General features: G+C 32.0%; 2 protein-coding genes across 2 annotated transcripts; both read left to right on the forward strand.

Moving 5' to 3' along the window:
* Positions 1 to 8,660: 8,660 nt before the first annotated feature.
* Positions 8,661 to 18,440, forward strand: LOC132754600 (SCO-spondin-like). Its single transcript, XM_060745256.1, has 6 exons — positions 8,661 to 9,067; positions 12,236 to 12,314; positions 13,405 to 13,581; positions 16,275 to 16,454; positions 16,954 to 17,079; positions 18,093 to 18,440. The coding sequence occupies exons 1-6, from the start codon at positions 8,732 to 8,734 to the stop codon at positions 18,371 to 18,373; spliced, it is 1,179 nt and encodes a 392-aa protein (XP_060601239.1). The 5' UTR covers positions 8,661 to 8,731; the 3' UTR covers positions 18,374 to 18,440.
* Positions 18,441 to 35,043: 16,603 nt separating this feature from the next.
* LOC132754599 (coadhesin-like) lies at positions 35,044 to 46,260 on the forward strand. Its single transcript, XM_060745255.1, has 6 exons — positions 35,044 to 35,477; positions 37,516 to 37,594; positions 38,871 to 39,047; positions 39,478 to 39,657; positions 42,131 to 42,259; positions 43,254 to 46,260. Exons 1-6 carry the CDS (start codon positions 35,142 to 35,144, stop codon positions 43,544 to 43,546), a joined length of 1,194 nt encoding a protein of 397 aa, XP_060601238.1. The 5' UTR covers positions 35,044 to 35,141; the 3' UTR covers positions 43,547 to 46,260.
* The last annotated feature ends 17,022 nt before the right edge of the window (positions 46,261 to 63,282 follow it).

The following is a 63,282-nucleotide window of genomic DNA, read 5'->3' on the forward strand; positions in this document are numbered from 1 at the left end:
TTGCAAAGTGAATTCACCGAGACAAGTCGTCTGTTCGATAAACAGTTACGACGCGCTGAACGAGCCTACAAGCGAAATTTTTCGATCGACATTGAGAGTACTTGCACAAATGACCCTAGAGCATTCTCGGATCATATTAAAAATCTTGGGCCGAAACGGAAACCTTCGACACCTCTTGAAGTGTATGATGATAATGGAGATATCATTCACGATAGTGAATTTGTGTTTAAAAAAATGGTCTGGGGATTTTAAAGATCTATATAATGTAAATGAAGTTGTGATCATTTTGATAACCAGTTTTATGAGGAAATTCTCAGAGAAAAACGCTTTATGGAAAATCAGATGCTCGACCCCTTATTCGAAGAAAATCCTGCTCTTAATTTGCCATTGAATCGTTACGAAATTGAAATTGTTGTAAAAGCCGCCAAAAATTGTAAAAGCACGGGATTTGATAAAATTCCATGCGAAGTGTTAAAATTTCCAATCATAATAGATGTACTCCATTCACTTTTTTGCTTGTGTTTTGATACGGGTATTATACCAAGTATATGGCGAAAAGCAATGATTGCCCCTATACCAAAAGATATTACTAAAGATAAACGTATACCCTTGAATTACAGAGGAATAAGTTTACTCTCGGTGGTTAGCAAATTATATTCAGCTGTGTTAAATAATAGACTAAAGAAACATTTAGAAGATCAAGAGTTACTTGTTGATGAGCAGAACGGATTTCGTTCAAAACGGTCGTGTGAGGACCATGTTTATACCTCATGTACTATTATTAGAAATAGACTTTTAAGTAAACTTGATACATTTAGAACTTTTATTGATATAAAAAAGGCATTTGACTTTGTCAATAGGGATATTCTTTTGTATAAACTTTTGTCTAATAGTATAAATGGAAAATTTTATAACTCGATTAAGGCCATTTTGACGGATACATCGTCTTGTGTTAAGTTAAACGGTATGTTAACTGACTGGTTCCCGACTCTGTCTGGCGTGAAGCAAGGAGACAGCGGATCGCCAACAATCTTTGCTTACTTCATAAACGATCTAGCTGAAGGTTTAAAGACTCTTAACAAGGGTGTACAGTTTAATAATGATATACTTTGTTGTTTGTGTTATGCTGATGACATTTTATTGTTGTCTGAGAATGAACAAGATATGCAAGACATGTTAGATTATGTTCATGAATGGTGTCGGAAATGGCGACTTATTATCAATAATGAAAAGTCAAAGGTTGTGCATTTCAGAAATAAGGGTAAAAATAGAAGTAATTTTCAAATTAGAATAGGCGATTGTTTTGTATTGTTTGCGGATATGTATAAATATTTGGGTGTTAATTTACATGAGCACTTAGATTTTACTCAAACTGCCGAATTGTTGTCTAAATCTGGTGGCCGAGCACTTGGTGCAATTATTTCTAAAGTACATAATTATAAAGATGTTGGCTTTAAAACATTTACTAAAATGTACTATTCATGTGTTGTTCCTGTAACAGATTACTGTTCCTCTATATCGGGTTTTAAATATTATAACAAAATAGATATGACGCAAAACAGAGCAATAAGATATTTTATGGGTGTGCATAAATTTGCACCATTATTAGCAATAAATGGTGATATGGGTTGGATTTCCACTCAACATAGACGTTGGGTTAACATTTTACGATTTTGGAATCGACTTGTAAATATGCCGGACGATAGGCTTCCAAAAAAAATGTTCTCCTATGACTACAATTGTTTCGGAAAAACATGGTGCTATGATGTAAAGACTATATTACAACAAATTCAAATGTCACATTGCTATGAAAACAAGTTACCTGTAAATCTAAAAGATGTTGAAGATGCATTGTTTGTTAAATATAAAACGGATTGGTGTAATAATGTTAGAAATGTTGCCAAAATTAGAACATATATTGAATTTAAACAACATTATAATACTGAAAAGTATTTGCTTTCGTCATTAACTAAGATTGAACGGTCTCATTTAGCCCAATTCCGATGTGGTATACTTCCATTAAAGATAGAAACGGGAAGATATGTCGGTTTAAATGTAAACGAAAGATTTTGTCATTTTTGTCCAGTTAATGTTGTAGAAGATGAGACTCATTTTCTTTTAAACTGCATTAAATATAATGACTTGCGAGAGAACCTTTTATCAAAATGTAAAGAAAGAAATCCTGATTTTGAACATATGTCTGAAGTAAATAAGTTAGTATATGCTGTCAATTATCATTATGTGCATGTGGCTAAATTTTTAGTTGAAGCTATGAACAGAAGAAGGATGTCTCTGTACAGAAATTAATTAAAAAATGTTGTAAATGTATTTGCTCTAATGATATGTACATGAATGACAACTGTATATGTATCATATATGTGATTTGATACCGAAAGTAATTGGAAAAAAGTAAACTTGTATACTTCCTATTTCTCTTATAATGCAGATGTTATTATGTCCAAGAACATTTAAATCACTATTTGTTCGTGCATGTATATAATTAGTTAATATCTAAATTATGTTATAAATTGTATATTTTTGAAAATAATAAATAATTAAGTGACTTGTAGGCCCAACGTGGCCGGGTGTTGTAAAAATAAAATGTATCGTTATTATGTATGTACATAACACAATGTCACTATAATAAAATTTACTTATCTTATCTTATCTTATCTTATCACACAAACTATTATTAAATTATGCGTACACATGTGTACACAAAAACGTCGTCGTTACTATGCGACGACGTCATATTTGCCCTGATGATCAAAAGAGAAACCGGTTGGCAAATAATTAAATAAGTTAACTCATGGACTGTGTTTTTTGTTTTATTTATATGTGCTTTTTCCGGCACATGTTTTCATTTTTTGTATATATGTATAGATAGATATAAATAACTATCTAAGTATTAGGTTAGCTTACATATCACATATTAGGCGGGTCAACAATAAAACGAATACAAATTAACTATTTGCCTAATTATGTATGTATGTATTCAAACACTTCAAATAAAAATAACTCACTGCAGAAAATATTAACATACAGTTCTCCTCCTAATTTGATATATAATTGTTATCTAGGCTTAACGTCTACACTGGCACATAACTGCAGGATCATGTCATTCAAGTAGGAACTATTGGCTTTTAAAAGACGAGAAAGAGAAATACTTGATCAAGAATCAAGACGGTTAAGGAGAGATAAAGATAGTGATTTGTTAAGACAGGGGTTGATAACTACTGTGAGTTATGTCCCTTGGTACAAAATGTCTTTGGTTTCATTCAGTTCATATAGACCTGTATTATAAAGGGCTTTAAAAAGTCTTTTCCCCTTTCATTGGGGGAAAAGCAAAGTTAAAATTTGGATGAAGCATTTTCCCTTTTTAAATCCCCTAACAAAAAAATGTTTTTAATCATGCCAAAAACAGGCCCCAAAAATTTTTTCCGGGGGTTTTAATCTATTTTTGTAAACTTATAAAGGCCCAAAAATTTAAATCTTTTTTGTATGAAAAATTTACAAAATTTAAATTTAAAATGATTCATGTATTTTAAAAAGAAGATGATATTTTAAAATTTTTATCAAAGGTTTGGTAATTTATTTTTAAAAAGGGGAAAATTTAAACTGTTTTTTGTTTAATAATTGGCGGGTTTTTAAACGATTGCTTAAATGTTTTTAAAGTCAAAGCATCTGTTTAACCCGTTTGTTTGTCAATAAGTTTATTTTTGACCTCCACTCTGTTTGACGTAATATTATCATCTTGGTATTGTCTGTTTTTTAATTACATTTTCTTACTTGAAAAATAAACTTAATATGTAACATCACATAAAGTTTTTTAGATATGTTTAAGATGTTTTATTGTTTTATTTAATGTATTCTTAGATGACTTAAAAGATTCATTTACAGATTATACAGTTGTTTCTTATGTAAATCATTATCAACATAGTCATTACCACAACCATCATCACCACCATATTTGACCAAATCCAGCAGTTCTGCATTTTTGTACGAAAATCAATGTAAAATGATGTATAAGATTTTCTCGTACAAATGTATTTGTTATAAATGACAAATAAATGCCTGAATAAAATATGCCTTATTGCTCTGTAGTTTTTCTTTAAAATGCAACTCCTTAAAGCTTAACAATTCGTTTCAATGAGTACATCCTAAATGGTACTTAAACCAATGTCAAGATGTTTGAAAGCAGTTGCAATCGCCATCATCTGCGATCTGCGATTTTAAACAATTGTCTTCCCATTGCAATTTAATGTATTCCCCATTTTTTTACATCTGTTTTCTTGAAAACTTTCGGTTACCAAGAAGAGATTAATATAATTGTAGTTTATATCATACGTGATTGATCATCTGATTTTCTCATTGTTATATAATTTTCTTTGATATTCTGCTAATCTGTTGTAAACAATTTATTAACATAGTTAGAAAAGTTACACAGGCAATGGACAGGTTAATTACATTATGCATGAAATATGATTTATTTAGTTTATACGGAATTCAGTGTAGACGCACTTTCAAACCAGCCATTACTGAGCAATTAGTGTAAAGTTTTTGCTCAAGGAAATAACGACTTGTCCCTGACGGGGCTTGGCCACATGTGGCAAGTGATCATTAGACTACTAGACGGACGCGTTTACCACTCGGCCATGTCGCCACATTATTACTTATTAAGTCTGAAGAAGCAGTTGATCATGCAGTTGAAAAATCCACTTTTGCTAAAGGAGACAACCAATCATTTGCTATGCTATTAAAAAGAAATCCGTTCTATCGATAAAAGTACACAATCATTTAAGACGAAAATTGTTATGATGGATTCAACGTTTGAGTGTATAGTCGAAAAATATAATTGAAAATTCCTCATGCACACTGGAAAACTCTTTTTATAAATACATGTAATTAGTTTAACTGTCGCACCGTTTGTGTTTTAGAGGCACCATATGACACTGTTTAGAAATATAGAGAAAGAGCATGAGGTATGGTCCAGAATGGGCGCAATCTATTGAAAGCACACAATACTTGTATTCATTTCAGTCTCAATTCACATTTGTACTAATGCTGTTATATCAATGATACCGTATTGATTTTGATTTCTGGCCATTATCAAGCATTTACATTTATAACAGTTGTAACACTTATGTGCGATAAACTCATTTCACTCTCAATTATTGTAACTTAAGTAAAAATTTTGTAACAACTGTGAAACAACCTTGTAACATATAGAGTTGATACATAGTTTCCACAGCATTGTTACAAATGTTAAGAGAATTAGGAATGAAAGACAAATTCATATACGATTGTTAAAATGTTCAAGATGACTCAATTGGTAAAGCATATGGTCTACAAATAAAAAGAAATCCGAACCAATATGGTAACGTAGATTTACAAAGTAGTTATATTTATTTCAATTTTGATAGAAATGTCACAAGAGCTAGAAATGAAATAAAAAACTGATATAGAAATGTTACAAATTAAATTTTGACAGCGCGAGTCATAAAAATGGTAAGAGATCTGGATGAATAGGGTAACATAGATTAGGCACTTTTGTTACATACTTATTACAGCATTGTAACTAACGCATATTTTTTACAAATGTTATAGATGTTATATGTGTTACAGCACAGTCTCTAAAATGGTCTGAAATGGGAACATATATGAATACATTGATGTTACAAGGCTGTTACAAAGTTTTTAAAAGCATGATCATTTTTGGGGGTCTGGCGATTTGTTCTTTCTATACATAAAATGTAGAAAGTTTCGAAAAAAAGCACCATTTTCTCTAGCCTGGGATTCAGGCTTTGATGTTTTTGCTTATTCATAACATACGCGCAGTTTCATACGTGTTCGTGATTTCATGATATCAACGCCTTGGGGAAACATGCGGGGTGTCCCATGTTATTATCGAATAATGCTAATCCGATAGACCGATTAGCACGTGACCAACTAGTCACAAGACTAATTGGATATCTAGGCGAAGCTGCTAGATGATGACAATTTTACGCCTTTAACCTTAAAAGTTTATGAATTGCGCCCAGCACATTTCTCTGATGCTTTTAGACTTACACGATATTTGTCTTTGGCTAATCTAAAATGTTAATCAAATTTACTCATCATGCAATAATCGATGTCAACAAGTGTCAAAACTGTCGATTTTTAATTTGAAATGGTGTCATGAAAGCGAGACTCCGTGACTGTTTGTTGAGTTTCGGGTCCCATTTTAGACACTTGTTTGTTGTTGAATGAGTTATCATTCCTTAAGTCTAACCCGTTATTTTCGGGTGAGTACTTGGGCTTCAATCGAAATTTGTATTTCCCCAGACTGTCCATGTGCAAACAGAAGCACATAAAAAATCGATAGACTGGAACTAAGGCTACATTTTCTCCAGCCAAACTCTTAAACACGTTTGTCTGATTTCTTTGCGGATTCATTTTTTATATATGTTTGGTAAGTCTTCTTTGCCCAAAGTCCTTGTTTGAGGAAAATGTCCCTGAGATGTCCGCGTGCTACTTTCGTTTTTTTTTCAGTCCGGCGTTTTGTTCTTTCTGTAAATGAAATATAAAATATTTCCTAAAAGCACCATTATATCCATCCAATTGTTTGAAACACCATTTGTCTGATTCCGTTGCGAATTCGTTTCTTTAATTTGTATTAGTTTTGAGGGTATTCTTTACAGAAATATAGGACCCAAAGCTCTAACCCAAGCAAAGTATCCTTGAGAATTCCGCGTTGCACGTTCGGTTTTGTTTTGCCGGTGATTTGTTGATGTTTTTTTTCTGTATAAGGTTAAGGTAAAGGTCCTGTTTATTATAGTGTCATCCCTACTGAAAGAGCCCGCATTTTCTGACTGATGAGACATTTTGCTTGCATACCATGTACCTCCCAACTTCACTTCTATGTCAGGCGCCAAGCGGATAGAAATCGGTAACCATTCATTTTACCTCACGGCTCACGAAGAATTTCGAAACGAGTTCAACAAAACATTCATCGTTCAATTTACGCTCCCCGTGGGACTCGAACCTTCGACCGAAGGCGGACGCCTTAACCACTTGGCAAATGAAACCGGTATATAAATATATATAAACCGGTATATACGTTTATAAAATGTAGAAACCTTTTGAAAAAAATTACAATGTTCTCTAGCCAATCGTTTATACAGCATTTGTATGATTACGTTGCGGATTAGATTTTGCATCAATAAAATGATAGGATTCATGCGAAGCATGGTCGTTTTTTGGTCTGGCGATTTGATCTTTCTGTATATAAAATGAAGAACTTTTCAAAGAAAAAGCTCATTTTTCTCAAACCAATCTCTTAAACACCATTCAGATGCGGATTATTTTTTATATGAGTTTGGTAGGTGTTCTTTACAGCAATTTAAGGCCCAAAGCTAAGATCCAACCAATGTCGTTTTTTGCTGTTTTTTTGTACGGCAAGTAGTTCTTTCTGTATATAAAATGTAAAGATTTAGTGAACAGCACCATTATATTATAGCCAATTGTTTTAAAAACATTTGTCTGATTTCGTTGCGGATTCGTTTTTGTATCAGGTTTGTAGGTCTTCTTTACAGAAACATAAGGCCCAAAGCTCTAACATAAGCAAAATGTCCGGAATAATAATAGTTGTGATTTACAGTTGATGAATAACAAACAATCAGGAGTTTGTTCAACTACTTATTATTGTCACGATTTCACACAGTAATGAATCGACTGCTCTAACGATGTCTAAACAGATTATAAATGGTATAACACGATATATTTTTAACTGTTTTGTTTTACCTCACCCGAGTATTTTCCACAAAAACATCTCTCAATTATTTATATTTCCCGGCGGAGCTGTTTATATTGCTTGTTGTTTGAGATATTTTTATGAATAGTTGTTTAATGTTATTTCAAAACATGGTATAATTGATCAATAAAAATCCAGCGTGCGCAAAATCTATATAATATCATATTAAAAGAAAACTTGTTTAGTATGCATAGAAAATAAAAGCATGAATTTGTATTATGTAAATAATTAATATACTTGTCGATCCGAATCAAATTTGAAATACCGTTGATATTCAAACGGGAATTATTTCAATCATGCCAATGTTGTTGATGACTTTAAGATAAGGGCATGCGTAATTTGTAAATATTAAATCAGTTTTCAAGTTGATTTTTTTAATTTAGAATATATATTAATTAAAACCTTTTATGTTCACAAATTCAACCATCATACTTATACCTTTTTAATTTTATTCAAGTTACTTTACTATCTACTGTAGTATCATTTACATTGCTTGCGTTTGACATACTAGATCTATACTAAATCTATACAAACTCAATATGTCAAAATGGAATTCAATGTGGTTATCAACAAAAACAAAGAAAGATATGTTTTGTGATTAACGGATTGATTTTAATTACATGCTGTCTATTTTATAATCATCACGTTACGGGCATCTATTATTCAACTGAAAATGACAGGTTATAAAAATCCATATGCGCAGATATTATGGGTTGGCCGCAAAAAGTTAATTGTTTCCTGATTAAAATAGTTTGTTTGTTTGGAATAATGTTTAATTATTAATTTGAAACTACGCACTAATGTTGCCATGCATCTACAAATAATTATTCAGTGATCCAGACATGTTCAGTATATTTAATAACTTTCTAGTAGAACCAGCATCGCTCTTGCCTGGAATACCATTTGATCACTTGAGATGTAGTTTTTTTAACTTATAAAATGTTATTGAAAATGATGAAATGTGAGTTTATTTTATTGCTTGTTTTTCAAAAAGTTATTGCTGTTACAGTCATACATGTGAATTTAAACAACTTTGAATTAGAGTATTTTGTGACCTATGAAAATTGGTGTAAATCTGACAGAGACAGATTTCAGTTTATAGTTGGTATATCTATCGAACAATGTGTGGCAGAGTGTGGTGCACGGGGTCACTGCAGTTCTCTTATCTATAGAAATCAAATCAATGGATGTGAGCTTTTCCTTACTTCAGAAACGGAGCAGTCAAACCCCGGCGAGTGTGCATATGTTAAAAAAGACAACATCAACGTGATAAAGGTAGTTTACAGATTATTTTTTCTGTCTTATTATATATTTAAAAAATCTTCTTCACTATAATTACTATTCCTGAAATTTCAAAACGAAATATTTACTCAATTGTAAATTTTCTGATGAAAATAAAAAACAGGTAACACTTCAAAAAGCACACTGAGATCCTTTTTTCAGTTACCGAACAATCAGTTTACCGGACAAAATATATTCCAGTATAATAAAGCTTTATTTTTTGCTTCGATTAAAAAATCATCTGGTCTGAATCGTACACACGCTTTCCATTTCAAAGTAAATAACAACAGTACCACTCTCCGGTAAATTATGTTGAATCAGTCATTTATTTAATAACATACCCTTTTACTTTTACTAGTTATTTCATGACCTGGTCATGCGATGGGGTGGGGGAATAATCTGTTAAGTTTATTAGGCCCTTAATTGGTTATTTTAGATGGCTGTCCTTTTATTCTTCTCAACGTTATCTCAGAAGACAATCGTAACACATTTTAATGATAAAAAAATAATTTTAAATTTAGTTCAAACAGTATCTCGTTGTTGTCTTTTACGAAGAAATGCAAATTAAAAAAAAAACATATAAGGAAATGGTTTACACCCATGGGAGAAAACTTTACATGAAATGTAATTTTTTATCGGTTTTATTGCTTTTGCAACATGCTACATGATAACCAAAAGGAAACTGTATGGCAAAGAACAGAATTCCAGTTGAATATCAAAATGTTTCATACGTTTAAGGATCATGAAGAATCAATATGTTAATTGAGTTCGTAGTTTTAATTTCAAGTTCACCCCTATATTGGCCTTTTAGCAGGGCTGCCGTGTCTATTTCTGGCTACAAACTGGGGTTTTCTAATATCTTTAACTTGCCATTCAATAGTCGTAGTTTCCTTGCTGATTATTTAAAGATTAATTTCATATCATGACTTCAAACACAATGTCTGGTAAATTGAGTTGTCTTCACGATTTTTTCTCTAATAATTCCCTACTTTAAAGTCACATTTCTACGGTCAAATGTTTACTTTTATGATTGATTAAGTGTTCTTTGGGTAAAATTCCATGCTTTTTTATTATTTTTCATAAAAGTTACAGCGAAAAAAACATCATATTTTGTCCGGCAATATGTAGGATCTCAATACATAAATATATCGACGTTTATGATTCACAGAATACATACGTGAATTTTCTCTGTTCTAACATTCGAAGGAAATATGTAATATACCAAAAAAATTAAAATTAAGAATAAACAAACAAGTTGTTTGATAAAGTATTGGTATTTTTTATATACAAACGCATTCAACTGTTTTGTGAAAACAATTATTTTACTTTTGATTAAAATGTTGCTTAACTTGATGATGTATTTTTTACATTATGTTACAGTTACTTCAGAAATAGAGTAACGGTATGTGTCGTTCATTTACACTTTTCTGCCCCCGCGCAGGAGATGGGGATTATTTAGATTTGCCCTTGTCGGTCCGTTCGTCCGTACTCATATTGTGTCACATATAAATCTACAAGTGTTTGAGCTAGTGTCAACAAACTTTACAGCACGTATAGCTGTTCGTCTGCGGTTTTGATTGTTTCTATTTTTTCTTCAAACTTTAAGGATACTGTATGTTTTAATTATGAATGACACAACAATTGACAGTGAAAGTTTATATATGTATATAATTATTTTTCTTAAACAATTTACAAACATCCAAGAATATATTTGATATGTACGACAAATGTTTACATACGTCATACTAGTATTTAAAATACATGCATTCATTTCTTATTGAAAAATTTGGCGTAGACTTTTTCGAAAATTAACTTCTAATTGCATCTCTTTATTAACATGAAATATAAATGCGGTAAATATGATCAATATTTATTTGAACATAAAACAATAACAAAAATTGATTTACGTATCATTAAGCATACTTTAGTATTTTAAATCAAAATTTGAAATTCATAACGTTGAGAACTATTATGATGTCAACAATGGAAGAAATATGTCCCAACCGTTTAGGGGAAGAGAGGGTCAAGTAGAACTTTTGTCTGTCTCCCTGACATACTGTTTTGTTTTACCTTAATAGACAGTGCATTGTTGAGGCATCATGACCCATGGACACATTTCTAATTATTTTAAAACTGTGTAGATTAATATACAATAACATGCTCTTAAGGTAGACCATGGGTAATGGGCACCATAAGGAACTGTAAAATTGACAACATAGCACAGTTAAATGTCTTCAAGGTCACCTGTATGCAAAATTTAAATAAAATTTACCGTGTGGTTTATGAGTTATGGATATATTTATGAACTAAGACTTTGCCATTAGAAGGGCTTATTTTCAGAAATGAGGAAACTGTAAATAATCTGTAATATCATCATTATAAAAATGTTTTTCTATTGCTCATTGTTAAGAAACAAATAATAACATTCAGGTAACACATTACACAAGCAAAATGTTTGTTTCTAAACAAAATGTTCTTAATATGTATAAAAATGTTTCCCTACCCCACCCACTTTTAACACTAATTTTACCATTTCCCTATCTAAAATGCCTTATTCAAAATATCCCTAAAATTTACCGAAATGAGGGGCTGTTTTCAAAGTTTGCCTAAATTTTCTTAAAGGTATATTAGTTGATCATGCGAAATATAAAATACTTTTACCGTGTAGTTTTTATTTTATCGAACTTTGAAAATATCTGGTATCATATTTGCTATAGATTTTGGCATTATTTAGCAAAAAAAATACCTAAAATAATTATATAATTGAAATAAAACATTTTTTCTTCCATAAGGGATCAGAGAGATACATAGATAATGTTAAAAAGAAAAAAAGAAAGAAAAAAAAAGTTGCCCCTTCTGGGGTTTGAACCCACGCCCCTCAATTTCAATGTAGTTTACAAGCGATTCTAGCCTATTTGAATACTCTTCAAAGTGGAGGCAATGCATTACCCATGGTCTACCTTAAACCTCCCCTTAACTTTTCGAAATAATTGTAAAAAAAGTTATTACTTTGTTTAATTAATAGAACGTTTTCAAACTCAATCAAAGAGCATAATAATGTAAATAAACCTTCATACTCACTTGACTTTAGCATAGGATGTAAATGAAACTTTGCTAGATAAATAATTTAATGCTTAAAAGTATCAATTTGTCTGACTTCAGAATCCTTGTCAAGACGGTTGTAACTACGGGCATGTCTGTGAATCAATAAATTCCCAAAGGGGAAAGTGTAAAGTAAAAGGTAAATATGTATCATTATACGATAACGATTATTATACAAATATATTTTCATTGTTTCCCCCTTGTTGATGAAGGGTTGCTTTTAAGGATTGAGGAATCATTATTGTGGCCACTGTTTAATCCTGTGTGATCATATGAGGTGACTAAATGGATTCAAATTACTGGAGTCTATGCATCACTTAGTTCCAACAGGTGAGGTTGTTTTGATGCTTGTGTTGCTGTAACGTTGTAACACTCGATGCTAGCCTAAATCATATTTCCAATGTCCGCGCCATATAGCCTAAATTGCGAATAAAACTAAACAAAACAAACAAGTTTCGTATGTTTCCATTGATCAGTGAGTTAATAGCTTTCGTTTCTATTTTACGAGATTAGTTATTGTGAAAAATATATAAGGTAGAGTATTTGTCATTTAATAAATCTGATAAATTAAATTATTTAACATATTTAAGGGCAAACATGCAGGTGATGTTGTATTTGTACAAATGTCCCTGACAAATCTATGGGAATCAAATAGATTCGAATTGAGAGTTGATTGCATGTATTATGTATAAATTTGCGGATGACAACTGCCCGAATGTTGTAATTAAAAAACGTGAAAACTTGCAATATTTAAACCTGATATATACGATCTATATATAAAGCTAACTATAGGTTTGTACTTCTAGTATATATCATGATGAATGTCGACATGATTCCTTAGTCATATTCGCAGCTTGCGCATATATCAACAATAACTAGGAAATAGTCAGTGACGGCTTGCTTGCTGTGTGAGTCATATGTATTTTGCAGTATCCTTACTTTGAATCCAGTCGGTTTATCGTTCAATCAAGTAATGTTACTGTTAATTATATATTTAATAAATTATTATTCAATGAAATATGGGTTGTTGTTTAGAATATATCTTTTCTAAATTAAACGGAATGTTCGAAAATGATAATAAAATGTTAAGTAATATAATCTCACAAAATCCGTTGTTTAGCAAATAATATTTTCAGTCAATCAATAATTAATGTGACACCAAGTCTTATGTTATCCGGTCAATGTATTTCATATTTAACTTCATAAGCTCTTGTTTTTTATGATTTAAGAGTGTATCAACACAACGACACCTGAGAATGGTATAGTTCTTGGGAATGAAAGGGGAATCGGCAAAAAGATTCGTTACATGTGTAATCCCGGGTACAAACCAAAAAACGACGGCGTAGAACCTGAAGCTGAATGTCTTTACAATGCTCAATGGAGCCATATAACAGAATGTGTAAAAAGTAAGAATATACATTATCATACGTTTGATTTAAGTTCAAAAATCTTATTTAATGATGTAAATTTAAATGTATGTATATAGAAACTGGAAGTATTGTTGACATGTCAGTGGACAATAGTTTGATATTAGACTCGTTCTACAAACTTTGACTGAATTATAATATTCACTGATTAATTCATCGGATTACAGTATAGAAAATGCAGTGATTAAAACCGCTGCCATTGTTTTCATAAAGCAAAATCACGTGAAGAACGACATATGTACTTGTCAATGTGTTAATGATGACAACATGGTGTTTTTGGTAGTTTTCACGTCGGATCACGGCATACTAAATATCAACGCTGAGGAAGTTAAAACACCAATTAAAGCATTAGAAAACAAATACTGGCCATGACAAAATTGTATTATTTCAATTTTTAAATCAACTGACATGAATAAGTAAGTGTAATGTACACTTATCGAAAAACGACAGTTTCATTTAGAAACAGATCTTGCAGTCCTATATATGAAAAATAATTGCTTTGACAAAACACTGAAATAACCTATGCAAATAAAAGCAGTTTCATTTCCTCTAAGTATACTTTCTAAAGATACTCAGCCTACATTTTTCACCAAACCGCAAGGACTTAGAGCTAAGGCATTTTGCATCAAACGTTATATATTCAACCTCTTAAATGGATGTGTTAAAATTATTGCTCTGAAGAAAAGAAAATAACCATGTCAAGGAGTATTTGTTCTTCTATATGTATATAAAGTAAAACCAAATTAGAAATAAAAATTCCATCAATGAAATAACCAAGAGCTAGAACTTAGACAGTCTAAAGACAGGACCACTTAAACGTAAAATACGCAGATCTATTGCTACAACTCGCTTTTACCTACAGTCCTTATATTTTTTGTGAAAGATGATCACATAAATGGATGTCGATAATTGATTTTGTGGCTAGTCAGTCAAACTTGTGAAGTTCCCTGTAACCATGATCGTTACAAACTTGTAGGATCAACAGCTTAAGTATGTTTGGACTACACTTAAAAAGTATGTGAAATGTATGCATTTCGTACTGTTGCACCTATGAAAGTTATATGGACAGCTAAGAATAGTTAGTTTTTTTAATTTGAGAATTTACTGGTAGAAATATACTATTCAAAATTTGATTTTTATTTCTGAAAAATAGCTTTAATATTTAACCCAAAAATGGTGATCACCCATTGAGCGTTTTGCAACCGTTTGCGTTGCGTATGCTTATCATTACCTTGTACATTGTTTAAAACTGGAAAGCGACGGTCAGCTGCACGTATTTCAGTGGGATTTTTGACGCGAATGTCAGCACACGCCAATAAAGACCCTGATTTCATTTTGATGGACAGCAATGGCCATCCAAACAGGTCATGGGCCACCATCAAGTACCTGTATAAAGGAATTTAGAGTGAATTGACAGGTCGACAAGGTCCCCATACCTTACTTAATCCTGTTGCACATGCTGCTGACCGCAGCATCTGTCTGACCATTCCATTCGAACACGATTCAAGAGCTTTAACAGGCCAAATTGGATGAGTGGGCGCAAACCCCCCGACCGACAAAGGAAATTTTGGAAGGCTTATTATCAGTATCCATTTTTTTTTCTAGAAAACCTTATTTAATTACCGTGTTTGCCCGAATTATTGCCGCTTCTAAACAATTTCAATCGCTGTTCCGTTTCAACAATTTGTCGGCTCATTCGTAGCACAATACAGATTTTAATCAAATATGAATCTATTTTCAAGCTTTAACCTTATTTTAAAAAATAAACACATTCTTATAAGTGATTCTTATAGGATTGTTAGTAATATAGTCAAGCAATTCAGACAAGTCTTTTAATTTATTAAATTCATTTTATTTATTAATGTTTATTTATTTATATCAATGTTTGCAGACTAGATTGTCTGTATGATGCAAAATAGCAATATCTGCCTGACACTATTTTAAATAAATTAAGCATAGAATAAAATACATAATAATAACATTTATACTAGAGGGCCATGATGGCCCTGAGTCGCTCACCAGAAATAACTGCTTTAAAGTGTTATCCATTGTCAATATTTTCTTATATTAAATTTGAGCATAGAATATGTTTAAACAATAATTTTAAGATATGCCATGACCTCGGGTATTTAAGCTTTAGTTTAAACGGGGCCAATCAAATTAATATGAGCAAACTTTATAAAAGACTACATAAGAATGCTACAGACAAAGTTTGGTTATCATCTATCAATTAATTCTGTCGTAGATGTTTAAAGTTATTTTCTTCTATTTTTAGCTTTAGCAGCCCCTAAAAGGGGCCAATCACATTAATATGAACAAACTTGATAAAAGACTATCCAGTAATGCTACAGAAAAAGTTTGGTGACCATCAATCAATTAGTTCTGTTGTAGAAGATGTTTATAGGCTTTTTCTACTTTTTGCTCTGTTGATCCCTAAAAAGGGCTAATTGTAATGACATGAACAAAGTCAAGCGTGACTGTCACAAGAATGCTCCAGACCAAATTTTAAATAAATCTGCACAGCAGTTTCAGAGAAGAAGACGATTGTTAACCCATGACGACGGACGACGCACGCCGGATCATCCCCCTTTGATACTAATAGCTCACCCTGAACCGTCGGTTCTGGTGAGCTTATAAATATTAATTAGTTAGTGTTTAATATAATTGTACAGTGCTGTATACTTGGACTACTTGGTCGTCTTGGGGACATTGTAGCGTAAGCTGTGGTAGCGGTCTAAGGACTAGGCAAAGGACCTGTTCAATACCATCAACAGGCGGCGTAAATGGAACAAATTGTGAAGGAAACGACCAACAACCCGATGAATCAAAATGCAATGAACAAGACTGTCCGAGTAAGTTTAAATAGTATTTAAGGTGCACTATTACTTACCATTTTCAGCAACTAATACTATTTTATCTTGGTAAAGATTGGCATAGCAATCGTATCAATGATTTATTTATATGATCAGAGTGTAAACAAATATTTCAACTTGTATCAAAGTCGTTCATACACTGCTCTTTCAGTAAGCTACATTGTATCGAAAAGTCGATTAAGACCACTTTCAATTTATATACGAACAAATATTGCAACTATGCTTATAGTTATTTTAGGTTTTAACGTTTTAAATTATAAATATTAGTAACATTAAACTCTTATATTTCCACCTAACGTTAAAAGCAAACTTTTCTCACACCAGACAACGTATGTCGTATTTATGAAATATAACAAAGCCAGTTGAAAAAATACCGAATCATTGTATGTTTTGATTATTTCATCTGTATTTTGATATTTATTTTCTATACGTAACTGCAGAGTATTATAGAATACTGATTAATATATATTATGTCCAGCACCTACATTCCTGAACAGTTGTGCATCTGATACAGATTGCATTGAGAAAGAGGGGAAGTGCACACACGGTTTTTGCCTATGTAAGCACACGCATTTCTACGATTATTCCACTAATAACTGTACAAGTAAGTTTCAAAAACGTTTCAATTACATAGAATTTATTATCTATATTTTGAATAGAAACCTTCACCACGACTGCCACCTAGTTTTTTATATATATATTTAGATTTAAGATCGGATAAGCCTAAGCTATTTTATTCAGGATACTGTTTACACGTGTTTTGATCCTGACTTTAAAATCACCAAACATTTCGAAGAAAACAGATGACAAAATAATGTATGCGGTATGATCCTTACCTTGTGAGATAATTAATACAAGACACAGGTTAAATGGTCAAGTATAAAATGTTATTTTATACTTATATTACCCTAGCCGCCCGCAAGAATTACGAAAAAAAAAGAACTATTTAATAATATTTTTAAATCCTGTCTTTATAAACTGTCATTTTTGAAAACTTAAACTTTACGGGTCATACCATATACACAAATGTCAATCGGTTTCTTGTCAATTTCATTGACAAAAATGGCTCCGTTGTTGTGTTTTGTCCCGCTAGGACTGACAATAATTGGCCAATATTAATGTTCCTTAGATGAAATGAAGGTCTAGACAAATAAGATGTGTGCAAAAATGCAGATTATTCACTCACTACAATTTTTTTCGGGACAATTATTCCTATTTTGAAAAATAATCTAAACAATAAGGATTAGAGTTCAATTTCTTGCTAAGAATTTTTTATTTATTAACACTTGCGTACCTTTGATTTTGTGTTTAGTAACTAAACTATTTAATGTCAGAAATTGTATGTTTAAGTATGTTTCTTTGAAGCTGAAAGAAAACGATACGTTTGTAAACAAATAGTATCAATCTCAATATCATCAAATGAAATGTATCGTTGCCTGCATGCAGTATATTATTTTAGCTTGATCGTCTACTAATTAAACATTGCTTATATTAGTAAAAACAAATGCTTCTTCGTCGTCATCCTTATAACCATTGTTGTAGTCGTCATACTCATAGAAAATGGGGTCTTTAAAAAGACAAATATATATCAAATTGTACTTTTGTATTTCATTTCAGTTTGTACTCAGACGCAAACATCCTTCGTGATGCTACATAAAAGATATATACCGGATATTAAGATTGGTGATAATCTTCAACAGGTAACAGTTGAAGAATGCAAAGAGAAATGTATTGCAAATAAATTGTGCTTCTCGTTTGATTTTTGGGGTGGTGACAGTTGTTCTTTTCAGTCAGTATCGCTTGAGATGGCACAAACTGCTGGCGAAAACGTGCCAATTACCTATCAGGCAACGCTTGATCTTTATTTCCGAGAATGTGTTTCCAATGATTTACCTTGACAAACTGTTGTTATAGAACTATACATGCATAAAGAAAATTGTATGCAAAATAAAATCTTTTATTTTATGCTTTTCAGTGGATTACTGATTTATCCGTGAAAATTATATTTGATAATTTCACAGTGAAAATTATCAAAATATAATTTCACTTTTTTCAATGACGAAACTACTTTTTTAAGATTTTCCCCATGTGGTACCTCAATTTTATTTGTACCGACAATTCTGACAATGTCAGGCTGTTAAAAGAAATAGCAAAGCTGAAATAGATAAATAACTTAAATGTCAAAAGTAACACAGAGAGAAAACTTACTTCTATTCCTTCAAATTCCAATCACCAAATTTTGTCTCTAAATTTTTTTTGTTTCAATTTTACAGTCTGAAAAATACATTCCTTCCCCATGCAAAACGGGCTCTTGATGACATTTGGGCATATTAAAGTATCCTACGAGCAATAACTGCCGTATGCTTTATGAAAAATTGAAAAGCATTGACAGCCATCACTCGTAAAATAAGTTAAAACAACCCAGCGTTCCTTCAGCAAGCTTCCAATTTTTCCATTTTCCTAGCTCCTTTTCTGAATGTTTTCACTTCTGTCAACACTTATTTTTTGTCAGTTACAATCCTCAAATAAGTTTTCTTTCTTTTAAAAAGGTGTATGACTAACAAATCCAAATTATATCCTTCTGAATCTTACACAATTATTTTCCTCCCATGAAATACACAACTTTGAAAAATGGCTGCCGTTTACATTTTAGAAAGCCAGGTCTAATATAAATTCGCAGTAAGTAACAGAAATATGGATGGATGGTTGGAATTTTCTCCTGCAAGAATTGTTTGTTTTTATGATTAAAACAAGCGATCATTCATATTTTTTTAATAAAATGAATAAATATCACCGTCATTTAACCTTGATTGGCTGACTTATTTTTCAGCTCAAGACTTCTTGTTTTAAATGAGAAATTCCGTCTAAATGGGGCTCTCAATGGGGGAAACAAATTTTAATATTAACGTTAAAATTATGGAAATTTCGTTTTAACTTGTTTTTAAGCATAAAATAAAAAGAAAATTTGTCTGTTTGTTGTGTAAGATGTAATTTTATTTCTTCTCGTGAACTTTAAAAACAGTATTCTCACTCGTGGCTACGCCACTCGTAAGAATACTGTTTTTAAAGCTCACTCGATGAAATAAAATTTCATCTTACACACAAACAAACAAATATCCTCTATATAGTATGTTGTTCTAGATTCATTGGTGGTGAATTTGTAAATTAGTGTATTGCCTTATCATCTATCTGTAAAATGTTTTCAACTTTCAAAAGACAATTGTACGGACTATGAAAGAAATGTTGCATAATATTCAATATTACAGGTGTACAGAAAAAGAAAAAAAAAGACAATATAAAAGGCCAGGTTAGCAATATTGACAAACAAATGCGTTTGTAATTGATTCCGGTAATTGTTTTTCAAATTATGATATTTAAACATAAGTAAAGAAAAATAACCATCTCTAATCTGTAATCAGAGGCAATGGAAACCTATTGTATCTCATTTTCAAGCTTCACACCATCAGGCATGTGCATATTGGCATGGCAACTTGAATTGTTCTTATTAACAATAAAGCGAAAGTGAAAAATCAAAATGAAGCGATTCAACTTTCACTTACACATTTACTACCAACATGCCAACACCAGTTACATAATATTTGGCATTTCTCTTATTCAGCATGTAACGAAGGGTACAATGCTACTTCGGTAAAATAAATATACATGTCTGTCACATTTTGCATAATACTGTGTAAAGTTTCAGCTTGTTACTGTTTAAGTATGTATTGCTTTAAAATATATTCTTATCAACGAGTTTTTGCCGCTTTATATATGAGAGGTTATCCAGAAGTTCATGAGAAAATGTAAATAAATTATCACAAATCGCCTGATAGTGATGCAACTTGGTGGATATATCATTTTTTGTTATCGCTATAAACCGTATTGAAATTTTTATTTAATATGAAACGCATTCAAACAGGGCATTTGATAAAAGTCATATGCAACGAAGTGGCGCACTTCAAAATGTTAAGTATTTATTTTCAAAGAACGCAGCTGCCGACGTTATTCACTTCTGATTTCGCCCGATGACGACATACCTGTTTAAGCCACTTATTTGGGTTAAAATATAAATGAAATTGTTTTGATTCCACTTTTAGTTCATTGAGGTGTTGCCGTTCAACTGGCCTTTCAATTAAGGAATAGTTTGCGAATCCTTTAGAATATTGTAACCAATACTGCAGCTGTCCTTGGATTTCATCATTCAGTATTGTTTCTCGTCCATTGATTTTTACAATCGTACACTAACGACCAAACAACGCATGTGTTCCTCGTTAAATCTGATATTTTCAACGGTTCCATATTTTAACTATCGTATGGGCAAGACCTACACAATTTTTCCTTTTTCCCGGCGACAATTTTACGTAGAATAGAGAAAATAAGAATCCCTACAGAAAACCCAACACAGCAAAATTCGTCAATAGCAAGGACATGAGGCAGTCTGTGTTGTGTTACTTAAGTAATGTACTCAGATGCAAGTGAGACTGGCTATGCCGGTTATGAGATCAGTAAGGTCAACCAGGTAGGCTATCTCATGGCGTAGGGTCAGAGGAAGGGAGTTTGGAATTATCTACTTGGAGAGATTTAGTAGCTGTATACCAGTTTCCTTTGTTATTAGGTCATATATTGAGACATCCAAAGGTCAAGTGGTTAACATACAACAAGGTGTTTAATCCATCGCAGCTGACTATTTGTCTAGATTAACTTAGTTTGGTGACTGGGGAATATTGTAATAGATATAATATGATATTTTGCAAATGATTTAAAGTTTGGCAGTTACACGCTGACTGTTTTGCGTCGTATTACAATACTCGAGGTTCTGGAACCTGTCCTGTAGTGGTGTTGATGCTGTCGCAGAATATTGTTCCCCCCGATTACTATTTTAACAAAATGCTTAACAAAATTGCTGTTGATAAAGCTCGAGGTTATTCTTTGCTGGAAATCTGCTATTCTCTTTGCCTTTCTATTGCTCAAATGTATATTTTAGGCTAGAACGTGTCAATTGGTTCGATTTGCCAATAGAAAACATAACTACGTAATGGGTTAAAATACCAAGCGCATTTTTGGCAATTCAGATTTGAAATTTATTAAGTAAGTTAGCGCTGAATATTAATTTTACACAAGGGAACTAATTAGTACTGATAACGAGGTATAATGATATAGAGAGTATCCTCCCTTGAAAAGTTATTACAGCAATATTGCCACGATAGATTTCAATTATTTTATACACATATTGAATTTGAAACAAAGTACTCCAAATTGTATGCTTTAGTGAGATTTAAGGATATAACCTTTATCTATTCATATAAAAAGTAAAAAGAGTGTTGTGCTTTTGGATTAAGATTTTAAGTAGCAAACAAGAATCAATAAGCCATATCTTGTATGATATGTCACACACTTTGTATTGTAGAAATGTGTTGAAACTCCCATGGATGAATAGTGTTTGTAAATTACCAGAATCACTGGGGTTATCAAATTTTTGGATGAATAATGTTGCATTTCTCTTCCATTGTTTAAGCCAATTGTTAAAAATAGACTGAAAGATCAGTTCATTCAAAATTGGCATAGTGAAATGTCAGAATCCAGTAAATGTCTGAATTATAGAATGCACAAATGAAAAGTAATTAGATATTTTACCATCTCATTTAGCTTTGGTACTTTTGCGCTATAGATGTATGAACTATAAATTGTAATACTCCAAGAGAATTAAGAGTATGTAACTAATGCAATACTAGCTCACTTGCTGATGAATATCATTACTTATTTAATTGTCAATAATTCTTTAATACTGATTGAAAAAATATATTACTAGAGAGTATAGTACTAATGTTAATTCAATCAAGTTTTAAATGTTAATGAATAGCACAGATAGGAGTATTTTTAAAACGTCCAGTATTCTGTAAAAAATTAATCAGCATTTAAGTAACTGATAGCTAAGCTGATTTTCTTAATGTAACACTTTCGTTTTTTATTTATATTTGCCATGTAGTACATAAGTATATTTTGTGGAATTCTTTTTATGACATTAAATATTATATGTAATATTATTGTATATGTGACTGATGCCTCTAAGAGGCCCAGCATTTTCGATTAACTGTTCAAACTGTTCAAACATATTTGTCATGCCGTATGGCTATATAGTATCCAATGCCAATATTGCTCATAGCACTGACTAGAGTATCTCACTTACATACGAAGGTATCGTCTTCGGATGTTGTTTAGAATGTAAATGTGTTATTAGCTATATAGTGTTTTTTAAATACATTTGTTGTTTTCCCCCAAATTCATGCGAATGCTATTTAAATATTACTAAACATGTTGGAAGAGAAAGTGCAACTAATTCCAGACCTGCTCCGGAAAGCACGTGCATTAAACACAAAAAAATATTATTATTTCGCAAAAATATAGTAGTGCATTTTTTGCGTTTTCAATAATGGGCTTTGAGCAATGGGCTGAATAATAGGGGTATGAGTATGTGGTCAGTAAGGTCAAAACGTTTCTCATGGCGACGTTTCAGAGGAAGAGAGTTTGAAATCCTCTACTTGGAGAGAGTAAGTAGCTTTATACCAGTTACTTTTGTTATTCAGTCATATATTAAGACATCAAAAGGTCAGGTGGTTTACAGACAACCGATGTGTTAAATCCATCGCAATAAGAAGGAGTGGATTCCAAGGTCCTGCAAATGACAAGACAAACTATTTGTCTAGATTAACATAGTTTGATGATTGGGGAATATCGTAATAAATATGATATGATATTTTGCAAATGATTCAAAGCATGTTTGGGCAATTACAAGTTGACGGTTTGCGTCGTATTACAATCTTCTAGATTCTGGAACCTCTCCTGTATCGGTGTAGATGCTTTCGCAGAATATCGGAGCGATGATTTTGGTTTATTCGTTCCCACAATTGGTATTATTCACAGAGTTCTTAACAAAATAGCTGTTGATAAAATTCGAGGGGTCTTAGTTACCCCTCGCTGGAAATCTGCTTTTTTTGCCTTTCCTTTGTCGAAATGTTCATTTTAGGTGGAAGTTGTCGATTGGTTCGGTTCGATTTGCCAATAGAAATTATAACTTTGTGACGTGTAAAAATTGCAATGTTATTTTGGACGATTTATATTATATTAGAAATTTGGTATGTAAGCGATTCATATTACTTTTGCTCAAGGGAACTAATTTGAACTGATGACGAGAAGTAATGATAAGGAGAGTATCGTCCCTTTAACAATTATTACAGCTGTATTGCTACATATTTGTCATACCGTATGGCTATACAGTATCCATTGCTAATATAACTCATATCACTAACTGATGTACTATCTCACTTACATACAACAGTATACTCTACGGATGTTGTTAAGCATGTAAATGTGTTTATTAGTAAAGCTTTATTGTGTTTTTAATTTTTTCCCCAAATTCACACGGATGCTACTTCAAAAATTACTAGACGTTTTGGCATAGTAAATGCACCTTATTCCAAACCTGCTCCGGAAATCACGTGAAACAAAATAGACACAAAATATAGAAGTGCGTTTTTGCGTTTTCAAAAATAGGCTATGCGCAATGTGTTGGGTAGTAGGAACACTTGACCTGCTAAAACTCTTACATATGCTTTATATTTGACATCTTTATATCAAACGGCTAACACTCCCAAACCTGTTATTGCTGCCGTTTATGCAATAAAATAGTATCAGGAACATTCTTTACAGATACTGACATAAGAACAAACATAAAGTAGCCCAATGAAATATTAATGACTTAGTTCATTTCCGATATTAAACATTATGCTTTTCAATGCAATTACATTTACAATTAAAATAAATTGACAAGATGCTGTGCAATTAAATTATGATTTAAACTTGTGGTAATTTATTTGACGATATTTTATTCAAATTAATTTGAAGTAGACAATTTTGAAAAATATGTTTTTTTAAGATTCATCGAATTCCCTTTGAACCAGTCCCTGGTGTATCGTTAGAAACACTTTAGGTTTGACTAGTATAAATAAATTAAAATGAAATTAAGTAATGTAAGATCCTTTATTCATTTAATGGCAATTTCATAGCTAGTGATATGCAGTACAATTAAATTGTTGTAATTAATTTAATGTCACATAGAAAAAATGAAATTGTATTAAGCAGACATTATTAAATCGTAAATGTAGAAAGTTGAGATCGTAAATTTGTGATTTTCAGATTCGTGGAGATGAAATGATGACTTATTGACGTTCAAATGTCTCTAATTGCCGTTATTAAACATTGTTGTTTCCTCTGCTTAACTTATAAAGCATTCTTTAAAAAAAATCTACAGTTTTCATACAAACAGAGGCAAAATAAAAACTATTTTGTAAAATGTTTTAAACACTGCATAATCATCTGCATAAAATAGTTCTCGTGTTTGGAGTTATTTATCATTTAAACGGATGTGTTTGCTATTTTAAGGGCGGGTGTTCACAATGAAAGTAAACAATTACTTACTGCTTCTGTTTAAATGTTGCTTACTTCCTTTAAAAGTCATTTCGTAACATTGATAAATTTTAAAGAGCAATATTGATTTTTTTCTTTATTTTATTTAATATATTTTACCAAAAGCGTATGCAAAGCTTATTTGAAGTTGGCATGATATTTATACCGTCATCAGAACACACGTTTGATATTTCTTATGCACTCGATGATGTAAGGTGAAATACAAATATGATAATCTAATATATGTTTCTTGTAAAAATTGACACTGTAAAATAACGAACCAGTAGTCAATAAGACTTTAATTTAATTTTCGTGTTAGGCTCAAATTTTAATCAAAATATTTTATAAAAAAAATATTTTTTTTTAAATTATGAGACATATCAAATTAAAAGAAAATAATAACACAACACCCAATTGAGCTTAAGTGTGTTGTAAAAGCATTTATTATAGACTAATCATACAGTATTTGTCACACGGTTATCTCATACGAGATGTGTTCAATTGATAAAAAACACGTTATAAGATCTTATGGCTGACAACAATTTGTGCAAAGTGAACAAATTCGTTTCCGGACTGTAACTTCGTCATGCTCGAAATGACTATTAAATTAATTGGCACAAATGTCTTCCACAACAAGACAACGTGTCGCGTCTAAAGACATCGTCACTACTTAATAGGTCAAGATTATACTAAGAGGCTGAAGTTCATGTTCGTGTCCTGACCCTAACTTGTCATACATTGATGGATTAAAAAAAAACTTGGTACAAATGTCAACAACATCAAGTCGTCGTGTCGCACCTAAGACCCATGTCAGGTCAAGGTCACACATAAAGGTTGAAGATGCACATTTTTTATCCGCAATCGGAACATCCTCGGCTATTATCTCTATATAGCCTCGGAAACAATACGGAGTGAAAATAGTTTTACTACGTGGTTTCAGATGTAAAAATATATCTTCGTTAATGTATAACATATGTATATATTTGACATCCAAACGACGATAAAGTCTGTTACGATACAATTATGATTTAAATATGTATTACCACTATTTTTGATTTAAATATGCTCACTAATGTACACTTTTAAACAAGACTTAATGTCAACAGGTTGGCATTTTGTTCTTTCGGTTTCTACAACCAAAATAATAAAAATAAATAATGTATTGTAGCTTTTGTATCTATGAATTCACTAATTTTACATAGACTTTCTTGATATATTGGAAATAAACTTGTCAACAACTCCCATCATTAAATTACTATTTGTTTACACGTTTAGTTTCTTAGCGTAGGTTAGACAGAAATACAATCTTCTTTCAATACAATAGTCTTTCTGTGTATTCATACTATTGTGTTCGAGGTCTATATCTCAAGACTGACGGAAAAGGCCGAAAAGATGCAATTGTCGTATCCGAACTGTAACACAAATCTGTTCATGTATCGAAGGATTTTAAAATCCCTTGGCATAAATGTCTACCAAATCTTGCTGATGTGTAGCACTGTAACTTTGCCATTGATTGAAGGATTTTAAAATAACTTGGCACAAATGTATAACATATCAAGACGGTGTGTCGTGTCTGAGGCCCATGTCACAACCTAAAAAGTCAAAGTCACACTTAGAGGTTGAATGTACATATTCGTGTCCGGACTGCAACATTGTCATATATTGGATTATAAAATAATTTGGCACAAATGTCTAACACATCATGCTAATGTCGCTTCTAAGACCAACGTCCTTAACTCATAGGTCACCCTTACTATTTCAAGGTTCACATTCTAACAGAGTTTAAAGGTACACACATGTATTTATGAACTGTAGATTTGTCATGCATGTACGTATTTTTAAATAACCAAGCATATATGTCTACCACATCAAGCTGACGTGTCGCGTCCAAGACCCATAATCCTAACTTCAAGTTCAAGGGCACACTTATAGTTCGGAGGTTCTCATTCTTACAAGAATGATTTGAAGGTTCACATTCGTTTCCGGACTGTAACTTGGTCATAAATGGAAGGGTTTTATCATAACTTGGCACAAATATCTACCACATTAAGACAATATCTCGCATCTAAGTCCCATGTCCCTTCAAGATCAAGGTAGTAAGTTTGTTACAAAGAGCGGTTCATATCACATGTTCATACCGTTAAATTAAAACAAGAGGTGTCTTTTTTTAAATCAACGAAATAATAATACTGTCATTTTTAAAACATAAGTGCAAATATTAAGTAAAATATACTATGATCATCCTTGCGTAAAATATTTTTATTACAGAAATTTATCAAAATCTATGTAATTCTTACCAAATATATCCAATTTGAATATAAGAAACAATAAAATATGTATTACAAGTTGTGTTCCCTATTACAGGTCATGTAAAATTGGTCTTTTCTTATAGAAAACTGCCAGTTTGTTTTAATGACACTTTATATTCATATTGTAACCACCTATAGTGTGTAGAATTTAAAACACACTATATCTACTTTGTGTGAAGTTGAAACATGTTTATTTTATATCAACACAGAGGCTGTGTAGCAATTATAAATATTTTCAAATATGAAATTTGAGCATATTGTAATTTCTGCATAAACAGTCCAAACGATTACAGTCACAAAAGTATTCTCATTAAAAGGACAATACAACAGACCGTAAAATGTGTTTCTAAAGCACTTCAAAGTTCAAACAACAATAAATGTTTATTCTAAATTTCAAAAGATATAACTCATAAATATTTATGTATATTTTAATTTGGCACCTAACGCAATTCAACGATGAAATATTAATCAAAGTGGATAGTTCGTGCATCTGCGTTCCATGATTGTCATTTCCATGAGTCATTGAAACATTATATAAATAACACATGGGTTTGTGGGTAACAGTAAAAATATCATCCCGAGGAAAATGCTGTTATCCGAGGCGTACTGTTACCCATGTGTTATTCATTTTATTACCCCGAACAAAAATGCTGTTATGATCTGAAATTGTCAACTAAATCCAACTGTAACAAAAATAAACCAAGAGTAACAATAACTAAACTGTCCTTACCTTTTAAGTTTACTTTAGGCCTACTTGAGAAGTTTTCTTTTTCTTTTATTCTTTAAGCAAGTGATGATATCTACAAATCATAAACATACAGTAAGCTAGGTTTTATTTAGAAAACAAAACACTAACCCATTTACACGGTTATGATCTGTCTGTCCACCATATCTGTAACGTTTCACTGATTAAAATTGTTAAATAATCCTTTGTTGCATGCTTAAATCGTCTGCATGTTCCAGTTTGACACATAATTATTTGGGTCTCTCTTATGGCCAGACCCAATTATTTACATTGCAATTACTTCCGTTGAAAACGGATGTTTACTTTTTGACTATTCAACAAAAAGATATTTTATACGCAAAAAGCACACCAGGGTGCAAACAACTAAATTTTATGAGTGTCATAGTTACTCCAGAGAAGAAATTGATGTCCTATTGGGGTTTAACGTCGAAAATAAGAATGCATCGAGAGAAAAAATGGCGGCCATTTTATTTCATTTTATTTAGAAAATAGACCACTTGACCAGATTTTATAGTGTTAAAAAATACTGTTACCTATGTAACAGTACAAAATTCTTAGTCACGTTGTACACTTGCTTTAACAGTAAAATAACTCCCAGAGTCCTATGGGAAATTAGCATTACGAAAAAAGTGAGGGGTAATAAAAGAACATGTTGCAGCGAATCTCAACTTCGTTTGTTAGACACAACACAATACAATTTTTAAACAAACTGTAAACAATAATTCAAACAAACTATAAACAATAATTCCAGGACAAAAACAAGATAAATAATTAAAAGCAAATACGTTACAGCCGCAATATTGAAGTTATGATTTTAATAAATTTCGTATCAAAGGGATCCCACGAGAGCAGACATAATTAAACAGAACAAATACAAATTGTACATAAAAAAACACTTTCATCAATATTTTGAAATTCATTTATATATGTTCATCAGAATAGACTTAGGATTCTGATAATGTTGTTGTTATGCTAACTGTTATGATAACAATAATATGAATAATATTGTTGTTGTTGATGATGATGATAATCTGTACAATTTTTATGATAATGATGGTTACTGTGGAGGTGATACTGATGTCAATGACGATGACAAGTCGATGCGCTACAGATAGATATAAGTTAAACTTTTCCATATCTTGAGACAAACCATAAGGCAATGTATTATCTACAATGTGAACCCATTGGCTTTTTGATATTTGTAATTCAATAAAATTCATATTGCTGATTTACTTTGTTACACTGAATTAAACTGACTATACTTTGTCGAAGTATCTGTATTAACATGATTGAAATCGTTATTGTCCGTAGACAATAACGCTTTAACGCTTTAAGCGTTATTGTCTGGAGTCAATAAAAATTTTATCCAAATGATATTTGGATTTATCAGCGGCAAATAAAGGCATTATTTGTAATTCAGCAATAAAGTAAGAATATATATATATATGAAGATTTATACAAATACTAAAACAATAATAAAGATGCAAAAACAAACTCTATGATTTCAATTATTTAGAGCGCTTTCAAGGTTTGCTGTGCAAATCATCAGCCGAATATTTTAATCAACAATAGTAAACATATTAAATGGTGTAAAGTCATAAAAATGCGGGAGATTGTTGTTATTTCTTATAATATGTATGTCAGCACTGCTCGTTTTATTACACATAAATTTGTATATTTTTAGAGTATATTTCACCTATAACATTAAGATCTTTAAACATGAAAAATTAATTTTTTTCATAATTATGATGACTGGTGACATTTATTTCTCTTCAAATTATTGGACAGTATAAATTATTCAATTCGGTTATTTTAATTAAAGAATGAAAAGTAAACAATCTTAAAAAAGAAATAAATAAAAAGCAAACTCAAAATGTATTTAAGAAATAGCATCGGCCTGAGAGGTGTATATCGGCTATTTAACACCGGTTTGGAATTTTGATGCGTATGAATTGACCACGAAGGCCGTAGGCCTGAGTGGTTAATTTTGTCGCATCAAAACGACAAAACCGGTGTTAAATAGCCGATGCAATAATAAAATGCTTTGTAAACTATACAATCGAGGGTGAAAACATAACAGCGCATATACAAGTAGTCCCTAACCGGTGTTTATTGTCAGTTTAACACCAGTTTTTTTTCTTCTTTGTCTATAGTGACAAAATCACGTGAGTGTTAGAATTGTATAAAACTGCTTCTATTTTAAATCAGTGTATTTTAAGCACAATATATCCTAATCGTGTGAATACATGTCTAAAAAAATATCTTATCTATGATTTAAATTCTGCACCGTGTCCGATGTTGTTACATTTAATACTTGAAGAAGACAGCGACAATTTTCCTGTATATATATGCTACATAATATGTAAGTAATTAAATGCAAGTATTTATGTCTTCTATACCAATAAAATTTTGTTTTTACGCATCTTTTGTTGTTCATACTTAGTAACTCGTGACCATGACTTAGTAACTCGTGGCCACGACATAGCATCTCGTTTCCACAACTTAATTATCTCGTGCACACGACTAAGTAACTCGTTGCCACAACATAGTACACGTATCTCGTGGCCACGACATAGTATCTCGTTCCTAAGACTTAATCATCTCGTAGCCACGACAGAGTTACTGATGGCCACGACCTAGTTTCTCCTGTACACGACTGAACTATCTCGTTACCACGACTTAGCAACTCGTGCCCATGGTATCTCTCGCGTAAGAGATAAACAAAAACACACAGGCATGTCACCTTTGTGCCACCGCATATTTCAGCCAATTGTTTAAACACCAGATTTATTTTTGGATTCGTTTTTGTATTGATTAAGTAGGTCTACAATACAGCATTATAAAGTCCATTGTCCGAACCCAATTAATTTGCTCTTGTGCTGTCCGCGTGGCATGGTCGTTTTCGTAACCGGCTATTGCTGTTTTTGTTTTAAAGTGTATAAATTTTCAGAACAAACACCATTGTTTCGAATCAACCGTTTACACAACACTTGTCTCATCCCTTTTCGGATTCCATTCTATACATGTTTGATGGGTCTTTCTTACACACTTTAAGGCCCAAAGCCTTAATCCGTGAGATTTCCGCGTCGCATGGTCGTTTTCTGGGATGGCGATTTGCTGTTTCTATATGTTAAAACATCACAGTCTGATTCCGATGCGGATTCATTTTTTAATATTTTGGAGGACCAAAGTCCTTAAGCAAGCAATATGTCCGGAAGATTTCCGCTCGGCATGGTTCTTTTCAGACCGGCGCTTCGTTTTTTCACTATTACCGAAAGTTACTTGAAAATTTTCGAAAGTAACATCATGTCATGGACACAAACTCCCTTCTGAAAATGAGATTAACATTATTCCGATTGATCTTATAACATAATTAAAATGTAATTGAATGGTGTGAGACAACAATCCGCCTAAGAGCACGTTATGACAGGAATTGACGTCATTCGATTTTGTACATGTTTGAAGGGTCTTTCATACACATTTAAAAGCCCAAAGGCATTATCCAATCAATATGTCCGTAAGAATTTCGCGTGGATGGTCGTTGTCTGGGACTACGATTTGTTCTTTCTGTATATTAATATAATTATCTTTAAAAAATCTTAATTTTCTCGGGTCAATCGTTAAAACATCATTTGCCTGATTCCGATGCGGATTCGTTCGTTGATTAGTTTGGTTTGGCGGACCCTTAAAAAGCAATAGGTCTGGCAGATTTCCGCGTGGCATGGTTCTTTTTTTTGAACGGATATTTTTTATTTTCTTTATAACGGTAGAGCGTTTGAAAATTTCGAAAGGAACATCATGGCATGGAGAGGAAACACCTTCTGAAAATTAGATTAACATTTTCCCGATCGATCACGATGCAGTTGGCATACAACTTTATGAAAATGTAATTAATTGGTGTGTGACAAAAAAGCGCCTAAGTGCACGTCCTTACAGGAATCGACGTCATACACAGTAACCTTTTGTAAAATGAACGCTACCTAATCCTGCCGAAAATTGATTCAGTTTGCACGACCTCCTTCACAACAAAATAATGCTCTGAGTTCTAACGAAAAGATAAGGAAAAGTCCAGCATAAAATTGACGTTTGTTTGACAGGCGATTATTTCTTTCAGTACATTGAGAATTAGACCTAAAATACAATATTCTACAGTTAACAGACCATTTGTTTGATTCCTTTGCAGATTCGATTTTATAATAGTTTGAAGGTTTTTTTTTTACAATATAAGGCAAAAAGCCTTAACCTAAAGATTATGTCCATGAGATTTTCGCGTGGCAATGTTTTTTTCTAGACCAACGATATGTTCTGTCTGTATATAAAGTGTATATATTTCTGGAAATAACACAATTTCCTCAAGCCAACCGCTGTTACCACATTTGATTGATTCTGTTGCAGATTCGATTTTGTGCTTGTATGGAGGGTCTTTCTTACAGAATATGAGGCAAAAATCCCTAATCGAAGAAATAAGATTTTGCGTGATTTTCTCATTATTTTGACCGTCGATTTGTTCTTTCTGTAAATAAATCGTCTTAAAAAGCACCATCTTCGCAAGCCAACCATTTAAACACAATTTGTCTCATTGATTCCCTTTTCAGATTCGAGTTTGTATAAGTTTGGAGTGTCTTTCTTACACATTATAAAGCCCGTGCCCTAACCTATCAATACAACAACAGTTGCTGTTGGAAATCGATTCATTTAGCCAGTAGTGATTCCTGTTAATATCGCAGAATATTATACTTCCCCTACTGGAGTGAAGATTGGTATCTTAGCTAGACTAGATTAGTCGACTTGTTTGATAACAAGGTTATATGTGATACATACTTATATTATACATGAATACAAACAAAGCCATTTGATTACTGCACAGGGCTAAGTTGGTCGCCAAATGTCGTCAGGTATAAGAAACAAATGTTTTAATATCCATCCCTGGTATAGATTGATTTCTGATGTTTAAATATGCAGTATTCATTAAATGATTGGAATGCATTAACTACTATCATGGTATGATCAGTGAAATGTAACACACTTTAACAGAATACAGATGGAGATACTTACATCTGAAAAAAATCCATCGACAGCTGGAAATTTAAGTTCCATATTCCCAATGAAATATTTATTATAATTTTATATCATTAATGTATTGGAAATAATATCCTTTTTTAAAATAGGTCTTGGTAAAAAAAATCTGAAAACAAAGTGATCCCTCGGAAGCATTAATCACAACAAAATTACATGAAAATTGCAGAATCGGTTTGATTGAGTCTGTTGTAATACGAATTTATTTCAGAATTTTTTGAAGAATGAATTGTAATTGTTTTTGGTATCAAAGTATTTTCCTTTTTGTTTTTTGTCTTTTTCAGGTTGTTTGAGCTTTCTTTTGTTTCTATGTTTAACCGATACGACAATGGCGATGCAACAATTTTTCGACATTTTTTAAGAAAGGGGAAATATGTCATGAGGTACAACAATATATATGTTTTTATTTCATGTATGCCTTACCAATACCTGAATAGCGGACACTCAATTTATTCACAGTGTGAATTAAATTATGCTGCGTTAATTTACTTAAATATAATTCGAACACCTGAATGAAGTAATCAGTCTATATAGTAGTCGTAGTTATAGTAAGGATAACAGAAATTCGTCTTACTGTCTGCATTATGGTCGGTCTTTTACTTTATACGAGGGTTGTCCCAATATTCTGTGACAAGATTGATTAAAAGATAAATAAAACAGGTACGAATTTGATATTTTAATATGTTATAAACCCATATAATTTAAACATTTTCACAAATTTTCATAGATAAATATCAACAAACAACAAAAATATGCCATAAACACCATGGCAACTAACTGAATCGCGGCGCACGTCCAACGTCAAAGACGGCGTTAAATCTATATAAGGCGCCTTTCTCAAATACTCTCAATGGCTTTCAACGCAATAATGGTACTCATAAATCGTCAATTTCTGACTTAAATCATGTGGTTGTTAATGTCTGTTGAATGTTTGGATGGCATACATTAATTTTTGCTATACGCGAACTTCCGGTCTCGTTACTCCTGTTTTTACCTCTAGGAAATAGGCGACGAAGATCGGTCTTCCTATCCGTGTTTTCCTTATTTTCGCTTTTTGTAGCGCAAAACTCTGGTTCCGTTCATGCCTTTTATACACAAATGCTCAGAATATGTTGCTAAACTGTTATATTTGGTATATTTGTTGAAATTCGTTACATATGTCATCTCGAAATAGTCATGAAACCTGAGTGACATGTTCACTGCGCCGCAAATTCTTCGAACGTCGCCATTTTAACTTTCCTATTTTATATGAGATATTTTCATTTATTCGTATCTTTTTCGTTTTTTAAGTTATTTAACTAAAATTTTCAGAGATGATTTAAACATAGCAGCAGAGGAAGTCAACGTGACATTGTGCAGACACATTATCAGATATTTAAAATAAACGTAATTAATTTCAGCCTATTCATAACAAAATGTAAATTATTTGACGTGCGCCGGCAACTCAAACCAATATCGTTAATACTGAAAATTTCTAGTAACTAGGGTAATTGTTTTGTAAATGATTTGTTGTAATGTTAAATAATAAACTTAACGGTTATATGTGTGAATTATTTTCTATTGGCGTTAAAAATGAACCGGCTATAAAATTTGTCACGGACTTTTGGGACAACCCTCGTATGTCAAACATATTGTGTTTGACATACAGATCGGACTATACAAACGCATTAAATCAAAATTTTAAGATCGATAAAAGCAATGGAAAATATAATTATGTCTTGTTTTTAAATAAAAATATCAATTACATGCTATCTATTTTATAATCATCACATTTCGGGCATTTATTATTCAACAGAAAATGAAACGTTATAAAAATCTTTTTGCGCAGAAGTTTTGGGTTGGCCAACATGTCAAGTGTTCCCTATTTAAAATAGTTTGCATTTTATATGAATCTGTTTCTGTTTTGGAATAATGTTTAATAATTCATTTGAATACTGACGCAGACATGTCGTTATGTATCTACATTGAACAATGATTCAGTATTTGCCACAGACAATTTCCATTACATTCAACTCCAGCATTGCACTTGTCTGGAATACCTTTTGATGAAGATGTGATTTTTAAACTGTTGAAATGTTTTTGAGAATGATGAAATACGAGTTTATTTTATTGCTTGTTTTTAAAACAGTTATTGCTGTTACAGTAAAAAATGTGAAAATTAACAATTTTGAATTAGAGTTTTCTGTGACTTACGAAAATTGGTGTAAATCTGACAAAGACAGATTTCAGTTTATAATTGGTATATCTATCGAACAATGTGTGACAGAATGTGGTGCACGGGGCCACTGCAGTTCTCTTAACTATAGAAATCAAATAAACGGTTGTGAGCTTTTCCTTACTTCCGAAACGGAGCAGCGAGTTCCCGGCGAGTGTGTCTATGTTAAAAAAGACAACATCAAAGTGACGAAGGTATGTTATATTTTATATTTCTTTAGTAACCGTATTCTTATATTTTTTTCTTCACTATCTGTTACTCAGCATAAAATTACAAAACCATATATTCACTCGTTTTCAATACAGGGATCACGTCTAAAATGCAAACATTAATAAATGCTAACGCTTATAATTCACAGAATACATATTTATTATCATTTTTTCAAACTTCGCAAAAACACATGCAATCTCAAATTTAATAATAATCAAATGAGTTCTGCTTAAATACTGAGTACTGACTTATTTCAAATCTGCGACTGCGAGATCAAGATGACGGTCGATAATTTGTTTGATGCTAAAGTGATAAAACTTTCATTTATTTTACCACTTGAAATGTCTGAAAATTATGCCCATATAACAAAGTACTCTAGTACATAAATTGTGAATGTATTCATAAAATAAAAAGTGTCTGCGAAAAATATCTTGTTCTGTCAGTCATTTGCTTGATAACTTTTGGTGCCATGTTGAGAAACATTTTAAATATGATTGGGATGAAATAAATTGCAGTTAATTTTTTTTTTCAAAACTATAAATATACTCCTTTGAAACGTTCTCGTGAAATCTCAAGTTCCTCGATCGGACAATAATTAGTGATATTTACAAATACGTTATTAAGCTTATCAACAAACTTTTTTGTAAGCTCTGATACAACCGTTTGCCTGTGGCTTCTTTAATGGGAAATCTTAAATACTTCTTCAGAAAGGCCAAACGTGAATTTTATAATGTTTAAATAATGATATAAGAAAAATGTAATATTTTTGTTACCTGAATAAAGGAGCTATAAGTGTGAAATAATTTGTCATAAAAGTAGCAAAATGTAAACAATGTAGTTTTGTACTTCCATATAAAGTTTTAATTCACTATAACTGTACTCATTGCCAAAAAGCATCAGATGAATAAGATAGTTTAATTTATTGGCCAATGAGTATTTTCTGGATACTTTAGAATTACACCAAAAATAATTAAAAAGCTTTTAAGAAATACAAATAAAAGCCTAAATTATCTTTACAATCTCGGAAGGAAAGACAGTTCGACACCCCACCATCACCTCTAGGAACCCAGTGAGAATTTCCGCTCTTAATCTGTGACCACTTACCTAGTTTAAGATTTTCCAGGATTTATACCCTTGCCTTTGTCAAGAATCATCATATTTCTATGAAATGTGAAATAAAAAACGTGAAAAAAATAAATTAGCTAAAATGAATGAAGTAAATGAAAGGTGTACATTTTTTTATTAATTGATACAAATTCTTTATTAAATGAAAATTCTTCACTTACTGGTCAAGATCATTTAAAATCTCTATTGATTTTAACATCTTTCAGGACACATCTTTTGCACATGTTTTGCGCCTATTTAATATCTTGATTTTATTTACCGTTGACTATAATATATTATTAAAAACATAATGAAAATCATTTCTGTTGATTGAATTTTTATCACCCCAAAGTGCGGTCGTTTGTCTGATGATAAAATGCATATGTACCTGTTAAACGCACTTTGGGGTCAAAATTGGACCCCTAAGAGAGTGACGCACTTTGGGGTCGGACACCAAAGTACGTAAAGCATTCTGGGGTCGGACCCCAAAGTGCGGTGTTACAGAGCCCGTTACTTTGCTTTTTTAAATATTGTCGCGCGGAGCCAAAAATGTATTTTGATTTAGTGTCATGAAACTTTTCAGAAATTTTAGTCAGAATGAATAGATGTGCTGCTATCCTGTTGTATGTCAGTAGACATTTAAATGTGGGGCCTTCGTGTCCTATGGACACCTTTCTAACTATTTTTAAAATTTGTTGAAGAATATACAAATACATGTTTTTAAACTTTCCCTTAACTTTTCGATATAACTGTAAAGAAAAGACGGTTTTCTTAACCTTGTTTTCTAAATAAAAGGCTTTAGAACTTCTCAACGAGCATAATGTAAAATAACCTTCATTTGATAACTTTCAAAACACATGCTTTAAATAAAACGTTGCTAAGTATACTTTTTAATGTTATGAATTTGTCTGAATTCAGAGTCCTTGTCAAGAAGTTTGTGCTTACGGGCAGGTATGTGAATCAACAAATTCCAAAAAGGGAATGTGTAACATAAAAGGTAAAGATTTATCATAACACGATTTTTATACAAATTTAATTTCTATTGTTTCCCTCTTGAAACTGATGGGTTGCTTTAAAGGGTTGAACTTCAGAATTACACCCTCGTTTAATCCTGCTTAATCGTAATAGACGAGTGGATAGGTTCGAATTACTGGAGTATATGCATCTCTTAGCTTCAGCAGATGAGGGAGTTTTAACCCATTGTGTTGCTGTAACGTTGTTACATCCGAGGTAAGCGTAAATCATTATTTTTATTTCGGCGCTATATAGCCTATTGTAAATTGCGTCGTGAAACGAAACAAAACAAACAAACGCACAAATGTTCATTGTTTCTGTTGATCACTGAGTTAGCTATTGTAGTAGTGTTGCTATTTTGAAAAAAAAAAGTTAATATATATGGTAGAGTATTTTATTTGGTGAATAAAAAATATTAAAATATATAAGAGCTGACAGTTAGGTGATGCACCTCTTTAAAGAAATCTGCGTGACAAACTATCGAAATTAAATAGAAATGAATGAAAGTCATTTATAATGCACATGAATCAGATGAAAACTCTCCGAATTTAGTTTCATAAACGTGGAAATTGTGATTTACAAACCTGATAAACTTGTTAATCGAGCTTACGGTGCTCACTATCGGTATGTAATTCTAGTATGTCACATGGTAAAAATCGAGATATCAACATTATCATCTGTTTGTGTATTTTGCAATATTCTTACATTAAACCAAGTCAGTTTATTATGGTGACCCTTACAGTCCATTTTAAATCTGTGAGAACTTGCGCCGTCATTTAATAAAATGTCGCGGTTCGCGAGATTGTATGTCGAAATTTTATAAAATGTCGCGGCTTATAGAAACTATTTTTTTCTGTCTCACTCTCCCGTCAAAACGGAGAACGAAGAAAAGCGTGACACATTCTGTAAATAGCAGACTGAGCTACAAAAAACATATAAATACTTTAGGTAGTCAATTGCGCCCATTAAAATCCGCGATATTTTCGTTTGATGCATACCTTGTAAAAAGCTGTGTTTAAGCATAAGGCCGCGACTTAGGCAAAGAAATGACTCTGGCTATTACTCGCCGCGATATGTTGTGAGACCGTTGCTGAGGAACAACATGGCGCGGGCTATAATTATACCTCTCAAATTATTTGTTGTGTTTTTATTCATTTTTTATTTTACAATAAGTTTTATTGTAAGTTTCTTTGAATTCATATATACAATCAATTTAAATTACATTTTACTTCATACGTTCTTGTTTTTTATGACTTAAGAGTGTATCAAAACCAAGGCCCCTATTAATGGTACAGTTCTTGGGAATCTAAGGGGAGTTGGAGACAAGATTCGTTACATGTGTAATCCCGGATACGAACCAAAGAACGACGGCCAAGAACCTGTAGCTATATGTCTTGACAACGGACAATGGAGCCATGTAACAGAATGTGTAAAAAGTAAGAATTTACATTATCATACGTTCCTAGTAAGTAACACTTTTGACCCGTGAGCACTGATAATATTGATGTTAGATATTCTGGTGACCGGTACTTTTCTTTTATAATTATATTTCATGCACATTGAAAATGAATTTCATATTTAGAATGAAATAATATCGAGGGTTTTATTTTATTAAATAATAATTTTGTTTGTGCTTTAAAACAATATAAAATACAAAGGATAGAAATCAAAACTTTAGAAATAACATTTTAAATGATGAGAATTGTATAAAGAGAAGTATGTGGCGTCTATTATGAACACATTCTATAGTAAACTCGTCGTATATTATAAAGGGTTAGTTTTATATCATTTTTATTTAGTACAGTAATAATGAAATTTAATTTAAAACCTGATTAAATTTACAATCATCTGTGCTTCGGTTTAAAGCTAACTATACTTGGGTGGCTTCATGGTCACCATGGAGCACATGCAGTTTAAGTTGTGGGTCCGGAAGAAAATCAAGAACGAGGGAGTGCTCTCTTCGCATAAAAGGCAACGGTGCATCTAATTGTGATAAAGGGGATGTTGATGTTGATAATAGTACTTGTAATAACCAATCCTGCCCTAGTAAGTAATAGCTTTTGATATTTAATATTTCATTCCTTTATACTGTACAATCATCATCAGGAATGTTTGTATGTTTTGTTCGTTTCTTTCTCCTTCTTCTTCCTTTTTTTTAAATTTGTATCTTGAGAGCGTCTAGTGATACATGTACACAGGCTAAATAACACTTATTTATTTTGTAACAATTTGCCTTTAAAGTTTCATCTGATATTATTGTTATTGTTGTTATTGGTTTTAAGATTCTTCTGATCTTACTCTAGAAGATATATTGATACATTTCTGGATTATAGGAAAGCTTCCTTACTAGCGATTGGTTAATTGATTTCTGCGTTAATAGTATCGATATACAGTCCTTCCTTGGGGGAGAAGAGATTTCGAGATGAATTAGAAAACATCATAAAAATAATATGGCCTCGGGTGTTATCATAGCTATGGAAATTAACTTAGAAATGACTTTGTAGTGTTTGTTTAACTCCCTTCATGTTACACATGCGTATTATCCTCCTTATATGATCCATACGTTACCGTCTGAGGTATAGTTCTGCATAGCATTTACAGACCCGGGTGGCGGTTTAAAGACCAAGGAGCGTATCGACCGAGTTTTTTTTAGGCCATCCGAGTCTTAAAATGCGTTGCAGTGAGGTAACTATCTGAAGTACATACTCTTTTGTTTTTTCTTATATCAGCATTTATTCATATTAATCACATTGTACCTGTACTTTATGAACTTTTTCATCAATCCGAACGTCCTTGGCTGCTCATATATCAAATAAGCTTTGAAACTAAGAACTTCAATTTTGAATTCTCAATACTAATTAATCCTCTAAGGAAGTTGATGCCTTTTAATTGACATGTTAACTTTATATCAATTATTAACACTCGTCATACAAATATTTAATGCGATTATGTTGTAAAAATGTATTTATTGCATGTTAATTTGTATAATTCTAGACAATAAAATTTCTTTACTGTTCTGTTATATCGGATACATTTTACAAACTACTAAATTTCTTCAAACATTTGCATAATACTTTCTGATTTATTTTTGCACAATCCTAAGTTATTTTCTGCATTACGGGATATAAATTGTGATATCTGGTGCGCATCGAATCAAAGTTTGAAAAATCGCCACATTTCCTTCCGAAAATATTACGTTTAGTAACAGTATAGTTTGTTTTTCGTATAAGGCATTTTCTCTCAAAATTGCTTTAGTTTTTTACCATTAAATATTATAATTTGGATAGTACCAGAAATCACCTCTGATAATCAATTTCCGAAGTTATTAACTGTTTACAAAGAATATATTTACATGTGTTTACATAATATTACATTTGAAAACAACGAGACTGGAATTTTCTGACAAATGCATACTTAAACATAGATTCTTATCCTAAAACTGGAGTATTTGTTTTTTTGGGTATATATATATGTGTGTGTGTGTGTGTGTGTAATACTCTTACCTTTTGCCATGTTTATAATATAAGTACTTTAAAAAAGAAAGAAAACAACAACGAGAACAACAAAGAAAACGTACAATAAAGCAATTATAAAGTTTATCTACATTTACTAGAATTTGTTCATAGAAACATGTCACGTATTTCCCATTGAATATAAATGATTATTTGATATTTTAAAAATAAACCTGATTACATTTTGACTAGTATTTTACTATAGGATAAAGTATTCCATATTTAGGATAAACAAACTTATTTTGTTATAGTACACATTTGTCAACAAATTTATATCAAGAACTTTAAAGTATATCTTCCTGACCTTATTTCGTAATGAAACTCTACGTTTCAAATAACACCTACGAATGACACAGCGTACCGGTTGGTATCTTTGAGTGGCTTAAGAATGTTTTTTGTTTTTTTAAAACATGATAAAGTTCATAAATCATAGGTATATTGAGATTGATATTGATACATGCTGAGTCAAAACATGATGTTTGGGTAGAAAAAAAAAACAATGGAGCATGTAGGTAAGATAGTTACCGTCTGCATAGTATTTACAGACTCGGTAGGCCTTTTTTAAAATTTATTCGCTACGTTCTCTCGGTCTTCAGAGAACCATCCGCGTCTGTAAATTCTATGCAGACCTTATTCCTCGTACAGTCACTATTACCTCCTTCAAATTACACGACACTGCCTCAGTGAAGATTTGACACATTTGCAGATGAGTTCTATTCGCGCATGAATGAAAAATCCGTTAATAAACATGAACAATAAAACCAACCCGGAAATAATTACAATTTTGACAGGCTGTGGGAATAGTTAAAATTTCCATTGTTGACTGTTTATCTTTGTAATGTATATATATGATTTTTTTATGAACTTATATTACAAATATGTCTAAATGTTGCTTAACTTTTTTTACAAGTGTGTGGAATTTCATACAAGGAGATGCAACTTTGTAAATATCTTGTTCTATAGAATATGTCTAATTTATATTTAAACTGTATTATAATATTTCTAAGCACCGACACATGGGAAGAATTGCTCAAGTAAAACAGACTGTATAGAAACAGAGGCTGTGTGCATACAAGGAATATGTTTCTGTGATAAGCTATTTGCATACAACAACGAAAGTAATAACTGCACAAAAGGTAATACATGTATATGATTAAAGTTACCATTATACTACAATAGACATATTGTTTAAGTTTAATTGCATATCGTATTGCTTCAGATACCAGTATGCAAACTAGTAAGTGTATAACACAACCTTTAACTTTAAAATAACACGTTACAATATTAGGTTAAACTTTTCCAAGGACTTTTGTCAAATTGAGTCTGAGATATTATCATTATTAAAGGCCCATTTAGGCTCCAACATGCTAATATTTTTTTATTTATTTTCCAAACCGTTTTTAATTTTAGTGTCTTGTTACAGTTTCGATAATATTACTAGTTGGCAGTATTGCTGAGCCATCATTTGCATTTTAACAGCAGTACAGTGTTAAAGCATTTTGTATGGAAGCGAAATTTTATCTTATTTAGAGTTTACATATTACTTCATTCAGTAAAGTTTTAAGGTGATAAGAATCATTCAAAATTTTATTGCATCATTTTAAAGCATATATGTCTGTTGTTGTCCTTTTCAACCGAAAGACAAAAAATGCAATTTTTGAGTTTTCATGTACCCTTAAAGTTAAACAATTATATATTTTTAAATAGGGTCAGTCAGCTGTAAAACGTTGCCCCGTAAGACCTTTAATAGTTAAAAATTGAGTACCAATCAAGCCGGTGCTAGGGGCGTGAGGGATGTTGCACCTTTTCATTATCCCTCACGTAGAGACTCAATCAAACCGAAAATGCAATGTTCATGACATTTTGTTATGATTACTGCTTCCGAAGATTTTCCAAGATTTTTCTTTTAAAATGATTGTGTGTGCTTTGTTTTTACAAAGATACTATTATAGTTATGTGAAAACTTCCAAAAATAGTTGATTCCAATAGTCTTGGATATGCCTACATTTTCTAAAGCTGGTAAAGCTTACTTTCCTTATTTAAGTTTAAACTTTCTATGCTATAAGTATTCTGTATATTTGCCAATGAAATGTATAAATACTATATATTAGAAATCATTTTAAATTTCAGTATGCGACACTTTGACAGGCAACTATAGTAAAATCAACAACACAGCAATTTTAGGTTTTAACAGTGGTAACGATACGGTGCGTAACAGCTTGGAAGAATGTGAAAAAGCCTGCAATTACGACCAGTCTTGCTTATCCTTCGAAATATGGCTCGAAGAAGGGCAACCACCGAATGAGGTTAAATTTGGATGTACAATAGGATTAGCAACATATGATATGATCAATTCGGCGGCTCCCACACTGCTCAATAATAATATAACCGGTTGTGATCTGTATTCCAAAACATGTTCCTGACTAATATGTATAGATAAATAAAATAAAACATGAAAAGAGAGTATCTAAAAAACGAAATAAAGTTTATGTGGTTTGAATTAAAACTTTATGTAAAACAAATACCTGGTATGTAGTTATAGGTTACTCATATATCAAGTGGTACAAATTCAAACGACAGCAATTGAATATAAGCTTAATTTTATAAAATTCAAATATTTTCAACTTAACTCCATTGAAGTCCAAAAGCCTAAAACATAAAATTTGAATTCTGTAATATACATAAGCTGGGACAATTAAAACAGAACAAAACGCAAAAGATAATTAAGAATTTTGCTCAGAAATAAATTGAAAATCGTACTTTTGCCATTCCTAGCTCGATTAAGGTGAAAGCTTAGAAACGCTTTTAAATTTCGGGTCATTTGTTACAATTAGAATAATTATTCAGCGAAAAGGTTTTGATCTGAAATTTTGCACACAAGGTATTGGTCTTACCCTATATCAAATGAAACATTAATCTTTAAAAATTATTTCCAGCCCCTTCATGTCAAAAAAATCAGTGGAGTCCCTGTAGTGTGCATTTAGTTTACACTTAACTACATACAGGATATACTAAACTACTTAGATATAGCTTTAATTGGCAAAATATCTGATTACAGACATAATGTGTGAGAAAATCTGCTGCTATGCACAATTATAGTTATGTTTGCTAAATACTGAAAAAGGTCAAGTTTTACATCATTTTGTAATTGATAATGTGTTGCATCAATTGTTATCAAAAAGATATATGCAGTCTGAAAGACGATAAGTGTTCCCATCAAGGTCCTGAATTAAATATTGAATTGAATTGGTACATGCCGAGCTGTTCATTAGGGCGTCATAGGACACATTGTTAAGGTCGTTGACTTCAAACTACTTGCCTCTCACTACTGCGGGTTCGAACCCTGCAAATGACATTTGATTCTTCATTGTAAGGAAGCTATCCAGCAAGTCGTCATATGGTCTTTTAAAATGTTATTGCGACATAGTATTTCACCAAAACAAATAATGAAAAATAGATAAATCAATTAAAAAAAACAAAAAACGACAAATTAGTAAATCCCTAATAAATTTGTGTCTGTATTTTTAGACCTGCAAAAGGCTTTTGATTGAGTTGACAATGCAATTATTTTATATAAACTCAAACTTTAGCACTTTCACATCATTAAAACTGTTTCATTCGTATCTGTCTAAAAAGTCTAAAAATATACTAGTAGGTAGTAGACAAAGCTAAAGATTGCAAAAGCAATATCGCATGCTTTTTATAATGCATTCCTTTTTTCCTATTTTTGAGTATTGTTGTAAAATATGGGGGAAAGAAACGAAAAATATATATGCCGAATATACAAAATACAAATTCGAATTTGCAAATTTAATCTAGACTTTCCAATAAGAAAACGAGCAGAAAATTTATCTAAAAGATTAAAAATATTGCCTTTCAAGGAAAGATGTATTTTTCACACCGGTGTCCAAGTATTTAAAACACTGAATCATACGTCCCCTCAGTATATCCGAGCCTTACTTACCATATCTAAAAATCAAAAGTATAATCTAAGATCAATATCTCATGGAAATGTAATTTTGCCCTACAAACCACGTACTAATTATTTCAATGACGCATATCAATTTAATACCATGTTTTTTTTTGGATTTCTATACCGTTGACTATTAGAAAGAAAACAAAATTGTCTATATTTAAGAACGTTTCAAGAAATACTTATATAATCAACTTCATACATATATTTTCATTATTAATTGTATTTCTTACTATAAAATGTTTTCTAATAATGGGTGTCTGTCTTAGATTTTAGTTTTTGACTGTGTTAATTTTGTAAGTTTTTTACTTTGTAAATTGCAGATCAAAATAATGCACTGAGGAAAGTTTTATGTTTAATGATAGTTATTGATAAAATGAATTGTATGAATGTTCAGTATGTTTGTTAAGATATATACTAAGATTTTGATTACCATTTAATAATTTCCTTTAAATGTTATATTGTTTTCGATTGATTTGAGCTCTTTTGACTCTGTGTGTGCGCGCTCGCATGCGCTCGTGCGTGTGTGCGTGCGCGTGTGCATGTGTGTGTTTAATTTAAAAGGCCGCATTGTAAATAAGGTGTTATAATCTGTATAATTATGTCTGTATGTGTTACCTTCTGTAAAAAAATTATTACTATTATTATTATTATAGTTTAGAGACTTTTCCGTTGTTAATGTGTCATAGTAAAATCGTAAACATATACATGCACAGTGCGTTAACTGTAGTGCAGGTATTAGTTACCCATAGAAATACATTTATCACATTCAGATGCTTGCTCACTGGTTACTTTTTTCTGGGGTTTCATATTGTGACAACACAAAACGTGTCTTTGTTTTTGCTTGTGATACTAAGGAGAATTATTATATGTAATTCATATGTTATTTATCTATTATCTCTTATGATAGAGAATAATTTCATGCAATTTATTAACATCAAATTAAGTCTAACAATAAGCCTGCTGGAGACACTCCGAGTGTAAATCAGATTACCGCGTGTTTTGATGTTCTGTCTATTGTTTGTTCAGCAGTTTTTTGTTAGAAGTTAGACGATTGGTGTTGATAAATTACATATAATTACATATATATTTGTTTTAAATTCATTAATAAAGGTTATAATATGCTCAAATTTGAAATTTCGAAAGACTGATAATTACAAAGCAGTCTCTTTTGAAATGTAAAATAATCACCTTGATTTTAACTCTACACACTTAAAAAACTGGCAGTTTTTACAAGCATTGACCAATTTAATTTGGCAAGAAATAGGGAATGCAGCTTCCAGAATATAGTTAATGTACTTACTTAATCAAATTAAACATATTCAGTGAGAATTTACTAGATTTCAATAAATATCTGCTATAGAACTATTTTACTCAGATATCAGCATAGTATAGCTTTAGTAATAATCATTCTTGTAAGAACTTATGAAAGTACATACGAAATTAGTCATTTTTATTATTCAATAGTAGGTAGGTAGTTAGAGAGGTATGCAGACAAGTAAGTAGGTAGTCAGACAGATATGTGGTTTAAAAGGCAGACAGGTAGGTAGGTAGGTAGGTATGTAGGTAGGCAAATAGGCAAACAAGTGGATAGTTAAGTAGGCAGAAAGGTAGAAAGGAAACAAAAGTTGATATTAAAAAGAAATTACTGAATTCACGAGTTCCACACGCTGTCATAACATCACATATTGGTGTTGGTTGGGAGCCTAGAATTGACAAAGACACAGTTTATTTGTGTTGCCCATGATCACATACGTAACTAGTCTGAATTCAATGTCATACAATATAGCTATTGATTCACTGATTTCGAATGAAAACTTAGAAATTGATTGTGCCCTTTGATACTGAAACACACTGCAATACATCTGTATTTTGTTTATACATCTGTATTTTGTTTATACATCTGTATTTTGTTTATACATCTGTATTTTGTTTCTCTTGTATTTTATTTCTCTCTACATTATGTGGACATGTAAGATCTGCTTATTTTGCTTTTTATGTATTGTAATCATTATGTTTGTGGACGAAGAGCTATGCTCAAGTCCGAAAAAAAAAAGAAATAAATATTCTGTTCTGTTCAAATCTTGATTATTTCTATAATATCGTGACTCACATGTGTACAGAAATTCCTCATGTTTTTTCAAAAAAAAAACAAAAAAAACATTTGCCAAGGTTTTGTAAAAACCATCTCTGAAAGAAGCGGATAAAAAATGATTCATCAAATTGTATGACAATTTGTATGCGCTAGCTTGGTACAGTGTTCCCAAAATCGGCGTTTACTCATATAAACTGAATCAATCACATGTTGTAGACTTATTTCCGAATTATATAACACGAAAAGGTAGGCACACTTCCCCAGTATACCGAATATCAAAAACAATGTGATGACACAATAACACAACCATGCCTTACATATACAAACTGGATCAATCACATGTTGTAGTCTTCATTTAATAATTATATAACACGAAAAGCCTGGCGCACTGGTCTGGTATATAGAATATTAAAAACAACGTGATGACGGTGCTTGTTTACTTTAAAGACAACAGATTACAAAAGTGTTGCAAGTTTTCCTTTTTTCTTTCTTTTTTTTTCGGAAAATAAAAAATCTATTCTTATAGATATAACAAATCTTGATATACAACCAAAACCATTAAAACACGAACTGCGTGTTCCGGTGTGACATGATCTGCTGTAATCAATATTGTTCCATAAAAAAGAGGTTGTCCTATTAAAATTTACATAGTAAGTGAGGAAAATATGCACATTGGTCAGAATGTTGTACGACTGAACTGACAAAAGACAAAGGAGAACATTGATAAGAATAACAGACCAAATGCACCGATTTGTTTGATTTGTGCATATCTAGTTCCAATACGTTCTAACCTAATTTAAATCAAAGTACCTCATCAACTGTTAATTTGAACGTCGAAACAAAGACCCATAAAATAGCAATGATTGCCTCATATATTAAGTATAAAACAGAACAGACATTGTTAGTATGACATCCAGACTTTATCTTATTCATACATTTGCCGATTAAAAAACAAAATTAATGATAAAAAGTTTGAACTTTGATGGGGAAAATAAACTAGAAGTTTTTTTGTATGATTTTTTGTTGTTGTTTATGATGTTTTTTCCATTTACTCTCATAAAAAAATGGTCCATAATAACCTACATGTAGTAAGATTATCTGCATTGTATTAGTTAAACAAACAAATACAACATTATGGCATGCATAGCTTTATTTCGCACATATCTAAATAAAAAAGAACAAATACAAAAAAAGAGTGTGAAAACAGAAATGAATATGTATGGTGCACATCCTGAAAGGTAAAATCCCGCGAGATAAAATGAATATATTATAATAGATGACAACATCTGATACGGTTTAATTCAATTATTCATGAGATGTTATACAAACTGCGATAACTTTTGTTAATGTATGAAAATGTGGGGCATTTGCTCTTTTATCACTTTCATCTCACAGAATGCATTACAGTCGAAATGAAATACAATAAATACAGTAAATTAATCACACTGAAATAACCACTATAAATTTACCTCTATTTTATGTTTAAAATAAACATAACATCAAAGTGGAATATTCAATTTGTATATGAATAATGTGAAACTTAACATTTATTCGGTCAATTCAATAAATTAATTAATAAAAAATGAAATTGTTTACCACATTTATTTTTGGTTATTCATCAGAGGGGTTTCATTTTGTTGTAAACTCTTTTTACTGTTCGTTTAATTGTTTTTCGTACTTTTACAGAAAATGAGATACATATACTATATTTATGAATATTTACAAGTAATTGTAATCCCCGGTGCTTTTTAATTAAATTTATTCATGAAATGTAATATAACCACATGGTCTGTGCTTATTTTTCGCAATGTATGCATTTGCTCTTTTTTTCATTTTGATCCCGCAATAGCTTTAACATAAAATATGCAATTATCGATATGCAGTTACCTTTATTTTATGTATAAAACGTAACATAAACCATATAAAAGCAAACGAACAAGCTATCTTTCATATAATCAAAGTGAAATATTTAAATTTGTAAATGATTGATGTGACACTAAATATCTATTCGTTCAATAAGTTATATTTTTAAATAATGTAATAGTTTATACACTGCTCTTTACTTAGGGGATATCAAAGTGTTCTTTTCAATCCTAAATAAAAGTGCATGTACTTGACTATCGTCGGTTACACACGATATATATTCCGTACTATTCCGTACAAATATACATTATCATCGTCTGTTACCCACGGTATACATTACGTACTATTCCATACGTAATGTAGTATTATTGGGGGAATACACAGTTTTCAAGGCTTCTCGACAAACTACTGACTGCGCCACAATCAAAACCTAACACATAAGTCTGTAATCACACGCCTAAAATAAATGCATTATTTCATATTTAACATATACGTATGTATCTAACAGCAAACAATTAAAAATACATGTACACCGTCTAGTTTTCTGGCACATAACTCTGTATTTTTTATCGTTTTGATCGCGAAAATCAACGACAAAAAGAGTGGATTATCCCTATTCGCAAAATAACAAAAATATATTAACGTCAAAAAATTAAAACACAAGCTATAGTGTTTCTTCCTTCTTCTGCATACCCTCTAAATTGAAGGGCTGATTTCCGAGTTGGCTTTATGTGTCATACATCCGAATCTGACAGGTACTCCCCAAAATGTACGGGTCAAACACCACTAAAATCAAGTTTACTTGATAACGAAACACAGAAACGAGCCACTGAAACTTAAAATATAGCAACTCTAAATATTTAGAAGCTCAAATATCCACTTCAATTACAAAATGGTCTCTTATTTGTAATTGAGGTAAACAACCGAGACTGTGTTTTGCCTCCTATGTACGGTATATATACCGTGGATAACCGACGATAGGTCATGCAGTATGCACGGAATATACCTTGGGAAAGCGACGATAAATAATGTAGTATGTACGGATTATATACCGTGGTTAACCGACGTTAGATGATGTATGTATGTAGTCGAAGCTTAATGAGGGTCCGACCGCCCGTATGGACACAAAATGCAGCTTTCCCTGTCGAGTACGGACCCCGGACATGTCACCAGTCATACCATTAAAGAGCTAATTTTGAAGCATAAAGTGGTGATTATTTACCTCCTTGCAATTTCCACGTAGTATTAGCCAAATATACGAATTTTGAGCCAAAAGTAAGTCACTGCACGTCTGTCAATGAGAACCTAAAAGTACAGTAACCCGAGACAATAATCAAAGGAGGTAGCCCTTAAAAGGGCTGTTGGTGCCAGAAATAGGCCTGCCATTCAAGCTTTCTATCCGTGCTAGTGGCTCGGGCATCCTTGTACACCTTCCTCGTCGACCCAGAGCCTACTTTGTAGGGCCACTCCCCTCGACATTAGCAGCCGGTCTGCAGTACAAGTTTCGTAATTTTGCGCCATCCAAAGACTTCAAATCTTCTGCCGATGCCCTGTGCCTTCTCAGCGACGGGAAGTGAGAAGCGACGTTAGATACGGGATATACCGTAAGTTACCGACGATGATACTGGATGAAAAAAAAACATTAAACATGTTTTGGTTTGCAAACAAACATTAATTACATATAAATAATTAAGATGCCGACGTTAAGAATCAATTTTGAAATATCGTTGAAACATTATTTTAACGGGAATAATTTGTAAAATGTCGGCGATGTTTATGACTGAATTCATTAAAATGACATCTATTATTTAATATAAATCAATTATAACTTTTCAAGTTTAGATTAAAAGGTAGTTCCCATGGTAAAATTAAATAACATTTATATTGTTGACAATTCCGAACAAGTACCGATTGTTTGTAAGCATACTATTTATAATACATGTAATAACGTTTCTTTTCTTGCCAACCGAGCATATTATCTATTGCGCTAGTAATCCGATACGGACGCACCTCTCAGGTCGCGGTCAATGGATGCAATGAAAGATATATGCCATGTGTTCTAAAAACGGTTTTAATTGCATCTATGTGTAATTAAAACTAAATCTATAGATAATAAACAATATTCTGCTGATATTAGGTAAATCCTTCATTTATACATAATATTATCAAATTCCAGTTCAGCTTCTGTCATAAATGTCGCTCGGTGCGTCTCTTCCTTTCTCAGCGTAATAAAGTCCTGATGAAAGCACTGGTCACTGCTTACCGTTTCATTTTGTTTTACGAGAGCGTTAGCTTTTTTTTTCGGGTCGGTTAATATTGTATTATTTATTTGAAAAGCTGGGAGGGACGAATGTTATTTCCCTTAATTTTTTCGTACAAATTTCCCATAGATCATTGGAATTTGTTTTATATGTGATTTTACTGCAAAATTGTTCCAACGAATCGCGTTTAGCTTTTTTATGGTATCTTTTGTGGCCGACATCGTATTTTTTCCTAGCTCATATTTATAATTTCTTCGTCTTTGTTCTCTTTTTTTGATGGCTTGAGTGCATTCCCCATTCCACCACCAGTTAGGGGGCCTTATATTCATGGAAAGGGATATCAGGCATTTCACACATTATTGTATTTGTTATAATTTCAATATATTAACTTGTTTTCAACGCTGCCGATTCATTTCCCATGTTGCTTTTAAGAAGTTTATCGTCCAATGGTAGATCCACATCTCGTATGCGTTGTGTGGTTTTACTAATTATTTATTGTTGCTGTTTTAATTTAAGATATTGTTTTTTAATAACATAAATATGTAATAAATAATAGAAGAAAATGATAAAACATTTACTGTTTGACATCAATGGTATAAAGGATTAAGTGGGAATCTGAAGCGTGAACAAGCTTATTTTACTCGGAAATTATTGACCATTAAGGAGCCATAACTGTGACAAAATCTTTCAAACAAAAAATCAAGATACTAGGCATGGTGACAAACAATCCTGTGAAGTTTCACTGAAATCTCCCAGCGGTTTTGGAGATGTAGCCTAGCCTGGACAAGCTTATTTTTCTCACAAATAGACTATTAAGGGGTTATAACTGCACACAAAAAAAATCAAGCAGAATACCAGGATGCACAACAAGGTTAAGTGACAAACAATCATGTGACGTTCCCCCCCCTCCAGCGGTTTTTGTGATCGAACGCAGACAAGCTTTTGTTACTCAAAAATTGACCATCAAGGGGCCATAACTGCAAAAAAAAATCACGATACTATGCACAATTAGGCATTGTGACTAACAATCCTGTGAAGATTCACTGAAATCCCCCAGCGCTTTTGGAAATGAAATGCGGACAGGATTGCCGGACGGACGGTGCGATTACTATACGCCGCCCTTCGGGAGCATAAAAATGTAAACTAAAAGAAATAACTGACTTCCCCCTACATGGGCTTTGCCTACTTTCATTTTATGAATACTACAGCATTCGGGTTGCTATGAACTGCATTAAACAATGAATCAGTGTCAGCTCCAGGCTCTTTAAGTACCTTTAAATATTTCCAGTGCGAATGAGTCAATCGCATATTCTCGGCCCTTTCCGTCAAACTTCGGATAAGGACCTCGAAATCAATAGTAAAAACAAACACATACCAAACAACGGTACCGATATTTCGGTCTTGCCTAAGCTTAAGCTACAGTCTCACTAACATCCCGGCAGAACCCCGGTTGACGCCCGGGGTGATCAGAAAACGACCGGGTTACAACCGGAATACATTGTACATCCATAACTCTGCCGGCAACGTCCGGGATGATCCGGGAACATCCGGCATTTGACCACGAATGGAATAAAATATTAAATATCATCGGGGTGGTCCGGGACGATCCTGGAATTTTAGCTTTGCCGGCTTCATCCTAAAGCTGCGGTCTCACTTACTCCCGGCAGAGCCCAGGACCATCCCGGTAAGTTACCGGGATTATCCGGGACGATCCTGGGTGAAATTATTGTTGCGGTCACACTTACCCCGGCAGCACTACGGTAGTTCTCAACTAACCACCCAGGATGCGCTCCGGATCATCCAGGCAGAGCCCAGGTGAAGCTACGGTTCATGCCGGTGCTTCCCCGGTCGTTCCCGGATGACGCCGGAAGAGCCCCGGTTGACCCAGGTAGAGCCCTGGGCTCTGCCTGGATGGTCCGGAGCGCTTCCTGGGAGGTTAGTTGGGAGTTACCGTAGTGCTTCCGGGGTAAGTGTGACCGCAACAATAATTTCAACCCGGATCGTCCTGGATCATCCTAGTAACTTACCGGGTGGTCCTGGGCTCTGCCGGGAGTGAGTGATACCGCAGCTAAGAAACTTATTATGTAAAAACTAGTAATTTAATGCTGTTAGTTATTGACTAAGTTTATGCAAAGTATCGAATAAAAGCCAATCTAAATTAAATGAATTTATAGATATAAAAGTAAATAACACATTGTTTATATACTTATTGGTATTGTTATCGAAACCAGAAGTACAAAAGGCCTATCTATTCAGATTTTTTTATAATCGTACATCAGTGGGGATTTTTAAATTTATTATGGTTGCCAGACACATTTTCAATCATAATTTTACCGAAAAAGACTTTATTTTGTCTTTATATGTCAAATATATATGTCCGTCATGCATTATCAAATATTACACTCTCTGTTATTGTTTACATTTAAAACCACGTGTTAGAAGTATTTTCACTCCGTATTAAGTCCAAGGTTATTATGAATAATAACCGAAATGTTCCGATATGCAAACGCTTGGAGTGCCCTTTGATCAAAATGTGTTCTCATTAATTAAATGATTTTCTCTTAAAATTATTATGCAAATTTTGCATTATTGCATTTTTGTTCAAAGAGTTATTGCTGTAATAAATGTAAATATAAACAATTTTGAATAAACGTATTTTGTGACCTACAAAAATTGGTGTAAATCCGATAGAGACAGAATTCAATTTATGTTTTGCACTTCACGTCATTGTCGATTGTCACCTCATTCCCGTCGACGTTTCTAATTTCTATAGAACAGTAAAGAAGAACACTAATATATTCATAGAAAATATGACATTCTAGCATTTGATACATTTTTTTTAATCTTTGTACGTGTACAAGTAAACAATTCCCATTTAAAAATATACCAAAATATGCCCTTCAATGTAAAACTTAAAAACATACGTTTTTGATCGGATTTCAACATCACGGAGTAAATTTCGATAGCACCTTGGGGTAGATTATCATACATATCTACGGATTTTCTATTGTACTAGTTAACTCCCTTTGACTGATAATTCTATTTTAGTATTTATTTAGTGTAAGTATATGGTTTTTATACTCCAATTACATGTATAATGGGTCTTTTTTCCGGTACGATGAAATAATTAACACATGGTTCCGCCACGGGGTATTATCATATATAGGTAACACACTAAGAATATACAACACCAATCATATATATCAGAAATAGAAAAACGACGACAACAAAAACAGAACATGCATATAAGGACAAACACATGACGACTTTAAAGCATGTATAATATGTGAAATCTCTAGAATAAGATCATTTAAAATCAATTTGTTTATTTCACTTAATTATCAAAGTGATTGACTCATTCATATACGTTCGACAGACACTGAACTTAACACTTTGTTTAAACATTCATTCATTCATTCATTCATTCATTCATTCATTCATTCATTCATTCATTCATCCATTCATTCATTCATTCATTCATTCATTCATTCATTCATTCATTCATTCATCATTCATTCATTCATTCAGTCATTAATTAATTTATTAATTCATTCATATATTCATTCATTCATTCATTCATATTGACATCAAGATATTTTTCATGTTCTGCATTATTTAAAAACATTTTAGACTGTCAACGTAGCGAATATTTAAAGGTATACTGTTCCTAATGTTCATGCCATGATAAGAACAGTTACTGTTTATTATTATAAATCACATTTATGATAATAAAACAGAAACTCCTTGATAAAGAGGGGTTTATCCCCTTGAAAATGTGGGGGTTAAAAAATTGTGAAGTTGATAGCTATTATTTAAATGTTTCCAGAATGATTTTAAAATGTTATTGTCCAATATCTTTTCGTGAGTTATATCTAAATAGTATATTTTGTTGTCTGTTAAAGGAATCAATTCTGTCATATAAGTCGGTGCCATCTTATTAAAAAATTAAAAGCAAGTACCACAATGTGATATTTTCATCTGTCATTGAATGGTAACCAGTTAAGAGATTCGAATAGCTCCATTGACGGAGATCTTTGTTGTTGCTCTAAAATGAGTTTAGCAATTCGTTTTTGTAATTAACAAACATTATTAATGTAGTTTTTTACCCTATATAATACAACAATATAATAATACAAATCATGCACGGGGCTTTGATTCATTGTCGTATTTGAAAGGCTATTTAGTAAATAAATGTTAGTTGTCCAGCTCGAGGTCCTTATCCGAAGTTTGACGGAAAGGGCCGAGAATATGCGATTGACTCATTCCTACTGGAAATATTTGAAGGTTCTTTAAGAGCCTGGATCTGACACTGATTCATTGTTTAATGCATTATATAGCAAGTCTGACCCACAATTTCGAGATAACAAATCTCGCACTCTAACAGATTGAGCTATGCGACTTTTTATTATTAATGGTTATATTGTGCTTTATATTATATGGAGGGAAACTGTGACGTCAAACACATTAAATCTGTATCGGCGATAAAGTTATCCCGTAAGTTTACATTTTTGTGAGATTTATCGAGACCGCCATAATGAATTTGCAAAGAAAATAAAAAAAAAGAATATATCGTGGTAGCAAATACGCTAAAACTGATTGAAATAATAATACAATGGCAATTGGGTCGATATCTATACGTTACAAGTTTGACATCTTAAATATCATAACCCTGCATGACGTAATTATAAGTCTGTTGAGAGACGCTTTGGTGAATAAGTAATATGTGTTTTGTGCTAGATTTTTAACTTACTTTATTGATAAAATAAGATTTTGCATTTTTCAAAACTATTTTAGATTTTCTAAATTTAATTTGAATACTTAATGCAGATGTGTTTTCACCTTAAGTCTATCCCTTGGATTTCTGACGATAACAGTTACTGATACGCACGCCATCGTATTATCATGAGTTAGTTACGAGAATCAAAATAAGGGACGAAAACTGACTTGTAAAAAAAATGAAAGGAATAAAAAAAATAGAAATATGCAAATTATCATGGGTAATGGAAGAAATATTTACTATAAACTTATTCGGTAACGTAAAATTTCTGATAACTTAACCATCTAGATGACACAAATCGATGAACACCAAGGGCCAAAAAATCTCGCGCAAGGGATTATGGGCCTGAATGGGAAAATTTCCTATTTGATTTTCCTTCTTAAATATAGATCGCCAGAGTGATTTCACTTGTCAAACACATCCATACTTATTAAGTTCTTGATATTAAATTTTACTCTTAAAGAAAGGTTATTTTTTATCAATATACGGGTATATTCTATATTCTTTTATAAAATCATAATAAATGTCATCATTATAGCAGAGATGATCCATAACCCTAATGATTACGATAGTATGCGTTCAACATAGAGATAGAAAATAAATTGTAATAACATTTATCATAAAGAAGGAGCATAGCCAGGCTCGAATTAGGGTCCCCGGAATTGACAACTAATATATCGCTTTTAGAAAAGCCGTGATCGAGAGCCCCCGGGAATTGGCCATATACGTCAAAGGTATTTTTTATCAAGTATGTAATCATAAAGTTATGTAAGTTTGTGTATGAAAAGGTTAATTCTGCTCTAACATTACAGGCATACAATATAGCACATTTAATTTACATAAGTGCCTAGATGTACAAGACACTAATTAAGTATGACGCCATGACATGTCGCATTCTTTTATTAGTTTAATTTGTGTTAAACATCATAAGTCAAGGCTTTGATCTATAATGCAGTGTTACCGATCATGTCATTTTCTTTTTATCAAATGAAAACATTTCATTATACAAAATAGTCCACTTGTTTGCCTTAAATGTCTGATATCGGGAGATTGGTACGTGTGCTTGCTCTTGAAAATTTTGGAATTCAGTTTCGATTTTAGAAACATTCTACCAGAAGAATACCTAACCATCTGATATAACTAAGAATTAAGTGTACCGTCCACTTAATGTCCAGGATATCTTAAAGTAACAGCAAAGTTCTCTATGAAAATATTACTTTAATCGAGTAATATTCCCTTGACGCTATATAAAAAGTCACGTGGGTAGAGGTGTTAAAATTTAATTGTAGTGCTTTTTATGTTAGCCATTGAAGTGATAATGTATATAGGACTTTCAAAAACAGTTATTATTCATAGCGGGCGCTATGGTGCAGTGGTAACACTGTCTGCCTATCAATCAAGGGTCCTGAGTCGATCCCTGCTTTACTCCTCACTACACAAGACATGACAAACAAAGAATATAGGAAATCTAAGACTAACGACAGAAACAAACATACAGGAGACTAAACGGTTACAAAAACATACAGATACTGCATTCTATAAGAACGGGACATTCTACAAGATTCTGAATGGAACAGACCACAAGACACGAAACGGAACAGACAACGGGGACCGATACCAGAAGAACTAACGGAATACTTAACAACGGAATAACTTCAAAAATAAAAACTTAAAACGACAGAAAAGAATGGAGAGACAATAAGTGACATCAACAAGACACATAACGGAAAGGACAGCAAAATATATACTTCACTGCCTAGTGTTCGGAGTACCACCATTAGATTTCCAGATTAATGGGGACAAAAAAAAAAGAGATGTTACGGTTTTCTGACTGCAAGTCAGCAAAAAACGCAGCATTATACAAGACACTGACTGGAAAAGAAGATATACAATTAGAAAAACATATAACAATGAGACAGAAAATAAAGATACAAGTAACGGAACAAATAACAAACACTTAAAGGAGCATAACAAGGTTAATAAGTATCGACAGAGTTACTTGACGGAACAAGTCACAACGATACAGGCAAGAAAAAACGTAAGCCAAGACACATAAAAGAGAAAACAAGGACCGATAACAGAAGAAGTAATATGCAACGACGGAACATTTCAGGACAACAACAAAAGACAAGTTCTTAACAGAACGGTAAATAACAAATACAGACGGCAACAGACCGAACAAAACACATAAAAATAAAAACTTAAATAACCAGTAAGAACGGACTCAAAATATGACTATATGTGACTACCTGTCACAGATGTCAAAAAGTGTTTTTGTCATTAATTATGTTCAGTATATCTTACACTCTTTTCTACAATGAATAATAATTAAATATATTAACATAAACTTCAGCTAAATTATGTATTACAAAAACTTTGATTTTTTCCGTTTAATCATAACTGTTTGATAGGTATTGGGATTTCCGCGTTTTATGTTGATGATATAAAGCTCTAAATATATTTAAAGCTAAAGTGTAAATAAGTATACCGGTCATCTCTAATCAAATCTAAAGAATTAAACGTTGTGTCTTTGCCTTTAATTACGTCAAGCAACACATACTTATATTATTACTTTTCCCAATATATCTAAATTAAATACATTACCGTATCCCGGGCATCTCGGATTCCGGGATTTATCCCATGTTTTATCTTTTTAAAAGAGTAGTCTTTCGGGATCCGGTGGTATTCTCGAATAAGGCTAGAGTTACACAAATTGACACATCAAGTTGACCTGAATGGTTTATTTGATTTAACATAAAATGCAATGAAAAATATTATGATTAATTAAAACATGTGCCATTTAATTTTCCAACTTATACATGAAATGTAGTCGCCTGTCTTTATTGTCTGAAAAGGTCAGGAAACATGTTAACAACTTCCATAAGCATTGGATATTATTTATTCACACAGAACATATTATATCAACAAAATATACAAAAAGTTTTCACTCTGCATATGTCATAGAAAACAAACATAAACGACTATTAATTTGACACTATTATAAAACTTGTATTGAATATCTACTTCTAGACAATAGCTTGTCGTTTTGCCAAAAGCAATGATACAATGTCTGCATTAACAATCTTCATTACTTATCTTACGTTGGCATACATACATTTGAAATTTTGCAATCTTGTATGTAAATTAATATACTAAGAAGAAGGACAAATCTAATATAGTTTGAATAAGAATGCAATCAACATACATGGTTTAATAACATTCAGATATATAAACATGTCACCAAGATACATACTTTTAGCGGATATTCACCTTCATACAAATCATCTTTCCCCCCTTTATTTTTTATTTTGCAACTGCTGCATATTAAATGGTCGGATAGCCATACTTGATAAAGCCGAATGTTTACTGAACATTCATTGAAAGCTAACATATTCATCGACATGGCACACCGTTTTATTTTCTGCAATTAATTGCACAGTGCGTGAGATTATATGGAAATCTTCAATAAAGTTGATTTACTAGACAGACGCGCGTGATCAAAACTAATGAAAAACTGTCTTTTTAAGAGATTTTATATGATTTCCTGCATTCGTGCATCACTTCAGACGATTATTCCTCTCCCATCCGTGAAGTATGTCTTAAAGGCATAAATTTGTTCTATCTTGGTGCCAAAATATTTGGCTTCCACTCTTAAATATTACATTTTACTTTATTTCAAACTTTGCCCATTTGTATTAAAGGGCCATTATACCCCATAAGCAGACATGCTTTCTTTTTCATGTCGCGTGTGATTTACCTTTTTAAACATGTCGCGTGTGATTTACCTTTTTTTCATTTCGCGTGTGATTTACCTTTTTTTTCATGTCGCGTGTGATAATTTTTTTTTTACATGTCGCGTGCGATTTACCTTTTTTTCATGTCGTGTGTGATTTACCTTTTTTTCATGTCGCGTGTGATTTATTTTTTTTTCATGTCGTGTTTGATTTACCTTTTTTTTCATGTCGCGTGTGAGTTCCTTTTTTTTCATGTCCCATGAGATTTACCTTTCTTTTTCATGTCGCGTGTGATTTACCTTTTTTTTCATGTCGCGTGTGATTTACCTTTTTTTTTTCATGTCGCGTGTGATTTAACTTTTTTTCATGTCGCGTGTGATTTTTTGACGTCATGTTTATAACTTCCAAAGAATTTATTTTAACCATATTCTACTTCTATTACATTTTGCCAAAAAAAAACTTTTTTTCATGTCGCGTGTGATTTACCTTTTTTTTATTTCGCGTGTGATTTACTTTTTTTTTTCCATGTCGCATGTGATTTACCTTTTTTTCATGTCGCGTGTGATTTACCTTTTTTTCATGTCGCGTGTGATTTACCTTTTTTTTCATGTCACGTGTGATTTACCATTTTTTCATGTCGCGTGTGATTTACCTTTTTTTTCATGTCGCGTGTGATTTTTTGACGTCATGTTATTACTTCCAAAGAATTTATTTTAACCATATTCTACTTCTATTACATTTTGCCACTTTGAAAGGCCAAAGTGATTTTTTTTGTATAGACGTCAAAAAGCTGGTGTCCTGATAAAGCTTCAAAAAGAATAATTTTGTAGCCGATTGTTTGAATCAAACTTTACTAATGTTGTTATTTAACAATTTTAAACTGTCAGAGTGATTTAGTATTTTGAATGGAAGTCAAAACACTACTTTGTTTACATTTTGCTTTCTAATCAGAATTACTGGTAATTACACAATAATCTCTTTTTTCTAAATGCAATTAGCATCCAACATAGCCTAAAATCATTATTAGAATATTATTAAACTTTTGTTTGCCCTTTTTAAAGAAAGAATAATCGATTCGTTGCTAGGGTATCGCATTGTAACATTGCCAGCGATTGGCTGAAAAAGTGCAGGGAAAACCGTATGATTCAATTTATACATGAGGTGATTGGATGAAAATGGGGTATTTTTACATGTAAGTATAAAAACTAATTTAAAAAGTAGCACTACATTGTTTTCTGAAGAGCATGAAATTATTCATGAGTCTCTATGATAATTTTGACTTGGATATTTGCATTAAATTTTATAAAAAAAGTGTATGTCAGTCCTGTGATCAGCAGAAAATTTAAATGATATGTGGATAGTCCCATTTGAAGTCATTTTGCAAAAAACTCGGTTGGCTACCCCTATTCAACATGAACAGGCATTTCATTTTGCTAAAAAAAATACCTCTTTAACATGAAAACTCAATTTTAAGGTAGGATTAAGGATCGTTTCTTAAAATGTAAGTTTATGGAAATATCAATGTGAGTGTCTGACTTTCAAGACGTTAGGTTATAATGGCGATAAAAACTAATCTTTGTGGAGAAAAGTATATTGCTTTGATGATATCGGTTCAGCAATGAACTTTCACGAATTTAATATTGTATAATTTAACATTTACGAAAAAAATGCAAAAAAAAAAAAAAGGTTGAAGTAAAAAAAGAACCATTTTTCATTGATTCGCCTACCAATTTCCGCGTCTTAACGCTATGTTTATACATAACGCAAATGACGTCACATCAATATATATGCACAATCGTGCAACACCACATTTACGTAGTCTTACGTATTTACGTTGTCGCAAAAACAGCACGGGTATGTGATAAAAATTGTTTCATATTAAGTTAATAGCAATGCAAAAAAAACAGCAATCTATATTCATTGAATTTATTATCATCAGCGAGTTTTAAAAGTGTATGCATGTTTTATATCATCAGCAAAATTCTAACCTTATCGTCAAACGATAGCATAATTCATGTACGATAACAACTGCAATGCTAGAGTGGTCAATACGTTTACAAAGTAACCCATTAACATTTATTTACTCTGCAAATATGTGTACGCCAAACATAGGTGTGCTACATAATGACCTGTAAATAAACTATCGTGTGTATACTTTAATGTTACCTGTAAAGTTGTTTGTTTTACGTTTGACCAGTTCACCTTTATGTGCTGCATTTTGACCTATCTGCAACTTGCTATGCGTTGAGAAGATAGTTAACTTTGTGAAGAGTAAAAATTTCATTCGGAGTGGGACTATTTGTTCAGGTAAATGATTATACAATTGATAAATCATTTAAAAAAAATAGAAAAAAAACACACTCAATTTTCAATCAGATTAATTATCACAAACTTCTGTAACAAATAAATTTATGCATTGTAAATCACATTGACAATTTTTCCCGCATACATTTGACTCCAATGCTGTTCTTTTTTTAAAATTTTATTTGAATGTATTTATTAAATATAAAGGACAGGAAAACACTTAAAGATCCTAAATGTTCTATTTAAGGATGTAACAATACAAACGTAAAAAAAAATATGTGTCTATAATTATTCTTTTAAAACAGTTTTCAAATATCCAAGAATGTTTAAAATATGTACTATAACAGCAAATATTTATACACATTATAAGTATTCATTGAAATATATGCATTCATTTCTTATTTAAAAAATCGGCTTAATACTTTTTCGAAAACATTTTTTTTAATTACCTCCTTTTATTTGCATGAAATGTAAATTTGGTATTATTTTTACAAACAATGCGTCTTCGACATTACAATATAAATAAATCTTCATTTGAGCATTATATAAATGATATAATACCATAAAAAATGAGTTACATGATCTTTAAACAATTGTATTCATGGTGGTGTATTGTTTTGTTACTTATGATAATCAAGATGTATTTTATTGCAGATAATCCGATTAACTAACGGTTGAGAATGATTCAGAAATTTCTGTTGTCGGGATCTATAGGGACGACAATCCTTGTTGCTATAGTAACGGGACTTGTTGTGTATTGGTTGATACAAAAATGGAAGTACAAATACCCGCCCGGTCCAACGGCTTTTCCCCTCATTGGAAACATGATGCGTAAGTACCTATCATATATAGCACATTGCCGAATAATGTGATTTCTTTGTGATCTGATTGGTACAGAAAATTATGCATATACAAATTTGATCTATTAGTAGGTAATAGTATCTTAAATTACTTTTTAAAAAATACTTTTTTTTATTTGTAAAAAAAGCGAAAAAAGGCGCATTCTATAAAGAAGTACCAACACAAATACTTGTTTGGGGGTAAAGTCGTTTTATTTCCTCGTAAAACAAAAGTGCATTGCAGTACGGAAAATACTACGTGTGCAGCCACACGCAAAAGTAAAGTGGTAAAGGCACCGTAAATAGGTGTTAT

Source organism: Ruditapes philippinarum, unplaced genomic scaffold, assembly GCF_026571515.1.
Source record: "Ruditapes philippinarum isolate M1 unplaced genomic scaffold, ASM2657151v2 ctg4986_1_1_1_1, whole genome shotgun sequence".
In the NCBI taxonomy this organism is placed as follows: Eukaryota; Metazoa; Mollusca; class Bivalvia; order Venerida; family Veneridae; genus Ruditapes; species Ruditapes philippinarum.

Coding starts and splice junctions, on each gene's coding strand:
- LOC132754600 (XM_060745256.1), top strand. CDS start 8,732: ATGTTATTGAAAATGATGAAATGTGAGTTTATTTTATTGCTTGTTTTT. Junction 13,582..16,274: donor TATAACAGAATGTGTAAAAA/GTAAGAATATAC, acceptor ATAATTGTACAG/TGCTGTATACTTGGACTACT. Junction 16,455..16,953: donor CAATGAACAAGACTGTCCGA/GTAAGTTTAAAT, acceptor TATTATGTCCAG/CACCTACATTCCTGAACAGT.
- LOC132754599 (XM_060745255.1), top strand. CDS start 35,142: ATGTTTTTGAGAATGATGAAATACGAGTTTATTTTATTGCTTGTTTTT. Junction 35,478..37,515: donor ACAACATCAAAGTGACGAAG/GTATGTTATATT, acceptor GTCTGAATTCAG/AGTCCTTGTCAAGAAGTTTG. Junction 42,260..43,253: donor AAGTAATAACTGCACAAAAG/GTAATACATGTA, acceptor TTTAAATTTCAG/TATGCGACACTTTGACAGGC.